Here is a 70787-nt window from a genome sequence, read left to right as displayed (position 1 = left end):
CAAAGCTCTAATCTTACCAAGATCTCTCAAAAACCGGGCCCTCCGAGGTTCTACCAGCCATAGACTAATTGCCTATTTAGGTTTAGCGCGATTACGATTTAGATTTCTCCTAGTCGCCAACCTTACTCGCTTTATGGTCTTCCTTTCCTTCGTCTTACGCAGCCTTTATAATAGGCTCAATTGATTACCTTCTCTATTTGCTATTGTTAATTAAGGTAGTATAGGACTTTGCGATAAGGTCTCCTATTAGGCTCACTTTGATTAAGCGCTTAGCTAAGTACTAGTAAGCCTTCTATGGCCTCTTATAGGCTAGTTAACTCTGGTTTCTTCCAGATACTTAGTAAATGCAGGCTTTACTATAACTAAAAAAGCAGAAATAGCGTGAGAAACGTTGTAGGAGTCGTCTGCAGTAGAAGGAGAGGCAATCGCATTAGGTGCGGAGGTGGTCGCGGAGGTGGTCGCGGAGGTTGTCGCGGAGGTTGTCGCGGAGTTGTTGCGGAGGTTGTCGCGGAGGTTGTCGCGGAGGTTGTCGCGGAGGTTGACATTGCTGTTGCTGGTGTCAGATTCAAGCTGGCAATCAAGTCAATATATATTTAGAACTTACAGATAAGACGTACATCTCGTTGAGGATATAATTGAGTTATGCGTAGAGGCAGTAAATAAGGAAGGACGAATGAGAAAATTTAACAGACGTTAAAGTTCGACTTTCAGAGCCCCTGCGCTAGTCTAATCGGGTAATTGCAACAAGAAAATTAACACCTTAGGAGGTTTTACAAGAAATGCCTTGCACTTAGGTATAAAATACAAACGAACTACCAAACTTAGGCTTATTAACTAGCCGTTTTAGCGACGTCGTGTACGCATGGTTGGGGTAATTTAAGGCTATTTTGGACGTTATGCGATAATAATTTACCAATTAGATTAAGAGGGGAAGAAAACCGAAGTTATTAATATAATATATGTTAAAGAGCTTCACAATTCGTGCATAGCTATGCGCTACTATACCACCTTATAATTAGCCTAATCTTTTAAAGATCTTTTCCGGAATGAAGCAATTGTTCCGGAATTAAGACGGTAAAACCGATATACAAATCGTTTCTTTTTAAAGACGATTTGTTCCGGTATGGCGTAGGAATTTTCCGGAACGAGGCTTGAGCTAGTATAGGGCAGAATAAAGATTAAGAAGTATAAAGACTTTAAGGATCCACTTGTAAGACGCGACGTAAAGGAAACTATAGAGGAGTTTAGGGCAAGAATTACCTTATGGCAAGAACAGAAACTAGACAAGAGATCTAGTATATTGGGACGTATAAAGGACAGAGCGCCGGTACGAAGAGTTACTAATAGGCCTAGAACAGGCATACTAAGAGCTAAGTGGCTTACCGAACTGGAATAAGAAGAGGATCTAGGAATTCCTACTAGGTTCGAAGAACAACACACTAAAGGCTGTTATAATGCAGTAATAAGAAGATACTTCCTTACGGACAGACTGTATATACTCCAGCAGCTGTACTAAAAGTGGTATAGGCAAAGGCATAATAATAAGTAGGAAGATTTCTATATGTAGTTAGATAAAAAAGTTATCTAGAACTACCCGATTATAGAAAAGGCCATAACGTATATTAAAGGAGCCTTAATTATAACGTTAAAGGATCTAAAGGAATGTTTAAAGGACTAGAGAAGCGAAAGACGCATCTTAGTACCTGCGAATAAAGTTATAACGTTTAGATTAGTATAATAAAGGTTTAAACTTAGGGACGAAGATAAACTAAGAGTTAACCTAAAGCACCTAGTATACTATACGTTATTATAGATTGCGTGCGTAGACGATATATACGAAATATATAAAAATCCAAAGAAAAAGAATCGGAAATACCCTATAAGGATATACTAGATAATAGATAAGTAATAGTATAGAAATGCTAAATATATATATAGATGGCATCTAGTAGAGGTCTAAGAGGAAGAAAGCTTAGTACTTTAACCAGGAAGATTCCTTATGGAAGAATGCTTAGATGGACAACAGTAGTAGGAATGCCTAGAAAATACGTATCTATAGTATATTAAAGATAAAAAGCGAACTAGGCATTAGCTAAAGAGTAAGCTAAGTGCACTAGGATTAAGTAGCTAATAGTTAGGAAAAGTAAAGGCCTACAGGACTAGAGGGAGCTAGTGGTAAAGCCTTAGACCCTTAAAGGAATTTAAGGACGACACCTAAATTTACGAGTTAAGTGGTAAGATTAATAGTTTAAGGTATTAATAGATAGTAGAGTAATAAGGAACCATATCTTACTAATAGCAGTTAAAAGAATGGGGTTACCACACAGATAGAAGGAATATTCTTACCTATTAGTGACAATTTTAGGAGATCCGATAGCCTATAGAGGAGGTATTATTAATCTTAAAACAGGACCTATTTAGTTAACCATTAAAGGAAGATAAGTTAAGATGTCTTTCGATATATTACTATTAGGAAATAATAAGGCAGTATTAGGAATGCCTTAGTTACAGAAATATAATCTAAAGATTAATTAGGTTATAGGTTAGGTCAATATTAGAGATACTTAACGCCGTAAGATATAATAATAAGCTAAGTTGGTATGGTACTAAGTAGGAGCGACCTATAAAAAAACGGAAAAAGGGCTAAGCTATATACTAAAAAGATACTATAAGTATGGTAAGAAACTATAGTCACCTAAGAGTAAAAAGCTGTTAAAGTATGCAGCATAAGATTATAAGATAAAATTGGAACTAGGAATAAGTCTAAGGTTCTTTCTAATCTACAAGCTTACTAAAGAAGAAGGTAGAGCGTTAAAAGAGTTTGTTTAGGAAAATCTATAAAAGGAATATATTAGACTATTGTAGTTATTAGCAGGTTATCTAGTACTATTTATACTAAAAAAGAATGGTAAACTAAGGCTGTGTATTAACTATAAATAGTTAAACAGCATTACTAGGAAGGATAGGTATTCTTTACCCTTAATTAGCGAAATCTAAGATAGGATCGGCAATGCGTAAATCTTTATAAAGATAGATCTGAGATAGGTATACTATTAGATCAGAATTAAGGAAGGCGACGAATAGAAAGTAGCCTTTAGGTTAAAGGAAGGACTATACAAATTATTAGTTATGTAATTTGGGCTTATAAACGCACTAGTAACGTTCTAGAAGTATATTAATAATGTATTAGGAGAATATTTAGATAAATTTGTTATAGTATACCTCAACGATATTATTATCTACTTAATGAGTAAGGAAGAATATAGAAAATATATTAAATAGGTCTTAAAGAGACTACAGGAAGAATAGATGCTAGTAATAATTAAGAAATACAAGTTCTTTACTAGGAAGACCGATTTTATTAGATTTATTATTAAACTAGGCCAACTTAGTATAGATCTAAAAAAGATTAAGGCTATAGTGAATTGGTAGGAACTAGAGAACGTTACGTAGTTAAGATTGTTTTTAGGGTTTTGTAATTACTATAGAAGGTTTATAGCGCAGTAGTTAAAGGACATTAAGCCATTTACGCGGTTAATAAAGAAAGAAGAACTATAGGCATGGGGAAAGGAGTAAAGAGAACTCTTTAAGAAAGTTAAAGAGTTATTTACCTAGGAGCCAGTTCTTAAGATCTATTAACTAGAACTAGAGACGGTTATAGAAATAGATATATTAGACTTTATACTAGGAGTATACTTTATATAAAAGTATCCAGACGGATAGCACCTAGTAGTATACTATAGTTAGAAGATAATACTACTAGAGTTAAACTATAACATTTATAACAAGGAGTTATTAGGTATAGTTACAGTATTAAAGAAATAAAGAGCATTCTTATAAGGTATAGAAAAACCATTTATAGTTAAAATAGATTATAAGAACCTAATAGGATTTCTAATAATAAAGGAACTTAACTAAAGATAGGTTAGATGGGTAGAGATGCTTACGGAATACCATTTTAAGATTTAGTATACTAAAGGTATAGACAATATAAGGGTAGATACTCTAAGTCGTAAAGCCAAACTATAAAATGAGGAGAAGCCATTAGGGGCTTTATTGCAAAAAAATATAGATAGGTTAATTAGGTACAATTATCTAAAAATTATAGTAACTTAAAAAGATAATAAACTAGAGAAAGTCTACGAGATACCGGAAAGCATTTAGGAATAAAGAATTCTAGAAGCATAGCTAGAGGATTTATAGATAGATATATACGAAAATTAAGAAGCGAAGTATATCCTAAGAAGCATAGTAGAGCAGTTTATGGAGGACTTCTATAAGGAACTAACTTAAGAATATAATAGAGCCATGGGCTTAGTATTAAGACTTTAGAAGGAGTATATTATTAATGGAATCTAGAGGATAGCTAAAAGGGTTACTAAAGAGTATTTAAATTATTAAAGGAATAAACTAATAAGGTATAAGCTATATAAAGAGCTATAACCTATTAAAATACCAGAGAGACTATAGGAGGTTATATTATAGGACTTTATTATTAAGTTGCTAAAATTAAAAGATCCTATTACTAGATAAGATTATAACGTAATCTTAGTAATAGTAGACAAGCTTATAAAGTGGGGATACTTTATAATATATACGGAAGAAATCTTAGTAGAAGATATTGCTAGAATCTATGTTAAAGAAGTGTTTATAAGATATAGAGCACTAAGTAAGATTATATTAGATAGAGATCTAAGATTTATAGCAGTATTTTGGGAAGTATTCTTAGCAGAGTAAGGAGTTTAAGTAGTAACTTCCACCGTATATTATCCGCAGACAGACGGTTAAATAGAAAGATTAAACTAGATACTAGAGCAGTATCTAAGGCATTATATTAATCACGTACAGAATAATTAGGTATTACTATTACTAGTTATATAGTTTGCATATAATGTAACACTATAAGAAGGAATAGGTATGTTACTATTTAAGGCGAATTATAGATATAAGCTAAGAATATTATTATCGCTACGTTAAGTAAAGAAAACGAGTAGTATAGCTAAAGAAAGAATAAAGACGTTAATAAATCTTTATATAGACCTTATNGAATTAGTAAANAANGTATAANAGAGAATAAAAAAGTACTATAATACTAAGAGATCTAAGGGACTAGATCTTAAGGAGGGAGATAAAGTATGGCTACTATATAAAAATTTTAAGAGTTAATAACTAAGTAAGAAGTTAGACTATGTTAGACTAGGACCTTTTAAAATTACGTAGAAAATTTCATCGGTTATGTTTAAGTTAAACCTACTAGCTAAAATAAAGATCTACCCTATATAGCATATTACAATACTAGAGCTAGTATATAGGAATGTTAAGCCACTAGTTTATAAAGCAGACATATATAGAGGGCAAGAAGAAGATAAATAGTAAGTTTTAAAGATTATTAGTTATAAGGATATAGATAATAAAATATAGTATAAAGTAAAGTGGATAGGCTATAATAAGACTACCTAGAAGCCACTAGAAAACCTAAAGAATGCTATAGAAAAGGTATAGGAGTATTAAAAGAGAAAAGGTCAGGCAGCATTAATAAAGAAGGATTGTTAAAGAATAAGTTACCTAAGGGGGACCTAGAAAGAGCGACTACTAAACTACTTAGAGTTATTTCCTTCTCTGTTAAAAGAGAATCTATTTTTTTATTACCTAGCTCCTATAAACCTTATTCCATAAGTTTCCACTCCTTAAAACGGACCTTTTTACGTACTTTCTTAAGACGAATTAGTTAAGTAGAGGCAGCAAGACGGGAGTTAAGAGCCCGCTGTTAAGCATTAGTAGCCTTCTTTTTAGCGTTACGCGAATAATAAAGTTCCGCCAAAGCGATAGACAGTTTATTATTAAGTTTTATAGTAGTAGATTAAATATAAGACCCTATAACAAATTACTTAGGAAACTTAGAAATTATTAAGAACTATAGGACGCGTACACTTAGCGTTAGGAATTAAGCAAATATCACAAGACAATTAAATGTTTACTTTAGTACACTCTAAATAAGAAGAGGGTTGCTAAGATAAAGGGCTCGCTAATATAACGCAAATTAACCCCTTTCTCGCATAACGGAAATATGGAGATGGTATTACCTTACTAAGCAATAGTATAGAAGAAACTGTACGCGTATAATAAAGAGTTAAGGAAGAGGAAGAAACTTTAGATATAATAAGTAATAATATTAACTAAATTAATTAGACGGATATTACACCTCTAGTAAACAACTTAGAGATGTTTAGAATCTTTAAGGACGAAGATAAAAAGGAGGGAGATAGTGTTACGGACGCTTTAAGTATAATATTACGACTACTTGGAGAAAAGCTAGAAGAAGCTAGTTGGTTAATATAGGTACGGTCTAGAATAGAACTAGTGGAACTATATAATAAGGAATAGTAAGCAGAGTTACGTAATATAACCTATATAATCTATATAATCTGTAAGATTTATAATAGAGCAAATAGAGCAGATAGAGTAAACAGAGTAACGACTTTCTTAGAAGTACGGTTGTGTATTTAAGGACCCTTAGTCCCTACCTAGATAGTTCCTTCCTTATAGTAATTCTTAAAATATAATTGGAGTTAATCTATTAGGCAACCACTTTACCAGTTATTATTACGTTATTAACTTACTTGTAATACCTATATACCTAGCCTATTAATAAGTCTACTGTAGTCTCTACTATAAGGCTTTATTATACCTTTAAGGCCCTATATACCCGCGTTTAAAATACTAATAGAGTTAAAATTAAGGATCCTGATAGGCTTGGTGATAAAAAGCTTAATTATAACTACGACTAGAGTATATATTAGGGTACGTACCCGTAGCTTAATAAGAGGACTTATTAGTAGAAAGTATGGCTATAACCTCTACTATAGAGCCGCCTATCCTAAACAGCAACTCTGTCCTCCTTATAACTAGGTTAGCGTTATATCTATAATATTATAGTTAATTACTACAGGCAGATCTAAGTAGGCCTTAGCCCCCCCCCTACTGCGGATTAACGTTAATGGAGAGGTAGGAACCGGTAAGTTATATCTTATTGCTATTTTATTTACTACGCTCTATAATATAGCTATATCTAATAGCAAGCCGTCGCTATTAGTTTAAGCCGCCCCTACTAGAGTAGCTGCCTTTAATATTAATGGTAAAACTATATACAAACTATTAAGGTTGCCAGTGAATTGCCCCTTTAAGAAATTGCCTGCTGCTAGTCTTACGCCTCTATAACAAGCTTTTAAGGATATTTACTATCTTATCCTTAATAAGAAATCTATAATTGGGTAAGTATATTTGGCCTAGATTAATCGCTACCTTTATTAGATCTACCCTATATATAATAATAACTACTTTAAAGGCTTAAACATCTTGCTAGTAGGCGATTTCTATTAGCTTCCCCCTATAGGTTAGGCGGCCTTATATAGTAATCTACCCGCTATATCGGCAAAATATGGTACCCTTTCAATGGCCTTAATGGTTGGTGGTTAACGCAATTAGCGCGCAGTTAAGGTCATTTAGCAACTCGACCGACTAGCCTATGTCGTGTTTTTTTGACACGTAGCCTGCGCGTAGCCTACGCGCAACCTACGCGCAACCTATACGCAACCTACTAGCAATCTACGCATTTGGTAACCATAATTATATTTACCTCTTTTATACTAATAGCATATTTTAAATAAATAAAAGCTATTTTAAAGCTATTTATAAGGCTAGCAAAATAAATATTATTATTTTAGATAATTTAATATAATATAGCGATGGTTCTCTTTTACCTATCTACTATACCTATTAACTTACCTACCTACCTATATCGCCTACCTATCTGCATCTACCTACCTATCTATATCGCCTACCTATCTACATCTACCTATTTGCATTTGCCTACCTATTTGCATCTACCTACCTATCTATATTTACCTACCCGTTAGCATTTACCTACCTATCTATATCTACTTACCTATCTACATCTACTTACCTATCTACATCTACCTGCCTATCTATATCTACTTATCTATATCTACCTACCTATTATATCTACCTACCTATTAGTATTTACCTACCTATCTATATCTGCTTTGCCTATCTATATTTACTTACCTATTTATATCTACCTACCTATCTATATCTGCTTACCTATCTATATCTACCTACCTGTCTATATCTACCTACCTATTAGCATCTACCTATTTATGCCTACCTGTCTGTGCTACCTTAATTCAATTAATCGATTGAATCGTTTATAGTATTGGCTAGCTAGTCGTTGTCGTCTGGTTTTGGCGACGGTCGTTTAGCTCTAGCAACGGTTGTCTGGTCCTGGTAACGGTCGTCTAGCTGGCGACGGTCGTCTGGTTCTGGCGACGGTCGGTCTGGTTCTAGCGACGGTCGTCTGGTTCTGGCGACGGTCGTCTGGCTCTGGCAACGGTCGTTCTGGTTCTGGCGACGGTCCGTCTGGCTCTGGCAACGGTTGTCTGGTTCTGGTAACGGTCGTCTGGCTGGCGACGGTTGTCTAGTTCTGGCGACGGTCGTCTAGCGCTGGCAACGGTCGTCTGGGTTCTGGCGACGGTCGTCTAGCTCTGGCAACGGTCGTCTTGGCGCTGGCAACGGTCGTCTGGTTCTGGCGACGGTCGTCTAGCTCTGGCAACGGTCGTCTGGCGCTGGCAACGGTCGTCTGGTTCTGGCGACGGGTCGTCTGGCTCTGGCAACGGTCGTCTAGTTCTAGTAACGGTCGTCTGGCTGGCGACGGTCGTCTGGTTCTGGCGACGGTCGTCTAGTTCTGGCGACGGTCGTCTGGCTCTGGCAACGGTCGTCTGGTTCTAGTAACGGTCGTCTGGCTGGCGACGGTCGTCTGGTTCTGGCGACGGTCGTCTGGCGCTGGCAACGGTCGTCTGGTTCTGGCGACGGTCGTCTGGCTCTGGCAACGGTCGTCTGGTTCTGGTAACGGTCGTCTGGCTGGCGACGGTCGTCTGGTTCTGGCGACGGTCGTCTGGCGCTGGCAACGGTCGTCTGGTTCTGGCGACGGTCGTCTGGCTCTGGCAACGGTCGTCTGGTTCTGGTAACGGTTCGTCTGGCTGGCGACGGTCGTCTGGTTCTGGCGACAGTCCGTCTGGTTCTGGCGACCAGTCGTCTGGTTCTGGCGACGGTCGTCTGGCTGGCGATGGTCGTCTAGTTCTGGTAACGGTTATCTGGTTCTGGCGACGGTCGTCTAGTTCTAGCAACGGTCCTCTGCTGGCTGCCGTTCTGGTGCCTCCCTAGGTAGGGAGGATATAAAGAAGGAAGGAAGGGTAAAAAATAAGGTGGTTACATAGGGTAGAGGACGTGTAGAGGCTATCGGGAATATAGCGGGACCTGATGCAGAGCTTCGTGTAGAGCCCTGTACGCAGAGCTTCGCGCAGAGCCTCGTGCAGAGCCTTTGTACGCAGAGCTTCTCGCAGAGCCTCGTGCAGAGCCTCTGTACGCAGAGCTTCGCGCAGAGCCTCGTGCAGAGCCTCTGTACGCAGAGCTTCTCGCAGAGCCTCGTGCAGAGCCTCTGTACGCAGAGCTTCGCGCAGAGCCTCGTGCAGAGCCTCTGTACGCAGAGCTTCTCGCAGAGCCTCGTGCAGAGCCTCTGTACGCAGAGCTTCGCGCAGAGCCTCGCGCAGAGCCTCGTGCAGAGCCTCGTGCAGAGCTTCGTGCAGAGCTTCGTGCAGAGCTTCGTGTAGAGCTTTGTGCAGAGCTTCGTGCAGAGCCTCTGTACGCAGAGCTTCGTGTAGAGCCTCGTGAAGAGCCTTATGCGAAGCTTTATGCAGAGCTTTGTGCAGAGCCTCTATATATAGAGCTTCGTGCAGAGCCTCTATACGCAGAGCTTTGTGTAGAGCCTCGTGTAGAGCCTCCAAGTAATAAGACTATAAGATTGTATAAGATTATATAAGATTATATAAGATTATATAGGATTATATATAATAGTTAAATATATAGTATATAACTTTACCTTAATCGCACGTTAAGAAATATACAGTTAGCTTTTAAAGTTATTAAGTAGGTTAACTATATATTAAGTTAGTTAAATTATATATCAAGTAGGTTAATTACGTATTAAGTTAATTAAATTATATATTAAGTAGGTTAACTGCGTGTTAAGTTAGTTAAATTGCATATTAAGTAGGTTAACTGCGTGTTAAGTTAGTTAAATTATATGTTAAGTAGGTTAACTGCGTGTTAAGTTAGTTAAATTGTATATTAAGTAGGTTAACTGCGTGTTAAGTTAGTTAAATTGCATGTTAAGTAGGTTAACTGCGTGTTAAGTTAGTTAAATTATATATTAAGTAGGTCAACTGCGTGTTAAGTTAGTTAAATTGCATATTAAGTAGGTCAACTGCGTATTAAGTTAGTTAAATTGCATGTTAAGTAGGTTAACTACATATTAAGTTAGTTAAATTGTATATTAAGTTAGTTAATTACGTATCAAGTTAGTTAATTGCGTGTCGAGTTAGTCAAATTGCATATTAATTACGCGAAACGCGAAAACCAAAGTCTACTTGAATCTCATCCTGCGAATATTTTCCCGATATAGGCCGTTAGAGCTCGCTAGCTATAGAAAGGGAGCCTATAAGGCGATTGACCGAACTACTATCCTAGATTAAGTTATGCGGCAGGGCGGTAATAACGCTAAGAGCTCTGCATTTAGGACCGCCCTCGCGGAGCTATATAGTAATTCTGTAAGTAATTTAACCTAGAAGCTTCTTTTAACTAGGTGTAAGCAGGGCCTACCTACTAGTAAGGTTGCGGGCTTTAATAACGCAATTTGGCTATATAGCACACGTGCTGCTATAGGTAAGTATAATACTATTCGGCTTCGCGACCTTTTATAGCCAATAGTAGCTATTAAGTTAGTTAACACTAGTGTAGGTGCGCGGAAAGCTACTTCCGATCAGTGCAGTACTATAGAGAATTTAGCCCTATATATTGGCGCGAAAGTAATACTAATATAGAATATCTGGGTTGAACTAGGCTTAGTAAACGGTACTACTGGTATAGTTAAAGATGTCGTATAGAAGGAATACGTGGATATTAAAAAAGATCAGCCCTAGTCACTGCTTGTTACAGTAGATGGGTATAATAGACCTACCCTATTTACTCGGCAGAATGGTAAGAAAGTCGTCCCTATCTTTTCCGTACTTTATAAGTAGGAGGGTATAAGAGGCTCTTACTTACGGCGTTAATTTCTAATTACTCTAGCTTTTACTCTTACCGTATATAAAAGCTAGAGCCTAATGCTTAACCGGGTAGTTCTAGATGTTAAGGAAAAGGATAAGATAGCTGGATTAACCTATATAGCAATCTTACGAGTTAAGAAGCTTTTAGGGCTTATATTTAAACGTAGATTTAATAAGGAATAATTTTAGTTATCTACAAGTAAGACTAAAGAGGTATAATAGGAAGATTTTGTACGGAGGCAGTAGCAACTACTTATAAACAACTTTTCCTAATTAGGAAACCATGTACTGGCTCGGAGGTAAGCGGAGAATGTGGCATTTATCTTGGTTTCCTAACTTTTAAATAGCTTAACCGCGAAATCTAATTTTCTAAATTTTAACCCCCCTATCCGTTCTACCTTCTTACCGCTTTTAGAGCTGTTAGATATACATATAATGGTATATAGGGAGAATTGGCAGCATTGCCGGATCAATATTACTGCTATCTGTAGCGTTAATCGATTTTTGGAATTTTTTTATTTTTTTTAAAGGGCGGAAATGTCGCTTATATAAGAAGTCACGTGACCTCCGAGAATATATGCTACTTAGGACCGCATATTAGCAGCTACAACTTCTCTACACTATAGTTAAGATTTTATATATACCGCACCTAGAGCTGCTTAAAATAACTATTACCTATAGATCTGCCGATTTATAAATTAAAAATTAGATATGGTTAGAGCTGTTAGTAGGGGTTATTAATCGCGCTCCCTATAACAAAATCTGACTGACGAATAAACTAATAAATTAAATCAAAAGTTTGGAATGTCTAAATAAGGTTCTGCTAAAACGCTAGCTGGACCCTAACCTAGACCCTTCCTAACCTGTTAAATTCTAAAAATAACGACCTCTATTAAATTAAAAATTAACCTTATCCTTAACAAGCCATTTAATTGGATTTAATGGTTCTTTATTATCTAAGATATAGCTAAAACTAACGAGGTATGGCACTATTTAAGAAGAAAGACGATCTTCTAAAGCTAGAACTACTAAGTCGGCCTATACTAAGGGACATACTACCTACGGCTATATTGATAGTAAAACTAGACCCAAATTAGCTTACTGCCTATAACTAGCTCTACGCCGAATATAAGGACGATTTACGCGTATACTAGAAGCAAAAATAGGCTATAAACGATATTAATAACTATATCGTTTGCACTATATCGGTAGCCTACCTTTTACTTATTAACAGCCTTAGTAGTCGGTTACGTTAAATATTTAAGGCGTCTCTACTACTGCAGTAGCTACTGTAGTGATAGAGACACCCTATATTTTAGTAAGTAATTAAGCCCATCTTATATGAGAATCTTGTGCTTATTAGTACTTACTAAATTACGTGCTTATAGGGCCTCCTCCTATCTATAAATACTCCCTTCTTTATACCTTCCTCTCTTCTTTTCTTCTTCCTTATAAGAGCTGGAGGTACTCTAATACTTCTTAGTCTCTACTAAGGGATTTATTAGTTGACATGGTAATATAGACAGCATTAGAAGAGGAGACGGGCGAGAGAGAAGATAGGAAGGACGGAGGAGTCTCCGGTAGGTGTTAGTCGAGCAACGTTAATAGCTATATTATGGCTGCCTAATCTCCTGTGCTTATAGGCCTCCTCCCGTCTATAAATACTCCCTCCTTTATACCTTTCTTTTTTCTTTTCTTCTTCCTTATAAGAGCTAGTGGTTCTTTAATACTCCTCTTTAGTCTCTACTAAGGGATCTATTAGTTAATATGGCGATATGGACAGCATTAGACGAGAAGATAGGTGAGAGAGAAGATAGGAAGGACGGAGGAGTCTTTAGTAGGTGTTAGCCGAGCAACGTTAATGTCTATATTATAGCTACCTAATCTCCTATTTATAGGCCTCCTCCCGTCTATAAATACTCCCTCTTTTATACCTTCCTCTCTTCTTCTTTCTTCTTCCTTATAAGAGCTAGAGGTGCTTTAATACCCCTCTCTAGTCCCCACTAAGGGATCTATTGGTTGATGTAGCGATATAAACAGCATCTAACGAGGAGATAGGTAAGAGAGGAGACAGAAAGGACGGAGGGGTGTTTGGTAGGTATTAGTTAAGTAACGTTAATGTCTATATTATAGCTGCCTAATCTCCCATTTATAGGCCTTCTCCCGTCTATAAATACTCCCTCCTTTATACCTTTCTCTCTTCTTCTTTCTTCTTCCTTATAAGAGCTAGAGGTGCTCTAATACCCCTCCCTAGTCTCTACTGGGGGATCTATTGGCCGATATAGTAATATGGACAGCATCGGACGAGGAGACGAGTAAGAGAGGAGATAGGAAGGACGGAGGAACCTCTGGTAGGTGTTAGTCGAGCAATATTAACGGCGGTTTTCGTTACCTAAAAATTGCGTTACGTGACGATATTTGGGAACGCAAATATGTACCCCCGTCCCATACTTATACTACTACTAAATATTCTAGATTTCGCACTTAGAGCTGCTTATAATAGGCATTCCTAAGAGATCTGCTGGTTTAAAGCTCTATAATTAAACGTTATTAACGTTTTATATAGGGGTTGTTAATTAAGCTCCTAGGACATAATTTTTAAAGTTTAACACCATACTAATATTATGACCTTCTTGCAGTGGCCGAGTCACCCCCAATCTCCTCCCTCTCCTCCCCCCTCCCATTACTCGGCGCCGAGCTATTACGTCGTCGCCGAGCTATTGCGTTATTGTACGTCCGAACTAGGTGGGTAATGACGTGGTTATTTAATTATGTTAGACGTCTCTATATATAGTTATATCTCTTCCTATACGCGTATTTAATTGAGTTAGGGTAGTAGACTTACTTTAATTCCAGCTATGCGGCGATTTAGTTATTAGGTATTAAAAATATTTAGTATATAAAGCTTTAAATTGGAATTATAATCTACTATATTAGATCTTACGTAGAGGGCTCTGTATTAAAGCTCTGCAGTCTAAATATATACTAAATTTGTGACTAATATAATCCTTAAGCCTAGCTTAAGTAGGGCGCCTTAATTACTGTAGTAGATTCTTACCTAGCAATAACTAAGGCGCCTTAATCTTATTACTACTTCTAAATTAAGTAAAAGCTCTATATAGGGGGGTCCTAGGGGGTCTCCCCCTAGAAAACCTTATCTCTATATATATTAATTAAAGTCTATATAATAAAGCTCTAAAATTAATTAGCTTATTACTTATAACCTTAGGTTAAAATTTTCGTTAGGGGGCTAATAATCCGCATGTTATAGCTACAAAGGTACAGAAAGTTAATTAGGGTGACGGCTCGCCTAGTGTGACGGCTCGCTTAGTACTTATAGTAATGTGCACAACCAGCTTTACCTTCCCCCGTTTAGCGAGTTGTAGATTTAGTTTAGGTATTTAATTTTACCTAATTGCCGTATGCTTGGCTATAAGAACTTTACTTCTAGCGGACTTACAACTAGCCTTCCTCCGCAGTATCGTGATCTTTATTAAATATCGTAAGGTTTCCACCTATACGGTATTACCAAATTTTATTAGTAATTAAAGAGACAGCATTATATTCGCGTTTTAGCGGCCATAACGGAGGCGTAGTTAAGGGGGAGAAGAGAAAGCGTATATCTTTAATTTAGTTCTCCTAGCTAACCGCGAATCTCCAGGTTAACTAAAGCGATTCTTTAGGGTAACTAAAAAGGTCCTTGCGCGTAGCCACAGCCGTTTACTACAATTACTATATACAGTCGGTGGCAATTAGGCGAAATTAGATACCCATATTGAATCTGCAACTCGCTAAACGGGGGGGGAGGTAAAGCTAGTCGTGCATATCACTGTACGTTACAGTCATCACCGAATATCGTGAACTCGCTTAGAGGCGAACGTCGCGCATCGCCCACTCTATTAAAACGAGACACCCCCTATAACTTTACTAATATAGCTTTATATTTTATAAATAGGGCCTTATTTTATAGCCCTTTACTAAAGCTATAAAACTAGCCCCTGTTTATACAATTTAGAGCTATATTAGTAGGACTATAGGAGGTAAAGGCGAACGTCGCGTATTGTCCACTCTATTAAAACGATATACCCCCTACAACTTTACTAATATAGCTTTATATTTTATAAATACGGCCTTATTTTATAGCCCTCTATCAGGGCTATAAAACTAGCCCTTATTTATATAAATTAGAGCTATATTAGTAGGACTATAGGGGGTATTATTGGGTATTAGTTTTTGGGGCGGGGTAGCTAAAATTAGTCAGCGTAGAGCCTTAATTTAAGTTTCCGCAGCTCTAGAAAGATACCCCCTATAACTTTACCAATATAGCTCTAATTTATATAAATAGTAGCTGATTTTATAGCCTTATTCTAAAGCTATAAAATAAGACTTTATTTTTAAAATATAAAGCTATATTAGTAGAGCTGTAGGGAGTATATCGTTTTAATAGAGTAGGCGATACGCAACATTCGCCTTTACCCCCCATAGTCCTACCAATATAGCTCTAAATTGTATAAATAGGGGCTAGTTTTATAGCTTTAGTAGAGGGCAATAAAATAAGGCCCTATTTATAAAATATAAAGCTATATTAGTAAAGTTATAGGGGGTGTCTCGTTTTGATAGAGTGGGCGATGCGCGACGTTCGCCTCTAAGCGAGTTCACGATATTTCGGTGATGACTGTACAGCTCTGTGCACGACCAGCTTCCACCCCCCTTTAGCAAGATTTCAAATTCGCTACGCGCATCCAATCTCGCTTGGTTGCCACTAACTGTACATAGTAACTGTAGCGAGCGCCTATGCTTGGCTGTAAGAACCTTGCTTTTAAAGGACTTAAAGCTATTCACGATTAGCTTTTCTCTAGTGTCGTAATCTTTGTTAAATACCGTAAGGTTTCCACCCGTACCATATTCGCAATATAGCTCCGCGAATAGGCCCATATTAGCACGCCCTAATTAAGAATCTTCTTTAACTTAGAGCAACCCGAGCAGAGTATACCCTCGTCGCTAGTTGTACAGTTCGCTTAATTATATTAATTAGAAGGAACTTATGGATATTTAGATTAACTTAGGCGCCTTTAAATGGTAAAGGTGGCTAGTTTGTAATAAGCAATCGGATAATTATAGTGGTACTAATACGGCTAGAGGAAAAGCCAACTCTCTTTAGTAATAAGATGGAGTGGTTAATCTATAATATATTTAACGTTATAGTAAGCCGCTATATAATATTTTAAGAGCTCTATTTAGCTGGCTGGATAAGAAAGCGGGTAAGCTAATTAGATCCTCTAGTTATACAGCTTAGAGAGTAGCTTACGCAAAGTAGTGTCGCTAGGTGGCCCTTAAGCGCAGCGCTCACAATTGCGACATATATTTCGCTATTATATTACAGTATACCGCCGATTAACTGGTGTTTATAGATAAGTTAGGTGTAGATTTAAAGACGGGCGTGCGGAAGACCGGCTGGGCTCCTTATAGTATTGCACTAGTTTTTTATACGCTATATAATTGGGGTAAGACAAGGCTTAATATGCTGCCTACGTATACAATTAACGGCGTACTAGTAGCTTTGGTATATAAAGGCTCGATAAATAGCGAAGGCTTTAAGTTTTAGGTAGCAAATACTCTTTTACTACGGTATAATCGCTTTTCTGCTAAGCGATTAGTAGTTATTATAGATAACGCCAGCTTTTATTACTTAGAGAGGATATAGGCTCTCTTTAATACCTTTAGCGTTAAGCTTGTATATTTGCCTATATACTTACCTAATTTAAATCTAATTAAAGAGTTTTTTAGAGAGCTAAAAGCTTTTATTTAGCAGGAGTGGTTCTCTTAGGTAGAGTACCCTAAAAGCTTTAACTATAGCTTTAAAGCCTTTCTTCTTTGGTGTATAGATAAGGTTAGTAGTAAGAGCGAGAGCGTAAGAGGACATTTCTAACATAGTGGGTATAATTATTAAGGTTTTTAGTATAGGGAAGATTAATTTTTAGTAGCGTTTTTTTTATTGTACGTAACACTTGTAAATATACTAAAGGCTTTAATCTCTTATATATAGGGTGTCTTTGTTACTATAGAGGCGCTAGCAGTAACAGAGACACCTTATATTCTACTAATTATCTACGTCTTAGAAACTTCCTTTAAGCTACGTACAACGCTTATTTGCCCACTTCTTTAAATCCTTCCATAGCCGCCTTATAACACCCGATTTGACACTAGCCTTTATAAGCTCCTTAATAGGATTAGCGCCATTAGATTTATTACGTAGGAGCTCTAAGTCCTATCTTAGATCGCGGACGATTTCGTATACCGCCTTAAAGTTAGCCTCCTAGTTAAGATTATTAGATACACTCTGCTTCTAATATATAAAGAACTCCTCTAAATCCTTTACGCGGTTAATACTATATAGGCGGCGTATTAGTAATATAGGTGAGGATAATAATATTAGTTAGCTTGCTGGTGTAGGAGTTTACTAATTTAGTACTAGGCTTATAGAATTAACGTAAAAGTGGTTAATAACGCCTAGAGTACTAGTAGTAGAGCTCTTACCGGAGGCTAATTGGCGTACTCTTCTACTATTATTTCCTCCCTTTACTGCTCTCTTAGTAAGCCGCGTAGTAAGCCTATAAGGTGGATTCTGAATATTTATAATACTTTGCTGGATACTAGTTACCTATTCTCTTAAGTCCTTATCTATTAATTTAACATCTACCTGGCTAAGAACGTAGCACTAATTAATATTTGGGTAGCGCTTCTTATAACGCTAATATCTAGTAAGCTTAACCCGTAATCCTATAGCGTTATTAGTAGGAGATACGTAAGGCGTTAAGCTCCGCTTCGAAATCTATAAGGGCGTTAAAACTTTACTATGGAGTTAATTAAGTATTAACGGACGAGAGCTAACTCTAGAGTGAGAGGCCGCTGGTTAATTTGTAGCTGGGGTGTTACGGAACCCTACTATAGGGGCCTCTATAGGAGAGCCCCGTGCTCTTATATACACCTCGCGTATAGCTTATGTCAGCTACGCGTAGGTATATCACCTCCTTACGCCCTCGACCCTTACGATTGATCGCGTAACGTCTTATAGACTCCTCGAATACATACGCTTTGTAGCCACTGCCCCTATCCCATAATATTACGTTACGCCTTTTTTACCACTAACGCTTAGCCTACGACCAATTCTACGTCTCTATAATACTGCAGGCGCTGCTAGAAGTAGCGTGTTTATAAATTACCTTACTTTATACTTCTAAGGAACCTATAATAGTAAGACGATATCTCTTACTAGCTACTATATCAAACCTAAAGAATAATCCAATACTTATACTTAACCTACGACGCCAATCAATCCTAGGAGAATTTAATTTATTAGCCCTAGCCTTAACCCCTAAGGAGACGGATACCAATAATGTCTTATTTTTTATTAACTATATAACTACGGACAAGTAAACGGAAGGGCTATTACCTATTAAAATTAAAATATAAGACGCTAAGACGTTTATAAAAATAATAGTATAAGACCCTAATAAATACTACCGCCTTCTATAGAACTATTACCTAAAGCTTATATAAGCCGAGATACGTACTACTTAAGATTACGATATTATTTAAGACCTATAAGCTTGTAAGGCGCTCGCCGATAATATATATTAAGAAACCAAAGATAACCTCTATATGTCTGAACGCGACGTTTAATAGTTAAAGAAGGCTAAGATTGCACTAATTGCTATAGTTACTAAAAGAGAAGGCATAATTAAATACCTATAATCTCAGCTTAATAAGTATATTTGTAATAACGCTAGACATCTCTCTACTATATATAACGCCACTTAAGTCTTTACGCCCTTAGTAACTTTACCTACTTAACGCTTAACGGAGGGCTAGCGCTAAGCAGCTTTACCTAATAGGAACCCCTACTAAAGCAGCGATAATAAAAGCTATAATAATCGGACCTAAATTACTACTATAGGGTCTAATATACGCTACCCTAATCCCCTAGTTTTCTAGGGAGACCGTAAGGAATACAGCTACTAGAAGATATAAATCCGCAAGAAACTAACTTAAAGCGCCTGCCTTTTTCCTATAAAAGACACTAAGATTGGCTATATTATTAGACGAATAAAGGGTATACTGTTTAATAGACTCTTTGCCTAATAGGAGACTAGTAGCCCCTAGAAGTAGTAGTCCCACTAAAAAGTCCTTAATAATTTTAACCTAATATACTATAACTATAACCTACTAGCCACCAACTAAGCTAAACTACGTGCCCTAAAGATAAGCCCTACTAAATTATTTAACGAATTCTATATTAAATTCTAGGAATATACTAGAGCCCTTACCTAAGATAATACTAAAGACTAAAAGGACCTCCTTAAAAAAGTTACTTATTACCTTAGTTACGTAGCCGCCAGCTATAACTACAATAATGTTTATAATATAGTAGCAGCTCTATAGAAGATTAAACAATAACTAAATTAGATTGCTACTACTAACCCTTACCTAAAGACCTCTCTATAGAAGCCCCCCGGGCCTACTAAACCCATATATACTAAGCCACTAACGCCTACTACCTTAAGTACTACCGGAACCAATATTAATTTCTCTATACTAACCTTCCCATAGAAACTCCTAAATGGAGAGCACGAGCTACTCTGGAAACTAGGACGCTGCTATAGATGCCATTAAGAAGGCTATTATTACAATAACCTAAACTGCCTAATAGCTAGGTTTAGTAGCCGCCGCCTAATACTTAACCTAATACCCTAAACACTAAATACGTTATTACGCGCCACTACTATATAAGATAAAGACGTAGTAATAACGGTAGAGTTAGATACGGAAACGGAAAACGCTAAGTCCCAGCCCTAAGTTGCGGGTTAGGATGCCCTAATAATAGAGGGATTTATATATCGGCTTACTTAATAGATAACTCTATAAAGATAAATAGACGGAAATAGATAGTTTTACCTATAATAGGAACTACTGCTAAAAAATAATATAAAAGCTGTTTTATAATTAATTGCAAAGCTACTAATAAATTTATAGATACCTAATTTATGTATACTTATAACCTACCTACCTTACCCTTTACTAAAGCCCGCGCCCTATAACTTGCTAATAGTAATTATACCGCATAGAAGATTACCTATATAGCATAACTCTACTTAGATATAAATGGGTACTAGGAAGAACTTTAGGCCTATATTATACTATTTACTAACTACCCTATTATCCTTAGAATAAACTAGCTTAAATAACACAATCCCACTATTAACTAAAAGAAGAGAGAAGTAACCTTTAACTTTAAATACTATAAAGAGACTTGCCTAGGGCATAGCCTAGCCGCCTCTATTTACTCCCTAGGATATTAACCTAAGGAACCCCTTATTACTCCACCTATGTCATAGTGCTGCAATAAAGTAGACTGAATAACTACGTTATGGTATAAAGAGGGGAAGAAGGTGGAAAGGGGGTATTGTATATAAATAGTAGGGCCGGCCGCTAAGTCGCTAGTGGTGGGNCAGCTAATAGTAGGGAATAGTACGAGACAGTATGAAATAGTATACGTTAGGTTAGTGCCGTGACAGTACTCCTCCCCTAGACGGTTTAGTCCCCAAACCAAATAGATAACTTAAAAATAGGTAGTATATAGGGTTGCCTATTTTCTATTATAAAGATATTAGTTCCGCTTACCGCCCTTAACCGAGCTAATGGCGATTTTCTATACCGGGCATGGAAAATCCTAATTGGTTAGTTTAGTGAGTAAGGTCAGCAGAACTCTACACCGCCACCTAAATCGGTCCGTGTGGCGTTTCTTAGCGAGAATTTGGCCAATTAGACAACTTTAACCGCTGGTTGAAGTTCTATGACATCTTAACTACTACAAATTTTAATGCGGTGGTCGGCCGCGACCTTAGCGTAACTTTTCCTTATCTTATACCTAGTCTAGGGGTCCTGGCTTCTTAGGGTGTTGCTTATAGAAGCGCTATACAGCTTATTCGCAACCCTTTAGGTCTTCCTCTAGCTACCAGGTTATATTCTTGTAATATTTCCATTTAATCTTATAAGTTAGGCCCTGGGGGTCTTTGTTGTGTATATTAAGGATTTTCTTAAACTCCTATTTGTCTTCTATATTGCCGTTATTATCTCTCTCTACTACTCGTCCTTGTATATTACGGTGCTTTATAGTATTAATATTTGCTTAGCTAGGGATCTCTTTAGTAGCCTAGAGGCGGACCTTAGATGTATAAAAGGATTTGTTTACTCGGATATAGTCTAGAAGGTCTACTATAACTGCCCCTTGGTATACTGTAAGTACGGGGTATAGGCCGTCCTATTTGTCATCCTATTTCTTCTTAGGTCTATTTATCTTTATATTTTCTAAGCTAACTATAACTATATTACCTTTGTAGAATAACGCGCTCTTATCCCTACGGGTATTAGCATTATTTTTATAGCGTTGCTATAAAATCCGGGCTAGGGCCTTAAGCTGTGTTAATATCCGCTTAAAGCGGTTGGCTATAAAGTTTGCGTAGAAGAACTCCTTCTTTGCTTATACTAATAGTATTAGTAGGCAGGGGCTAGCAGGCTTAATTCCGAGGCGAGGGTTAAAGCCATAGTTTGCAAAAAACGGGGAGATGCCTGTACTCTTATTGACTTAGTTATTCGTAGCAAACTTGGCGAGCGGTAGGTAGTTAACCTAGTTGTCCTATATAAAGCTAACAAAAGCATAAAAGTATTTATTTACGGCGGCGTTAATAATTTTAGTTTAGCCGTCTGTTTTTGGGTGCTAGGCTAAACTTAGTTATAAGGTTGTCTTAAGGCGTTTACTTAGTCGTCGCCAGAAGTCGCTAATAAATTATGTGCCGTAATTAGAAATAATTATACTTGGTGCACCGTAGAGCTTATATACGTTGTTAATAAAGCCATTAACTAACTCCTCTGTTAAGAGTCCTGTTACTAGAACAAGGTATTATATTTTAGTTAGGCGGTCCATAATGACAAGGATATATTTATATGCCTTGCCGTAGCGTTAGCATACTAGCAGCGTTGTGATATAGTTAATTAAGATATCGGTTTATGGGCGGGTGGGTAATTTTAGTAGCTTTAGGAAACCAGGCGGGGTAAAATAGGGGGTCTTAGTGCAAAAGTATAGGGTATAGTCTTTAACGAAGGTAGCTATAAACTAGGAGATTCCTAGCTACTAGTATATTTGGTTTAAGAGGTTAAGAGTTTTAACCTGGCCGGGGTGATTAATAGGGCCGCTATTATAAGAGCGATGGGTAACTTCTAGGTGGAGGTCTAGGGTATTAGGGATAAAGAGACGTTAGCGGAAGTAGATCTGTCTATTAATAATACTATATTCTAACTTATCGTAATAGAGTAATTTCCTAATTTTCTTTGGCTAATGGCGAGCTTTCTAATTACGCAGGGCTGCCACTATATCTCTTATAAGTTTGTTCTCCTAGTATCTTAGCTAGATTAACTCGTCTAGTGACTTTTCGGCTATTTTGGGGTCTAGAGCGGCTATAAACTCCGCGTCGTTAGAGTTATAAAACTCGTGTAGTAATTCTTCTAAAATCATAGGGTTAACTTTCTAGGGCGGTATAACGACTTGGGCTTAGTGGCGGAGGTGTTTGTTATTAGCATCCTTAGGCCTTATTCCTAGTAGCCGGCTTAGGGCGTTAGGGAGCGTGGCTTTGCTATTAGGTCTATATATAATTACAAAATTAAACTATAAAAGGAACTCTACCTACTAGACTTGGCGCTAGTTTAGCTACTTAGTAGTTATAAATGTCTATAAGTTCTTATAGTCGGTAATAATTTTAAACGGCTCCTTAGTCCCTTATAGCTTAGGACGCTATTCCTCTAAAGCCTTAATAATAGCTAGGAGTTCTTTATCGTAGATCTTATAGTTATATTTTAGCGCGGAGTGCTTTACAGAGAAGAATGCGACCGGTCTTAATTTTCCATCATTATTATACTAGGAAAGGACTTTGCCGGAAGCCCAATTTAATGCGTTTGTCTCTACCACTGTTTTCTTTATGTAGTTATAGTATGCTAGTACTGGTACTAAAGTAAAGGCTCCCTTAAGGGCCTTAAACGATTTGGCTTGTTCTAGTCCCTATAGCCATCCGATATCCTTCTTTAGAAGTTTTATTATAGGTATAGTAATAGTAGAGTAGCCTTAGATAAATCGTTAGTAGAAGTTTGCAAAGCTAAGAAATTATTATAGTTCTTTAATTAATATCGGGTCCTTCTATTCCTATAAGGCCTATATCTTCTTAGGGTCCATAGTTATGCTATTAGTTAAGATAATTAAGCCGAGATATTTTGTTTTAGTAGAGTAAAACTTAGACTTATTAATATTAATTTGAAGTCTAGCATTGCCGAGTCTTTGGATAACTTTATTTATATACTTAGTGTGCTCGGCGTATATTTTAAAAAAGATAAGGACGTTGTTAAGATAGGCAGTGCAGTAGTTGTTAAGGGCGTTATATAGAATATAGTTAATATAGTTTTAGAACGTAGCGGGTGCGTTATAGAGGCTAAATAGTATAACTAGTATCTTATAGAGTCCGAACCGGGTAATAAATGCTGTAAGCTATTTATAGCCCTCCGCAATCCGGATCCGGTTAAACGCAGCAATTATATTAAGTTTAGTAAAGTACTTGGCGCTATAAAGTACGTTAAGTATCTCGCGGATTAGTAGTAGTAGGTATTAATTCTTAATAGTGACTGTGTTTAGGCCTTAGTAGTCGTGGCAGATTTATATACTGCTGCTAGGCTTAGTAGCGAGGAGGAGTGGTATAGTAGCTAGTGAGGTTAATTCGCGGATAAAACCCTTATCTAGTATCTTATTAATCCACTTCTTTATACACCTAAGTTTAGCAGGTAAAAGTGGTTTATTTTTATAGTATAGGGCCTAGTTTCCAGGGGTAATCTTAATTTTATAGTCCTATGGTTAGTAAGGGGGCAGCTTATCTACGTTTTTAGGGAAAAAGTGCTTAATATATTTACTAAACTCCTTTAGTAGGCGTTGTAGAATATCTTCGCGGGTTAATCCTGGTTTACCTTTTAGGAATTTTTTAATATTAGTGTCAACTATCTTCCGACGTAAAAGCTCGGGTTTAGTTTTTAGATTTGTCTTAAGGAAGTTATAGAAATAGGGGGGGAGCGCTTTATAGGCTTCCTTTATTATATAGTCGCCTTCCACTAGTTAGCGGAAAGACCTTTCTAATAGGTTTGGTACTTCTATTAGGCCTATAGGCAGCTTTTTAAGCAGCTATTGGTGCTTATCTTATTTAACTAGTTCTACTAGCTCCGCCATATAAATCCTTATTACCTTTACGTCTTTTTGTTTATAGAACTGGGTAAAATTAATAGTATAGGTGTATTTAATATCGTCTAGGTTAGGGCGTATCTAGCTCTTTGGTGCTATAGCTAGGCTAGCACAGCTTAGTTGGCTTAGGGGGGCGGAAATAAGGCGGCGGCCCTATACGGTACGCGCGGGAGATAGGTATAAGGTTGGGCGTTATAGTGGCGCGGTTTCTATTATCTGGGTCTTAGTAGTTCTATAGCCAGTCCTTACTATAACGCGAGCTGTAGTATGCGTATATAGCATATGGCTTAGTTCTAGGTATCGGGCTAAGCAGCTGGGGTTTAAATGGTGCCTGGGTTGGGGTTAGTTTCTTAGTAGTGGCGGCGCAAAGCGGACCTTCTTCCTTAGTCTTGGTAGGGCTAGCTGGCCCGTTATTTTGGTCTTAAGTACTAGGTTAGTCTAGTCTTCTACTATCTTGTTTCTTTATAGCTATACAGGCTCCCCTTTATTAGGAACATCTTCTACTATTAGGGCTTTATATATAGTCCTAGGCACTAGGCTTAGTAGTGCTAAGTATCTATATAGGGCGTCCCTGCTAACGTTAGCTATTTTTTACAGGAGGTAGTGCCTAGAGTAGTAGTCTAAGTTAAAGCGGATCTTAAGTTTCCTAAAGCTGGGACGGGGCTTATGCTTTTAAAGCCAGGGCATACTTAGGATAATTGGGGTAGTAGGCGAGAGTTTAGTAATAAAAAAGAGTATAGCTTTAGTATGGAGGCCGATTGATATTTAGGCGGTAAAGTAGTCCATAATAAGCGAAGTTAGGATATTGTCTATAAGGCGTAGTGGCCTAGGTGCTAGCAGCTTCTTAGTTATAACGTTATACTTTCTTATAATAGACTCTATATTGGTAAATGTTATTATAGTACTACCGGAGTCCATTAGGCTTACTATATTAATATAAACTTAGGGGTATAGGTTATATAATAAGGAGAGTTGGGTTTAAATAAGGATTAATTTCTTATTACTATTTGCTAATCTAAGATTAAGTAGCAGTTTACTAATAGAAAGGACTGATTGATCTAGTAATAGGGACCTAATCTTCTCGTTTTCCTCCTTATATGGTTTAAACCCTTAAGCGCAACTTAGTTTAAGGGTTTACCTTTTAATAACTGGGGTACGGGGCTGTCTTAGTAGGGCGGTCTAGTGTCTATCTAGCTGGCGGTGTCTATCTCTGTTTTAGTTGGGGTATAGAAAGACAATACCTTGCTAATAATATAGCCGTGTTTGTATTCGCTAACGTGAAGTTACTAATATTGGGCGTTGTTAACGGGTTGGGCTCCTATATAGGGTATAGTTTAGAGTAACTAAGCCGTAGGATTAAAGGGGGGGGGTTATCCGCCGCGGCTATAATAGGCTCCGCGGTCGCCGCGTCTATAATAGACTCTACGGTTGCTATATCCGCGGTTATTTATTTATATTATTTAATGGGGTGGCATTAGGACTAGGTTTACTATCTTAGTAGGGTTATAGGCATCCTTCTAGTAGCTAGGCAGGCTATAGGTAAGGCACAGTCTATTATTAACGCGGCGCTTACGCTCCGTGTTTGAGATTTTATTAAGGTCTATAGGTTCTCTAGTTACTGCTAGGGTTAAGGTTAATATAGGGGCAGGGGCTTAGGTAGGTAGGCGGTGGTTAGCGTTCTTCTTAAGGTTGGCTTGGTGTATATAGTTCGCGAGGTTTTTAGCGAATATATCTATCTACTTACTCTAATTTGTATAGTTGCTGTTGTTAATTTTATAAGCTAGTCTAAGTACCAGCTCTTCCATCTTTGGAGAGATAAACTTTTAGAGTAGGTCTACCTTCTATTTATTTGTCTTCTTAGCGCGGACCATTAACTTATTAAGCTCTCCCTTCTAGGACTAGTAATTACGCTCGCCTTAGGGGAAATGGTTAAGCTTATTTTTTATAACCTAGGTTATATTAAGGACCTTATAATAGGTAGTAAGGTCTTTAAGTATATCTTCCTTAGTAGGCCATTTCCACGCAGATATATTGTTTGGGTTTTTATATATAAGCTCTAGGCCCTACTTAATAAACTTATAGGCCTTATCCTCTAGTATATCTAAGATGTAAAGGATCTAGGACTAAACTATATTAAAGTAGTCCTAGTCCCGGTTAAAGACTTCCTTAATCTTAATATGCTAGGTTTTAAAATTAGCTTATTATTCTAGCGGGGTACCTTTTCCGCTAAATATTGGCGGGNCTTTAGATCTCCGTTTTTTCTGCTAGGTTACTACTATTATTATAGGGGTTAATTATTTTAGAACGGTAATAGTCTCTACCTAAGAGTTGATAGTTCCTATTTAGGAAGTAATAAGGGCACTAAGGTTTTCGTTAGCTTTTTTATTGGCGGTATTTATATTATATATGCACTATAGTCCTACTTTAATATTATTAAGGAACTTATTGGTATAGTTAATAAGGGTAAGGTAAGCTTTACTAGGCTTAAAAGTCTTGGGGTACGGTGGGGAGCGGCGGATTGTCCACGCGATATTAGGGTATGTCTCTATAAATAGGTCTACGAAAACATCGCGGGGGTTCTAGGTTTTGGCCATTTCGGCGTTGTTAGTATTGCCTATTTAGGCGCTGGGTAAAAACTAAGGATTGTTCTAGGACTGTGCTGGGGACGTGTCGGTTTTAGCAGAGGCGCGTATAGGTCGCGATTGCTTTAGGGCGAAGGTTAATTGGCTAGGGTACGGGGAATCAGTGATCGCGATGGGGCGCAAATTAAAGATACTATAAACTGTCACAGTGCTGCAATAAAGTAGATTAAATAACTACGTTGTGGTATAAAGAGGGGAAGAAGGTGGAAAGGGGGTATTGTATATAAATAGTAGGGCCGGCCGCCAAGTCGCTAGTGGTGGGCCAGCTAACAGTAGGGAACAGTACGAGATAGTATGAAACAGTATGCGTTAGGTCAGTGCCGTGACAACCTATAACTAACTGCTACTATATAAGTGCCCTAGCCTTCTACTGTATAGTATATAAGAAAGGCTAAACCGTTACTATAGCTTTCTAATTATAACTATATAAGCTTAATAAAGAATAAGATTACGTCCTCTATAGTAATAGGATAGATATAGTCAACCTTTTAGAAAATAACGCCCCTACGGAACTCTACGGACTTTTACCTTTAAACTTTAAGAAGTTTATAAAGCTTAAAAAAGGACTTACTAATAAAGAACTTCGTAAGCTCCTCCCTAAGAGGTACTATAACTTTACCGATATATGCTTATAAAAGAGCGTAGATATACTCCCCCTATATTAACCTAATAACTATACCATTAATATTAAATAAGGAAAAATGCTACCTTATAAGAGACCCTACTTAATATTAAAAGATAAGCTTCTAGTTATAAAAAAGTATATTAATAAGCACCTTAATAAAGGATTTATTTATCCCAGTATGTTATTAGTAGCCGCCCCTATTCTTCTTACTAAGAAGCTAGGAGGAGGTATTCAATTCTATGTTAACTATAGAGGACTTAACGCTATTATAATTAAAAACCGATACCTAGTACCGCTTATATATAAGACCCTTAAGCGGCTTAGTTAAGCCAAAATCTATACTAAGCTTAATATTATTGCCGTCTTTAACTATCTTTAAATACGGGAAGGTAATAAATAAAAAACCGCATTTGTATTACGCTTTGGCCAATTTAAATATACCATTATACCCTTTAGCGTATATAACGGCCTAGGCACCTTTTAAAGCTATATTAATAACGCCTTATAGAACTACCTTAACGACTTCTACTCTACGTACCTGGGCGACATACTTATTTATAGTAATAACCCCTTTAAGCATATCGAACACGTTTAAAAGGTCCTATAGCGCCTTAGGGACGCAGGACTTTATATTAATTTAAAAAAATACAAATTCTTAATTATAGAAGTAAAATACCTTAAACTAATTATTACTACTAAAGGTGTCCGTATAGACCCTAAGAAGGTACGTATAATTACTAAATAGTAAGCCCCTAATTGTATTAAGGACGTATAAGCCTTTTTTAATTTCGCTAACTTCTATTAGAAATTTATATACAACTTCTTAGGTATAGTAGCACTACTTATAGCAATAATGCGAACAAAGGGCCTTTCTGTAAAAGGAAGAAAAATGTACCTACGCTTTACCTAGACGCCTAAATACAAGAAGGCGTTCTAAGACCTTAAAAATGCCTTTACTAAAGCACTTGTCCTAGCTTACTTTATACTAGAATAACAACTCTACCTTAAAACCGACTTCTTAGACCACGTTAACGCAGGCGTCCTTTCCTAAATAGGTAATAACGGTCTCCTTTATCTAGTCGCATTCTACTCGTCTAAGCTTATACTATAAGAGTATAACTATAAGATCTATAATAAAGAACTCCTTACAATTATATAAGCGTTTAAAGAATTTTAACTAGAACTCTCCTTAGTAGAGCCTAACTAGCTAACTAAAGTCCTTACGGACTATCGTAACCTTAAGTACTTTATAATTACGAAGTAGCTAAACCAACGCTAAGTATATTAGAATAAGTTCCTCTCTAGTTTTAACTTTAAAATTGTATATAGACTAGGAGTATAAGGTACTAAACCTAATAGCCTAATACGCTACTTATAAGACCTTCCTTAGTCTAAAGATAACCCCTATAATTAGTTCCAATAACAAACAATCCTAAAAGCACGAAATTTAGCCTTAGGTATACTACCTATAATAGAGCTAACTATACCCTAGATTTATATTATAGAACTAGAGTTACCTTCTAAAATTAATAAGCTTATTACTACGGCATATAACGCCTCTGTTAACCTATTACTGCATTAACTTATTACTATAAAGACCGCTAGCGCCCGTATACTACCTACTAACCTTTAAAGCTTAGGCTAGATTAATATAATAGCCTTAGAAGTAAAAGAGAATAGGCTCTATTATAGAGGCCGCCTATTTATCCCTAACTTAGAAAATCTACAACGGTAACTAATCTAAATGGCCTATAACCTCTAATTAAGCAGCTACCTAAGCAAAGGAGGAACCTACGAGCTTCTTAGCTGATACTACTTTTGGCCAAAAATAATAGACTTAGTTAAACGCTTTATAGGCGCCTGCTACAATTGTAAGCGCGTTAAGGCCTTCAATATAAAGTACTAAGGACTACTATACCCTCTACTAGTACCTATACGACGATAGGCAGATATCGCTATAGATTTCATTATTAACCTACTACCCTATAAACGACACAGCTGTACCTATAAGAACATCCTTATAATAATATACCGACTTATAAAAGAGCGCCACTATATCCTAACTAAAGGCGTAGCCGTTAGCGACGTTACTAACGCCTTCCTCCGCGAAGTTTACCGACTACATAGGTTACCTAACTCGATTACGTCTAACCAAGGCATATAATTTAACTCTAATATATAGAGACGAATCTGCTAATGCTTTAGCATCTCCATTAAGATATCTATATCCTTTTATTATAAAACTGCTAGGTAACCAGAAAACGCTAATGCTAGTATAAAAGCGTACCTACGGTAGGTAGTCGCCTATAGTTAAGATAACTGGGTGGATTACCTCCTACTAGGTAAATTTGTAGCGAATAACTATATCTTAACCACTATAGGACTTACCCCGTTCTTCGCGAATAAGGGTTATTACCCCTAATTTGGCATAGAGCTACCAGAACCTATTAATAAGAAACTACTATATAGAAAACGCCTTAAGATGCTATTTACTGACTAGTATATAGACTATATAAAAAATCTACTCAACTACTGCAAGGGAGAAATGGCCTAGGCTTAAGTAAAGCAGGCCTACTTCGCTAACTGTTATAAAACGCCACTACTAGAGATGTGTGTTGGCGACTAGGTATAGCTAGATATACGTAATATCTCTATATAGAGGCCTATAAAGTCACTTAATTATAAGAACCTTAGCCCCTATTTAATTAAACGAGTTATTAATAGGGGAGCTGTATATAAGCTAGAACTCCTACCTACCCTAGCTACCCGTGGGATATAGCCTATATTTTACCCATAGCTACTACACCTCTATTAGCCCAACCCCTTACTAGGGCAGATATAGCCTAAACCCCTATTAGTACTAATCTGAGATAAGAACGAAGATAAGAACTACGAGGAGTAGACCGTTAAATAAATTATTAACTCTAAATACTTTAGTAAAGGTAGAGGACGACGGCTCTACTATAGAGCTATATATATAGGATTTGATATAGATTAGCTAGAATGGCAACTATAGGAAGACTTTAAAAATGCAAAGGATCTAATTAGCAACTTTTACTACGCGAACCCATAGAAACTGGGCCTAAGTAGAGACTTTATACCTAATCCCCTATAGGAGCCCTTATAGAGTTAAACCGTTGTATATTGCTATATAAGGGTAAATTGCCATTAAATTGCCGTTAGATTGCGGTAAAGTGCGATTATATAACCGGAATATTATTAAGATATCTAGGAACTTTAATTGGTGGTTAAAGTTATCTAATTAGTCGGATTCTTAGATGCTAAGCCCTATTATATAATATTATTTTAAGCCTTTAGCGATACCCCCCTTTTTCTTCTTTTTTATACCTTAAGTGTCTCTTCTATATATATATAGTAACCACAGCATTGCTAGAGCTCCGCCTCTATAAGAGGGGGGGTAGTATTACGGAACCCTACCGCAGGGGCCTCTATAGGAGAGCCCCGTGCTCTCGCATACACCTCGCGTACAGCTTATGTCAGCTACGCGTAGGTATATCACCTCCTTACGCCCTCGACCCTTACGATCGATCGCGTAACGTCTTATAGACTCCTCGAATACATACGCTTTGTAGCCACTGCCCCTGTCCCGTGACATGGGGTATATATAATTAAGAGGTTAACGGTAAGAGCCTTGATAGCGCCACTTCTATTAGTATACTTCGCCTACAATATAAGCTAGGTATTAATCTTCTGCTACTGGGCTGCAACCTTAACTTCTATAACGTTAAATTTAACGTCATGAACGCCTGCGTACTAAGTGTTAACTTTAGCCTTAATCGGCTGGAGCTTAATGTGAATACCTTACTCTTAACGATGTAGCTCTCTCTTATAAATAGGAAAGACTTGGAGTTGCTAAAGATTATAAAGCTAAAGGCTTATACTAATAAGAGTCTTAGTAAAAGGCGAATTCTTTAGGTATTAAATTACCACATTATAATTGTAAGTAATAAATATACCGCCGCTTCTCCTCTCTATATTACTAATCTCACTCTTAAAACGCAGATAAGGCGGCGGAATTAGCTTATCCTTATATTTACTGAGTAAGCGTGAGCGAGCCCTTGGGGGTAAGCGAGAGGCTAATGTTAAGCAAGTAATTGGAGGGGCACGAGCCTAAGGAGCACGAGCAACTTCCTAAGAGGGCGTGGCTTGATATTGTGGTGTTAATACTGGCGGCTCTTGTGTCGAATACGGTGACTTATAAGATCTTGACCGAGGCAATTTACTAAGCTGACTTTAGTAGTATATACGCCAACCTTCTGCCTCCTCCTTAGCGGCCTCCGCTGCGGCTTCTGAATCGTTATCTATTTCCTTAAGCTCCTCCAATATAAAACCCGGCTGAACGGTGTTGTATTCGCGTCTTGGCGGCTATTGTATTATATTTAGGATATAGCTTAACGGCAGTAGGGGTCTAGGTAATAAGGAGGGAGGAAGGTAGCTTTATCAAGTTTGTTGAGAAGGAGGACTCTCGCCTATTAATTAAGCTGCTGCGCGTTTTAAAGAAGGATGCATATTAAGGGCAAATTGATGATAGTACAATACGATTTTAGGTGGATATTACGGCTTTGGTAGGTCAGGCAAGTTCTATATAGCTTTAATTCGATTATCCCTGCAACCAGGACGGTCCTTACGTGCAGGCATAGGCGCTCGCTACAGTTACTATGTACAGTTGGTAGCAACCAAGCGAGATTGGATGCGCGTAGCGAATTTGAAATCTCCTAAGCAGGCGAAAGAGCCGCATCACCCCCCACCAAAATTTGTATGCGGGGCAGTACAACGGCTTTTTACCCACCACAACTGCCCATAAAATGGGTCGTCGCCTTCCAGATGAGGTTGTTCATAGAATTCGGATCCGCCTTGAAGCCGGTGAAGAGGCGCCAGCTATTGCGAAGGCGGTAGGGGTGGCTAAGAAGACGATCTACAAGCTGCGGTTAAACCTCGATATTTGGGGCGAGCCTTATGCACCTGTAACCGTTGTTCTTAGTCGGCCGCGAGCTCTTCTACCTTACCAAGAACTGGTGATATATGATATTAATGGTGTTAGGCCTTCTGCTTACTAGTAGTAGAGACTTCTCGACTTTCTCGAAGACCAGCCGACCGCATACCTAGATGAGTTGCAAGACTTCCTCTACGATGAGTTTAATGCTCAAGTCTCTATCGCAACCGTTCATAATATCCTTATAAGAGCTCGTTGGTCGCGGAAGGCAGTAAGAGCTCGGGCAGCGCAAAGAAGTGCACCTCTACGTAACGCCTGGATTGGCATACAAAAGAGCTGGACGGCAGATCAACTGGTCTTCCTCGACGAGTCTGCATCAAACGAAAGGACGGGCAATAGGAAGTACGGCTGGGCACCTATTGGATCTGCTTGTGAGGTATCACGTCCGCTTAAAAGATCAGAAAGGTGGAGCGTTTTACCAGCCCTAGCAGTAAACAGATATCTAAGCCACCTTATAATACAAGGCTCTATTACCTCTGCGATATTTAAAGCTTTTATAGAGGAGCAAGTGCTCCCTCACTGCTCACTATATCCGGGGCCACGCTTAGTCCTTATTCTTAATAACGCATCTATTCACAAGTCAACACGACTTCGAGAGCTCTGCGAGGAGCACGGCGTTTTACTAAGGTTTCTACCACCGTACTCGCCAGATTTTAATCCTATTGAGGCGACGTTTAAGGATATCAAGGCTTGGATCAAAAGGAACCACCGGCTTATGGAGGACTTTGCAAGCTTTGAGGCCTTCCTATAATTTGCAATTAGCCAAGCCTATGGTACGCATGCACGAGAGCACTTCCGGGAGGCAGGGTATGTTGTTACTGAATAGATAGCGGCACAAATAAGGGCACGCGGGTAGGCTTGTGGGTAGGCATGTGGGTAGGCACGTAAGCGGCTATATAAAATGCAACACCAAGCATTATATATATTTTATCTAATTAAGCAAGGACAATAGCCTTATTTTAAGCAATTATAAGAGCTTTTAGGCGCGTTAGTGGTGGTAGAAATTAAAAGAATTGTCCCGCATACAAATTTTGGTTGGGGGTGATGCGGCTCTTTCGCCTGCTTAGCGAGTTACCGATATTATTGAAACGACTGTACAGTGATGTGCATGACCAGCTTCACCCCTCCCCTTTGGCGAGGGCTCCAAATTTTTAAATTCGGCACGCGCATCCAATTTCGCCTGATTGCCACCGACTGTACATAGTAATTGTAGCGAACGGCTGTGGCTACGCGCAAGGACCTTTTTGGTTGCCCTGGAGAATCGCTTTGGTTGACCTGGAGATTCGCAGTTGGCCAGGAGAACCAAATTAAAGATGTACGCTTCCTCTTCTCCCCCTTAACTATGCCTCCGTTATGGCCGCCAAAACGCGAATACAACGCTGTCTCTTCAATTGCCGATGAAATTTGGCAATACCGTACGGGTGGAAACCTTACGATATTTGACAAAGATCACGACACTACGGAGGAAGGCCGGTCGCAAGTCTGCCAGAAGTAAAGTTCTTGCAGCCAAGCATACGGCAATCAGGCGAAATTGGATACCCGAACCGAATCTGCAACTCGCTAAACGGGGGGGGTGAAGCTGGTCGTGCACATCACTGTAGTTGCTTTCTTGAATCTTATTCCCGTTTACGATAGGTGTTTAAAATAAGTGACACCAAGCGTGCCGACTTTGTGGCTCGTTTGATCACACATAGGGAGCTCAAAGTCACGTGATGACTTGAGCATCACCAACCACGCTTAACATTTTCGGTGCTACTCCAGGTCCTATACAGCCACAACCAGCTCAATTGGTGCCTGCCGTCTATATCGGACCTCAAACCTCCTTTCCAATACTCCCAGGCCTCTGTACGTCGCTGCTCGGGTCTCCCCACGCCAAAATGCCGACACCCGAATCGGCCAGCTTCCTTGCAAAGAAGCCCACAGTTCCGCCCACTTTCGACGGCGTCGACTACGACGACAACAAAGCACTTAAGGCTGCCCAAGATGCAATAATTCGCGAGCAGTGGGTCAAGAGCATGATGGCGAGGCTAGTCCGGGAGGAGATGGGCAAGTGCTATTATCGCGAGGGAGTCAACCATTTGGAGAAGTGTGGGCATTTGAGAGGTGAGCCGCAAGACCCTTTCAATTTGGAACCCGAGAATGGGGTATTTTGATAAGGAGTGGTGGCGGGGGACTTTGCTTAATTTGTCGGAAGTTCGAGATTGTGGATAAGCAAAATGAAGGCTGACACGCTTGTTACAGAGCGATACTTCGAACTACTGAAAGAATCGAGGGTTCGCGGTTATCTGTTCGAACAGCAAAACATCATCCCCAAGTCATAGTGGTCGGTTGTCAATTGAATTAGAGGAGAGGCGGAAGGCTCTAGCCAGAGGGAGGAGGAGTGCTGGCGCCGCTGATATCAAACAAAGGAGGAGAAGGTTTGGATACTCTGAGATTCCAGCAGAGCATCTTGTATATATTGGAAAGACGCGAGATTGTCACTTTGCTGTATCATAAATGGAAGGGTGCGGCAAGGAGCATCTAGAGTCCTTTTAGAAAAGACGCAAGGAGAGCTCGTTCAATGATAATAAATGCCCGCAAATACATGTCCTTTTAGAAAAGACGCAAGGAGAGCTCGTTCAATGATAATAAATGCCCGCAAATACATGTCCTTTTAGAAAAGACGCAAGGAGAGCTCGTTCAATGATAATAAATGCCCGCAAATACATGGCTATTAGCGCCTTGATGATCTCAGCACCTATTGAATCTTTGTGTCTTGTCCATAAGAAAAGGCATTGGTCTCCCGCAAGCTTGGAAAGCCAAGCCTCGTGAACAGCATCTTTTGAGGATCCCCCACTAGCGTCACTGCAATCACAACCCTCTCACCATGCCTTTTCCGTTCGCCCTCCCAACAACTTCCAGCGTATCTTTCACCGACTTCTTCAGCAGCAGCACCCACCCATCCCTTCCCCTGTCTGCTACAACCTGCCGCGGCGTTCTTCGCGACGCGCTCAAGAAACACAAGCGCCTCCCCCCACCATCCCAGCCTTCCAACCTTCCCACCGTGCTCGCCGCCCTCAATGAATACATACCGTACCTATTCGCGCTCGACGCGGGCCTCGGCGGCATCAAGATCGCCGGCGAGGAAGTGGACATTGTGCTGGTGAAAGAGCTGGAAGTGGAATGGCGCGCGACTTTATCAGCCTCGGTGCCGGGCCGCGAGCCCGCGCGCGTTAAGCTGAAGAGTCTCGAGAGCGAGCTCTTCTTCGTGCTATCCACGCTCGGATACGTGTACAGCTCGCTGGCGCGCGCTCAGCTGCACACGCTGTACAACGCTACGCTTCCCACCGCCGAGCAGCGCGCCGCTGCCATCGCGTCCGCCATGAAGTACTTCCTCGAGGCGAATGCAATGCATGGCTATCTAGTTGCGAGGGCGGGGCAGTGGGGCGCGCCACCAACTGTGGTGGATATTTCCATTTCAGTGCTGAGTGCGTTGGCTGAGCTCACGATTGCAGAGGCTACGCTCATTACAGTACTTAAAGATGATCCGTACCCGGGCGTCGTGTTAGAAGATAGGAATAAACAGTCGAAAGACTGGATGTTCAAGAGTGCACAAATCCCCAAAGTACGTGCGCATTTGTTTGCAAGGCTGTGTCTTGCGGCTGCAGAGCATGCCACGAAGGCCCAGGCGATGCTAAGCAGCGCAAGTAGAGTAGATGAAAGCTTAGTTAAATATTTAGATGATTTGAGGAGGACGGCGAGAGGCAAGGCGTGCAGGTTCCTGGGCATTGACGCGGAGCTGGCTGGGAAGACTGGCGAAGGCATTGCTTGGCTTAGAGGTGCGAAGAGAGAACTTGGGTTCGCAGCTGTGGGCATTGAGGACGAGAAGAAGAAGGCGTCTGGGTTTGCGAAGCTGAAGAAAGAGTGGGCTGAAAAGAGGGAGGATAGAAGGATTGAGAAAGGAGGCGATTGGGGCGCTGATGCCGGAAAGTTCGAAGAGGGGAGAGTAGTGGAGATGCTAGAGAAAAAATGGGTTAAGATGAATGACACGGTGAGTTTCCCTTCGCTGCCATAGTGTCAGATAATTTATTGTTGGGCACAAAGCTCATTAAGGTACAGATGGGCGTGCAATTGATCCCACCGTCAGAACCCCAGCTGGCTGGAATGCCGTCAGGGAGGGAATATCACACCCCAAAAATGTACATTGCGCCAGCTCTAGATGAAGATGTTATGGCTAGGATGAGGGCGCCTCCTGATCCCAGTGATGCTGCATTTAAAAGCGACGAGGAGGACAGTTGTGATGAAAGCCAGAGCTCTCCCGTCGGAGCATTCCCTGGTACCAAAGGAGAGTATTCAGCCGGGAGCGCTTATTACTGAAGCAAGTTTCCTCGTTGGTGCTCAATCATACCTCGTCTAATATCTTGGGCATTTGGGCTATTATCTCGGGGTTTTTCAAGGTATTACCTGATCGGGTGTCGTATGGAGATAGTGTACGGGATGTATCGGGCCTTTGTGCACGTCATTAAGCTTTTGCGATGGCCTGCAGGTACGGTGGCTCTGATGCATCCACGTTTGTCAACTTGTCACAACATTAGCCTTTCGGGTCGAAGGACCATTCTGAGACGGCTATAGTACAAGTCACGAGAATATGAGGCAGCTGATATCAAGTGTTTTCCCTGCATGACTCATGGTCTAATAGACGGTATACATGTTGAAGACCTGGAGCGGAGAGGCGTTCCCGCTCGGTTTCCGTTACCACAAAGATTTACCCCACACTCCGCTATTGTCTGGGCATTGGAAGGGCTGCAGCGGCTTCCCGCAACCCCATGCCTAGCTCGCATCCGTGCTGTATGCTCATCAGCGAAGAAATTTAGACATGTATCTTGCAAGAGCAGAGAGGCGCTAGGTAGCATGCCTGTCCCTACTCTATTCGACAGGTCCATCCGTGTAATTAGGGCATTGGGGGACTGCAGGACTGGGGGCACCGAGCTCTCTGCAGGGTCCGCACTCTTTTGCCTTGATGGTTGCAACCTTTTCTAACGTTTCGGCCTTATCAATTGGCAACGGCTGGCAATGGCTGACAACGACTGGCAACGACTGGCGAAGATATCCGCGCTATCACCATCTGATTATCGCAATTCGGCATCTACCACGCCCACCAACAGCTCGGGTGCGGGCGACACTTCGGCTGATTCTTCCCACTGGTGCGCCACGCGAGACCCGGCCAGTCTCCAATCGGAATGTCTTTGGGCGTTGCGTCGCAATTCGCGGAGGGCTGTATGGGGCAGATAAGAGCTACTCTGCACGCTGCACGCTACCTAGAAGGTCGACCCTAGCCCCCCAATTACCTGGGAGGTAATCATCCTTCCCATCCTTTCCCCTACCACTAGCTGCCTTTGACCGACGGGATCGCGGCCATGGCCCGCTCGTCAATCCCATCCCTATCTCGCGTGCAGGCTGCAGATACCATTTCCAGACCTCCGAGCTGGAGGAACGGCATGGTGGGACGTCCTTTAGAGCTCACGCCTAGCCTACTTATCAACAACACCTGCCCATGACCGATACGGCTTTTCTGTGTTTCAATTTGTCTTCTGACGTCCACAGTTTCGCTACTATCGAAAAACGCCATGGCTGACACGAATGCCAGTGTCGTCTCCGGCAAGAGGAAGAGTGTCGCTCAAGAGCCCGTGACATCCATCTTACCTGGAGGAGATATACCCTACGATCCTAATCATCAATTCAACGCCGACGAGGAAATTCTAGCCGCTTTGGGTTACAAGTCTGAATTCAAGCGCGAGTTCAGCTTGTTCACCACCTTCTGTGTCAGTTTCGCCGTCTTGGGGCTTCTTCCTAGCTTTGCCAGCACTCTATTTTATGGCATGGGATATGCCGGAACAGCAGGTATGTTAATATCCCATGTCTTTTCATCTGGCAAAGTCCCAAAGGCTAACCTTTCAGGTATGACCTGGGGCTGGCTGGTTGCCATGGTTGGAATCCAGTGCGTTGCCATGAGCATGGCAGAACTCTGCTCATCTATGCCTACTAGCGGCGGTCTCTACTATGCCTCCGCAGTCCTCGCACCTCCAGGATGGGGTCCACTTGCTGCGTGGATCACCGGATGGTCTAACTGGCTAGGGCAAGTTACTGCAGCGCCTTCGGTCGATTATGGAGTTGCCGCGATGATTCTTGCTGCAGCATCAATCCAGAACCCTAACTACATTCCAACAAACTACCAGACTTTCCTCCTTACAGTGTTCATCATGCTTATCCACGGAGNCATGTCCTCGCTGCCTACAAGATGGCTCGCGCAAATCAATTCTGGTGGTTCAACTTTCAACTTCATAGCCCTCATCATCGTCATAATCTTAATTCCTGCTGGAACGGATAGAGAGAGTCGAGGCCTGCCAAAGTTTGCCCCATCCGGCGAGGTCTGGGGCACGATATATCAAGGAACGGATTTCCCGGCCGGAGTTTCGGTTTTGATGAGCTTTATCGGCGTGATCTGGACGATGAGTGGATACGACTCGCCTTTCCATTTAGCGGAGGAGTGCTCAAACGCCAACATTGCTTCGCCCAGGGCAATTGTTCTCACCTCAGCCACTGGCGGCGTTTTCGGCTGGTTCCTGCAGCTTGTGGTTGCGTACACGGTTGTCAGCATCGACGATGTCCTAGATTCTGATCTCGGCCAGCCTTTCGCAGCGTATCTGATGCAATGCATGCCCCAGAAAATCACTCTTGCGGTTCTCGCGCTTACCATCATTGCCGGATTTGCTATGGGTCAAGGTTGTATGATTGCCGCGTCTCGAGTTACATTCGCCTACGCTCGTGATGACTGCTTCCCAATGTCGAAGTACTGGAAGAGAGTCAACAAGCTTACACAGACCCCTGTCAACGCTGTCTGGTTCAATTGCGTTATTGGGATCCTGCTAGTCTTCCTGATCTTTGGTGGCACACTCGCTGTGGGTGCGCTTTTCTCCATTGGCGCCATTGCCGCGTTCGTTGCTTTCACGACGCCCATTTTCATTCGAGTCTTCTTCGTTGGAAACAGATTCCGAGCTGGGCCATGGAATTTGGGCAAGTTCTCTATTCCTATCGGCGTAATCGCGTCTGCTTTCGTCGCTCTCATGGTTCCTATCCTATGCTTGCCCAGCGTTACCGGATCTGATTTGACGTAAGATCTCCCTTTATTCCGTCAGAAAAGTACATCGTATTAACTAATAGCACATAGTCCATCTACAATGAACTGGACGTGCCTCGTGTATGGAGCCCCTATGCTAGGTGCCATGGTTTGGTGGTTCATCTCAGCGCACAAGTGGTTTAAGGGCCCGAAGGTAAACATCGACCACATGATGCTTGGTCGAGGTGAGAACGTTGTTGAAGGCGAGGAAGCTAAGAGCACCGATAGCGGGTCGAGGAAGGTCGCAGAAATGGATGGCTCGAACAAGCCTGGGGAATTGGACTAGGGGCTTTGTAAATATATTTCATATCGTGGGTTGCAGATTTTGTCTGGATACTGAGATACCATGTATGAAATCAATCGTTGTTTCTGTTTGGAATTTCATCCGCAAGTGTTGATATATTTTGACATATTTTATGGTGTTGGAAAGTTATGGCTCCCTTGATTTCGATTATCAAATAGTGGCAAGGGGGGTACTTGGGGTAGAGGGGCGACTTTGGTGCCCCACCAAGTTTCAGCAGAGCGAGACGCCGAAGCGCCCTGCATGGACAACACCACCGAGGGCACCGGAGCTCTGCTTGTCTCTAACCCAACCACGCTCCTCGCTCACAAAGGCAGCCCTGTTCAAACCTTCTCTTTCCACTCACCACACCTTATCAAGCGTGGAGCACCCTTCTTGAACTACCAGCCCTCTCCCCACTATCTATCATACAGACCCCAGTAATCAACGCCCCACGATGGCAGTAGACCTCAGCGTTTTCGACAACGATCCAACACTCTATCTGTATACATCTCTCACTGCTGGATCCTCCCACATTATTACCGCGACCTCACGCATCGAGACGATCCTCAAGGCGAACAAGATCCCCTTTGTTGGAGTGGATACAGCGATAGATGAGAGAGCACGCCAGCTGTATGGACGCAGGGCCAGCGGGAGGAAGCTGCCGCTGCTTGTGAAGCAAGGCTATGTAATTGCCGTAGGCTACCCTATTCCAAATTTTGCAGAGCCAGGAGTAGTGGGAGTCATTTACGGGGAAGAGCACAAGGCACAAGGTCTAGCACTAGAAGAGCTATGATACAAGGGCAGCACAACACGACGCAGCAGGCTAACCAGAACACCCACGCAGGACCTCGAGCAAGTCGAAGAATGGAACGAGTACGGCGAGCTGAAAGAATCCATCGGGCCCGTCCCCGGCGCTGCCCAAACACCGGCCTCCACGCCCGCCAAACCAGCCGCGCCAACCCCCTCCTCCTCCACCACCACACCCCAGAAGCAAGAAAACAAGCCCCCGCAATCCCCGCAAGCGGCCCTCGCGATGCGCCAGGCGAGCGCCGAAGCCGCCGCCGCAGCCGCCGCGAGGAAACCCGCCCCAGCCAACATCTCCACCACGAACCCGCTGCTAGCCGAGAAGGTGAACGCGCCCAGCACGCCCTCCAAGGCCTCCGCCACGCCCACCAAAGCCAGCACAGCGGGCGCCATCCGCTCCCCGCGCTCCATCCCGCTGCCCGCGACCCCGACCGCCGCCGCCGGCTCCGCTTCCGGCATCCCGAAGCCCGGCGAGCCGTTCAAGGCGAAACTGCCGCCGAGCATGCACATCGATGCGGCGAACCCGGCTCTCGGCGCTGGCCCCGTCGCCGTCGCGCAGGCGTCCAGGTCGCCGCCGCTGCGGTCGCCGCCGCTACGGTCGCCGACCAGTCCGCCCGTGACGCAGCATCGCGGCTCGAGCGTCGGTGCGGCGAGCGAGGAGCAGATCAGGGCGATTGAGTGCGAGCAGGCGATTCCTGAGGTGAGCAGTTCGGATGAGGAGGATGAAGAGTGGGAGATTGTGAAGGGGAAGGGGAAAGCGCCAGTGAATGCGGGGAAGGGGAAGGGAGCTGAGCAGGCTGTTGAAGAGAGCGATGAGGAAGAAGATGAAGATGACGGCGATGACGACGAAGATGACGAAGACGATGATGAGGACGAGAGTGAGGAGGAAGAGAGGAAGGGGAAGATCGAAATGAAGGTGGAGGTTGTGATCAAGATTGAAGGGAAGGGAAATCAGAAAAAGGAAGAGGAAAGTGAAGAAGACGATGATGAAGAGGAAGAGGAGGAAGAGGAAGAGGAAGAAGAGGAAGACGAAGAAGAGGAAGAGGACGACGAGGACGATGAAAGCGAAGAAGAGACGAAGACTGAAAGCAAGCCTAGTCCAATAAAGACGCAGGAGCAAAGCGCTAAAGCTGGTGGAAAGCGGGCGTTAGCGTGAAGGATTAAGGGGCAGGGCTGGTTTTGTTTTAATCAGGGCAGAGGCATTGGCTGCAGCAATCTAGTTTCGGTGAAGCAGTTGGCGTTCACTTTTGCAGTGTAGGTTCTCTAAAGAACAACCAATAGATATCCACTAAGACAATAGCATTTGAAGCAAGGACAGTCGTTGCATAGAAATGGCAGGCCAACGGAATCCATGCAATCTCCAATAAACACGCCGAAAGTCCTTGTTGTGTAGCCGTACATCATCCACAAAAATAAGTTGCCTCAATCGTGGAGCGAATACAGCAAATCTTGAGCTCATTGTTTTGTAGAGAAAAGAAGTCACATCGCTTTAACAAGATTTAGACACCTTACAACTAGAAAAAGACAGCGAAATGCGAATAAACATGACTCGTTACTAGTTTTGGGTATGGAAGGGCAAAAAGTAGGAGTAACAGAAGCAAATACAAATCGTGACGCGAACAACCTCTTAGGAGGAGTTACCATGCATACCGCCTTTGGCAGCGAACACTGCCATAAGAGCGTCACGGACTTCGAATTCTTCAAGAACGGCTCCAAAGCTGGGGGGTGTTAGCTTTTTGAACCAAATTGTGGTTTTATTGTAGGAAGAGCGTAACCCACCCATAGCATCTGACCTTTGCCAGCAAATCCCCTTTGATAGCCTCAAACTCTTTGGCCGACAGCTCCAAAAGCCTCGGGTGCTGCAAGATCATAGACCACGCCATGATGGGCGTGATTTCACCGTCAAGCGGAAGACGGTTACTAAGATCGAGCAGCTTAAGCAGGTCAGGCATGGCGATGTCAGGCATCTGATGTGGATACTTCTCCTCCGGATTGTTGATAACGTGGGACTCGGGCGGACACGAGGCCATGAGCGCGTGGCCGCTAACATCGGCGTCAGAGTCGTTGGCTCGGACCATGAGGAACTGCATGTGATCCATGCAGGGCCGCTCGAGACTGAAGGAGGAAGGAGGAGTCAGAATGAGCCCAAAATTTTGGGGGTGGCTTTTGTGTCCCCCGGCTACTCGTTGTCTGGTAAAAATATATGTAATGGCGAAGAAGAGCGGGTGGAGAAGGAGGAAGGAGGTGGAAGTGGGGAGGATTATTGCTGGGGTGGAGGAGAAAGATAGGGCGTTCGATCGTACGTTAACACGAAGTCTATCCCGATCTGGTCATAATCCAGCCCGCTGTTAGGTTGCTGCGGGTACTGTTGTTGTTGCGCCAAGTGCGCGCCGCCAGGCACTGGTGGTGGTGGATGGCTGGGCATGTTTGGTGAAGAGGTATAACCCGTCGAGTTAGAGCCGGGACCATAGCTGCCCGAGACGCTACCAGTCGAGCTACCGCCGTAGGTAGAACTTCCCACCCTGCCAAAACCACCAGTGCCGGGGCTGGAAAAGTCGAATGAGATACCGTGAGCGGTGAGGATCTCTTTTAATCTACGATTCTCGTCTGCCACCGCGTCTCGTTCTCGTGCTGTATTCTGAAACGTCTCTTTGAGGCGAAGTACTTCTTGCTCCAGAGCCTTGATGTACATCTCCTTTCGTTCTCGATGTGTTCTGCGATAAAGGTTAATGTGTGAAGCGCAGTTACATGATGCACACCGAGTTACCTCTGCGCCTGTCGATTGAGTTCTTGTCTGCGAGTCAAGGCGGGTTTGCTGTCTGGTTTCGGACCGCGTCTCTTCGGTGGCTGACCATCTACCCAATGCGTTAGACGAGCCTAGAAGGAGGCATCTTATTGCAAACCTCTTGTAGTCTTCTTCTCTGCAGTAAGGTTCTTAAAAAAGCCTAAATTGGCTAGGGGGCTCTTTGAGCTGGTTGATTCGCTAACTGCTGGCGACCAGGTGCCCTTGCTCTCCGTTGCCGACACAAATCCAGCCGAACTCCCTCAACGGCCACTGCTCATGTCCGAGATGTCCTCTGATGGCAGTCGGGTCATAGCAGAGGACGGGGGGTATTCGGCTGGTATGCCGGGCGGAGAGTAATCGGGCGAAACCGTTAGCACATCCGTCTATGACATGTAGGTAGCTCGAGACATTGTGACGAAAAGAGACGTTCGAAATTAATAGTGAATTATAAATTGGAGATAGGGTAAATTATGAAAACTCAGTCACGACGTGAAATGGCGACGTCAAGGTCCGTATAAGTATTCTTCCGTGGTAAAGCAGGATAGTGTTGATGGTAGAAGTTAGAGGCCTTCGTATGCAACCAACACAACCGGCCGGCATATTAGCCTGCCGACTGGCAGCGAGATGCATTCCATGCTTCGTGATCTATTTCGAGGTTTCCTCACTCCAACGAGACCTAAAATGTCTCCGTGTCTGGGTGTAGGGCTGCAGGCGGAATGTTTCGGTAACGACTCTGACGCGAAAAGGGGAAATGTGTGTTGGTCGGCTTACGACATCGTGGCAAGAGAACGCGCACGGGCTCCCAAGCGGTGCTGGAACAGATTTGACGTCGCGCAAAGCAAAGCATCAAAGCGAGGTGGAAGCATGAGGGGATATAACAGAAATGGAAAGCTTACCAGAGCCATTGTGAATTGACCTTGGTTCCCCCGCATCGGTGCCACCAATGGCAGAGTGATCGGATGATATATTAGACATGCTATAATGCGCACATTGATCGACGGAGTCGCTGTCAAACCTTTCGATGATCTGAGAAAGAGTAAGCTTAACGCGCTTCAAACATACGGCGTAGATAAAACAATGTTCACAAGATGGCAAAATATTCTAGGCTCGCCGTATCAGCCCTGTGGTCACGGACGTGGGGGGAAAGGTAGTAGAGTTGAGATATCTCGACGCTACTGGGGAGAACGCGTCCCAGAAAAGCAAATGGCGCAGAGCACAGCAAGATATGCTGGTTACCGTGTCGCAAGCTACAAGGAAAAGTGGATATAGGTGGGAGAGCAGAAGGCACGAAGTGGAAGGAAGATTACAGCCCAACAACAGATACTCACAGAGAGAGGCCAAAAGCTTCTGGTCGCAGTGCTTTGAATGATGCGTTACGATGGCCGCGAAGAAATCCGCAAGCCTTTGCATAGCCCCAAGCCCCAGTGCTTGTCTATTTGGAATCCTGGAACATCGGGTGGAAGCTGTCGGCAGGGCTGTGTATGTCGCGGCGCGAATGCAACGACGGGATGCGCGCTGACTACCGAACAAAGCGCAATGCGATGTTTCCTATGCCCGGCGGATCCGTCTGCGATGGGAGTGCCAGACTCTCTGTTGCTGTGTCGGGGGCCAGCGAAGGAGCCAGGAGTAGTTGGGCGAGGAGAGCGAGAGAGATGGGGATGCAGATATGCAGGTGTGTTATGTGGTGAGACGAGACCTGAACGAGCAACAGGTACCCTGGCGGGGTGCAGCGTGCACGTCCAATGTCAAGGGCCTGCGTAGCCTGGGCAAGTCGTTTAGGCGAGTGCCATATGACAGGATAAATCTAAGCAGAGGAAGCTTATGAGGGGAGGTTGGAAGCCGCCTCCGGTGTGTAAGCAGTTCTAGACTGCCAAAAAGCCTGGCCCTGCCTCCAGCTCCGCAACCATCCTATCGGGCCCTCCCCCACCAGTGCAGGCCCAGTACCAAACCAGCAAAGCCTGTCCCCTCTGGGATCAGCCTTCAGCCCTGAGCAGATCAAGGGAGCTTGGAGGCCTTGCGCCACTGACGACTCTCGGCCCCACGAACCAGAGCAAACCGCAAACACGCCCGGCCTGCCTTCGTCATCAACATCAACCGTCGCATCCCTCCCTCCAAGAGCAGCTTTGCTTGCGCCCTGGCTCGTCTACCTCCTCGGAGCCGATGTCGTATTATCCTTTCTGCTGCTCCTCAAGCCGCTTCTTCCGACTCGTCCGGCATCGCCAACAGCGTGTGGGCGTGGATCCAGCGCCTCTTCATCCGCTCGAACAGGATTTAGATAATTGTTTCCAAAGAGGCGGGAGGTATCGGTGGGAGAGTTGGCCATTGTTGTCACGAACCATGTGGCGTGGACAGACTTCTACCTGATCCAGGAGCTGGTCCAACGTGCAGGCATGTTGGGACAATGCCGCCGGTTTGCCGAGAAGCAATTGCGCTGGGTTCCCTTTCTAGGATAGGGTTTGTGGATGCCTCTTATGAGCAGGAATTGGACGCGCGACAGAAAAGAGCTGGAAGATGTGTTTCGAGGGATCAAACAGAGGATGTGGCCAGTCTGTATGTTATGTTGTGATTAAGTTCTGTTCAGTTACTGAACTCAAGAATGTGCACATATCTCTTTCTTATATGATGCTCTGAAATAGGCATGCATGCATACGAAAATTAGACACGCTGACCACACGGTTAAAACAGGGCTCATCTCCTTTAGTGAAGGCGCTCGCTTCACTCAGTCAAAATACGCATCAAGCATTAATTAGTGCAAAGAACACAATCACCCAATCATGAAGCATATTCTATACCCCCGTGTGCATGGCTTCATCGCGACCGTGAGTGCCCTTCATCATACTAAACATGTCCGTGCTGTATGCGACATGACTATTGCATATGCCCATGGAAACAATCTCATGCAGGCGCCAAGTTCCTGACAGACAATTCCAACTGCGGACCTCGCAAAAGAGGGATATAAGTTCTATATTCATGATGATCGATATGATACAAATGAGTTGCATGAATCAGGTCTAAGCAAATGGCTCAAGGAGAGATGGATCAAGAAAGGGGAGAGATTGGAAATGTTAAGGGGCAAGCTTGCCGTGGAGAGGAATGGGAAGAGGAGGACGTGCTATGTAAATGAAGCAAGAAAAGCAAAAGCTCCTCCAACACATGACAAGTTAGAGTCCGCCAGACGATCTCTAGCAATCAATTGTTGATGTTCATTGAATGTTGTTTGCTTGACACTTCACAGCTTCGACTTCTTCACCATAGGCCGTCTACCGCAAGTCAACCACAAGTCCTCGACATAAAAGTCCCCCACTGCAGCTCACCTACCTCACCCTCCCATATGTAGGAGCGGGCGTTGGCTTGTTCTGCAATATATGTTCAATCTCTTCCATAACCTCAGGAGTGAGCTTGGGCAGCAGCTTCAGGGCCTTGCAGTTGTCGATGATCTGCTCAACTTTCGTAGCACCAAGGATGACAGTGCTAACGTTTTCGTTCTTCGCACACCAGGCCAACGCAAGCTGAGAGACATTGGCTCCAAGCTTTTCGGCAACCGCAGTGAGCTTTTTGACTTTCTCGATCTTAGCCTGTCCTGCTTCAGACTTAAGTTCCTCGATTATGTCAGCGAAGAAGGCTTTATTGGTGGCAAAGCGAGAATCTTCGGGGATGCCATCATTGTATTTGCCGGTAAGAAGACCTGAAGCAAGAGGGCTCCAGATGGTGGTTCCATATTGGAATTGCTTGTATAGTGGTGCATACTCGACCTCGAACCTCTGGCGGTGAAAGGCGTTGTACTCAGGCTGCTCGGTGATGGGGGCAATAAGATTGTATTTCTCAGCGATTTGGGTTGCTTCAGCAATCTGCAGAGCAGACCATTCAGAGGTTCCCCAGTAGTAGGCGAGGTTGAGGTTTCTGATACATTGGGTAAAAGCCTCGACTACCTCCTTCATTGGGGTGCTATGGATGGATGTCCCTCAGTTTGGAGCCAATGGTATATGTAAGGCTTAGACAACTTACGCGGCGTCATGCCTGTGGGCGAGGACGATGTCCACGTACGGCTGCTGTAACCTCGCCAGGGAGGACTTCAGGCCCTCGACTACATGTTTCTTTGATAGGCCTCTCGTATTCGGTTCCTTTCTGCCCGTACCGAAGAAGATCTTGTGTGATGATGTCAGAGCTTATCGTGACAAACCAAATTGAGGCTTGGAGGGGCTGGGGTGACACCGGGGAATTACATACCTTTGTACTCAGCACATACTCGTCTCGTGGCCAGTCTAATTCCTGCAGTGGAACCTTGTCAGAATGAAATGCGCGTCAAAAGACCGATCGGGCACCACAACCTTCAGCGCTCGTCCCATCTCAATCTCCGATTGCCCGTTGGCGTAGACCTCTGCAGTGTCGAAGAAATTTATCCCATGATCCCAGGCTGCCTGCATGCACTCCTTGACTATGTTGCCTTTCTGAGTCCCTCCATAAGTCAGCCATCCCCCAAGGGAAAAGACCGACACCTTCAATCCTGAAGGCCCAAGGTGGCGGAACACCATGTCTTTCGGGTCAAACTTGGATTCGACGGCCATTGTGAGGGGCGCGCGAGTGGACAGGTTTCTTAAAGAGACTCCTAACGAAGGATTTCTTAAATGATTTCCTAACAAAGGATTGTGAAGGAGGATGGGTCGTAGCTTGGTGATCAAGCCCATTTAATAAAGTGGTACGGCAAGTTTCGAAAAACTGTCGTTTTATAAGCAGCTAAACAGGCATGTCACGTCCCGCGTTTAATGTCAAGTGCCGAAGCGCCTCTTCCCACCTTCTATATGTATAGGCAGTATTTCAAGGCGAGATTTCAAAGCAACGGGTGGGATAGGGTTGCATTGACCATCCCGTCTTAACGCCCTTTAACGTTAACGTATCTCCGAATCATTGAAAGCGCATGTCTCTTTTGGAAGCAAGTGCAAACTTCTTCCAACCGCATGCCCCGCCGGTGTCAAAGACACGATAAAGGTTAGTGCCCTGCCAAAAAAAGTTTGTGCGCGCCAAGCTTTCAACTAGCCCGCGAATATCCCGCCCCACGTTTTATATCCGAACTTGTATCCGCAAAACCCGCGACGAAAGAGCGACCCGTTACAGCTTTTACTAATTGCAGTGGGACGCAAATCGCACGCCTGGCCCGTTTTACAGCCATTGGATAGTAATTAGCATTATTTAGATTACTAAGTTTTACCCATGATTAGTTACGGTCGTAGCACTAGTGGACTCAACATGGCCGAGAGTGGTGCTGAGAAACACGGACCACCAGCACCAAGAATAATACGAGAGCTGTCTAATCGTTGCCAAGTAACACCTTTTTCCCGACCGCCTTTCCCTCCGTACGCTCCCGCAGCGAAAACGCCTATAGAGGCATTTTCAGGACCACTTTATCTGGCACAGTATGTCGCATAAATTTTCTTCCAAATTATCCTACATGCTGTTCAGATTTTCATTCGAATTTCGATGTCCTTGTTGTAGTATTGTATATAGCTTCAGATGCTGAAGGGAATTATAAACCCCTTTAATTTGTTTAGTTTTAAGTCAATTCAGACGCCCGCTCAAAGTTGTATTTTGTACCAAAGGCTAGACAAACGACCCCCGCATGTACGTCTTTATCAACAGCATATGATAACCCCGCAGCCCTACAAAGGTCGATCGTACTATTAGCTTTTGCATGGCAATAACAGAACGCATTGCGCTCGGAATGAACAGTACAAGGCCACTGGTTATACACTCAGGAACTCTCTTCGGATCAGTCTACGAGTCGGAGGTCAACAGTAGGTCATTTCATCTTTGATTTTTTGAATCAATCCAAACAACTCTTTTCATTTAGGCTTGCAAGATCGCCTTTGGACATTTTGTCGGAGCTAAAAGTCACTTATAGCACATGCACTCTCCAGAAATCCCGTGCTCACTTAAAAAAGAGAATTTTCGTCACATATCTAAGTCAAAGATTCATCAAATGCCTGTTCAAACTGCTTATGCGAACCGCACCTCGAAGTTGGCTTCAGGTTGGGGTAAGCGACTTCATACTAAAAATTCCTCGATTGGGACATTTGTCTATAAATACTCCCAAGCCCACATCCTTCCAAAATGAATCTATTGGTGTTCCCTGAGGAGAAAACCGGCATCTCTTTGTTCCGCTGGCTTCTTCATTCTCTATGTCAGCGTTTGTGGAGCCATGGCGCTAAATATTACTTCCCCATGCATATCGAACACTCCATCATGTCGAATACGCGAATAGGGCTTTGAATATCCCCAAGTCATCTCGTACTCGCTGCCCGATGTTGTTGGATAAAGCGGTTTGAGCGCGCGACTGCGCATCGCTTAAATGATCAGTAATGAGAAATCTACCCCCACTACGTCGATAGCTACAAAAGGACATTCTGAGCAGCTAAAACCAGAGCCGGCTTTTAGGTCTACACAAGAGCTTCAAAGCTTGCCACAAACGCATCCTAAAGCTTCAACACCCCGGCAATGCCTCTCCATCACTTCTTCATCTATACTGTGCCAGAAAAGTTCGAGGAGACAGCGGCTTGGTACTTGAAAGCCCTTGCTCCTCTTAATTATGTCGAGATAATGAGAGTTCCTGGAAAAGTAGCCATGGGTGCTGATAGCGTTCCCGAGTTTTGGGTTGGCACAAAAGAGGACGTTGGCAAGGAAGGTACTCACTTTGCCTTCAAAGCGAAGGGTGAGGTTTCATGGCTTCAATCAACTCATCCTATCATTAGATCGACCGAGGTGCTGACAAAAGCATATGTACCGAACAGATCAGGAGGCAGTGCAAGCATTTCACGCAGCCGGGGTTGCGGCTGGCGGGAAGTGCAACGGCGCACCTGGACCCCGTCCACAATACTCCTCCACGTACTACGCTGCATTTGTTCTGGACCCGGTACGTCAACCGTAGCATCTGCGATAAACCCCTCTTCGACAGTAGAATAGCTATAGCTGACTGTGTTTATTCAGGTTGGCAATAACGTCGAGAGCGTCTGCTTTACCACTGCGGACAAATGAAGCACTCTCTATCTAGGATATTTATTCCACTTCCAAGAGCTTAGATATGTCTTTGCGTACCCCTGGAGACAGTGTATTCTTTTGCGAATTAAGGAGTAAACGTTTCCATTCAACCTTCTCGCTCTTGCAGATTAATCTTTGTGATGGCCGATCAGCAAACTACAACTCGTCAATGTATAAAATCCAGACGTTTGAAAGTTGACTCATTCCAGCACAAATTTCTCCGAGATTACATTTAGGTTGAGATTGCATCATATCTAACAGTGACTCAATGATATGACACTCCTTAATTGGCTCGCATACGCTTTGCTTTCTCTATCTTCCTCGATCAATATATGTTCGTTTTCCTAACATTCTTGCACAGCAAGAAATCTCCCACAATTACGAAACAGCTACAGACTCGAAGCGCTCGCGTTTGAAAAATATCACAAGGCCATGACAGAAATATCTTCAAAATCATTACTCCTTCGCCACGCCGTAAAATCTTGTACTTTCCTTTTTTTGAACTTCCCGGTGAACTTCGAAATATAGTCTGCAAACACGCATTAACAACTCCCGAAATAATCTATGTGATGAGATATTACCGGGCAATGACTGGATGCCTCGCTACAAACCTGAGCCTCCACTACTTAGCCTCACCGTCAAACTCCTCTGTACGAATAAACAGGAAGGGACTGGGATTCTCTACGAGCACAATACGTTCGGCTTTTGATTGGAATATTGTTTTTCAGGCCGTTTCTCTTCTCATATATTTCGCATTCGACATCTCAAACTTAAGATTATACAAGTGCCACAAGAGCGTACCAAAAACTGGGTAACACCGAAACTAGTACAATTCAAAAGCTTTTACGAACGTCAAGACACTCACGCTCTACGGGCCGCCCGGTGAAGGGTGCGAGGAGGACGGGGAGTTCTGTTGCAGCTGGGTTGAGAGCCTCAGAGCATTGCATACCGATTGTGAAAGTATTGAGTGGGTAGAATGGCTAGAAAGTGTGAGATAGCCCGATTCGTCACGGCACGGGAGATGGAGAAGGGTGCACCGGTCCGAGGCTGAGGATACTTGGTTTACTTTGTACGGCGTCAGCGTGGGATGTTGTTATTCGCCCATGTGCAGGAAGAAGTGTCCTTAAATAGGTAGAAATAGGGAGTCAAAGTGTCCTATGAGAGCGCTGAGATGTTGGCTGCGATGTTGGTGATGGTGAAACAGGGTGTGAAACATCAAGAGAGCCAATAAAAGCTTGAATCGCGCTCGCTCGCTTGGCACTTCAGCCGGAGTCGTTCGCCAAACTCTTCCACCTCGACCGCGAGGATTGGTCTCCGTGCCTCGCTCGAGAGGTAAGGGGCCGTAAATAATGTCGTTAACGAGTATAACAGTTGTGCCTTGTGCCCCCCTTTTTGCAAGATTTATTTGTTCTCATTACCATCTCTCGTCCGCGTCGCACAAAGGGATTGTGACCACATTCTGCACTCCATGAATGAACCATAGCAGCCTATATAAAAGTTACTTCCTACCTTCTATTCTCTTCTTCAAACCCTTCTACCCACGAACCCTTGTAGAACACCATCGATCAGGCATCGATAGACTTACAACATTCGTAACCCAAAAAACTACTCGTTACCGGACAACCATCAAGATGAAGTTACAACTAATGAAGGCTCTCCCCTTCCTCTCCATCTTCACCCTCACAAACGCTTCACCGTTCCGCCGCACTACTCTAACTGCCGCGACAATTGAAGCCATCTCCCCATCTAGCTCCTCTTGCGCCGGAGCTACCTTCCCCGACGAATGCCGCACGGCTGCGCAAGCCGCGCCGTTTATCACGCAATCCTTCGTCAAGTACTCCATTCAGACACCCGGCGAACAGGCGGCTCTCCTTGCGCTTATGCTCTACGAGTCCAGTGCATTCAAATACAGCCGCAACCACTGGCCGGGAGTGCCTGGACAGGGGACCCGCAACATGCAATCACCGGCCTTCAACCTCCTATACGCTGAATCTCTATACCCAGCCGCAGCGGTTCAGGCAGCTCAGGCGCAAGGTGTGGGCGCCGTGCTTGCACTTGTGAATGGTGACGCGGACAGCTTTGGCAGCGCAGCCTGGTTCTTGAGCTCGCAGTGTTCTGAGAGCGTGAGGCAAGGTTTGGCTGCTGGGACGGCGGCTGGGTGGCAGACTTATCTGACTAGCTGTGTGGGAACGACAGATACCAGCGATAGGGATACTCTGTGGACTGCGGCGATTCAAGCAATGAAGTCATCATACTAGTTCGGTGGGACTAGCTTGATAAATTCATATAAATTCATGGTATATGATGATGAGGTTATGGACAATGCTTGAAAGTATTTGACGGCTAATCTCTTGTGCGCCTAAGTATGATTTTTGTATGTTGTTTTTAGTTTTCTTTCAATTCTTTATCCCTAAACTCTGCCCTTCCTGGAGGAGTCGAGAACTTGGGTTGGCTCCTCTGGAGTGTTTTAGTTACGCCATGAATACATCCCCTTTGAAATGACACGTCTCTATATCTCATTACTACTGAACGTGATTTGCAAAGTTCTTTTCGTTGCTCAAATTTTCGCAATGTGCTGTATAGCTTCTGTTCCCACATACTGATTCCCTACTAAAGTTTACCAAGAACTCTCATATTCATCCTCAGCCGTACAAGCCCCACCAAACCAGCAGCCCCAAGCGCCATCGAGCCCGCATAGAAGATCGCAGGACGATATGCTTGCAGTCCACCTTCTGCCCCGCCATAAGCATCGAGTAAGTAACCGGCAATTGGAGCGCCCTTTTGAGTGTCAGCCAGGGTCCGATAACAGCAACACGCCAGTTATAAATTACCATAAGATACCCCCCTGCCCAAACCGTCACAATCATCCCCATTGCCACAGCCACCCTAGCTGACCCGAACACGTTGCCAACCACTGTCGGCATCGTAGCAAAGAACCCCCCATTCGATGCTCCGTTGATTATTACGAACACAATGAGCGAAGCCAGCGAATTTGATACCGGCCATAACGCCGTCATACTAATACCACATAGGAGCAGCGAGAGAAACAGCGTGTTCAGTGGGCCTAGGATATCGCAGAGAAACCCGCAAGCGATCCTCCCGACAGCGGAAGAGAAGTTGAAACCGGCCACAAGGCCGGCACCGGTGCTGGAGGAGAAGCCGAGCGAATGACTATACATGGGGAGAAAGAAGGGGGGGACAAAGAGCGGAAACGTGCCGACAGCGCCAGCTACAAAGAGGATAACGAACCGGAAGTCACGGAAGAGACGCCTGGAGGACTTCAGTGCTCTACATGCACAATACCATTATACGTGATCTAATAACTCACCACTCAATAAACGTGGCCGACCGGATAGTAGAACGTTCTTTGATCAACCATGCAGCAGGCAAACCAGTCGCCAGAGTCGCCAATCCAATAACTCGGTAAGTCCACGCTGGCCCCACGCGCTGGATCAACCCATCGATAGCGAAACTGTTTACGGCGCCCCCGAGCCCCCCGCCTGCGAAGACGATACCGTTGGCGAGCCCGCGTTTCTTGCTGAAGTATTGAGCAGGGGTGACGGAGACTACCTATTGGAATCATTCAGTGGTTCATGGTTTGCGAATTGGACATAAATTCGACTCGTGAAATGTTTAAATGCTAATACACTCCCAGAGGTCCTCGGGGATCAAGCCATACTCCGGAAGTAGCCATGATAGGATATCTTGGAGGCATTTCACCTTTCCAAGAGCACCTTGAAGACACCCAGGACCAATTGCCGTATGGATATGGTTTTACCAATTAAACTCAGAATGTAGTACTCACAATGAAGCAAAGGCTAAACGCATCGTAACTTAGCATTCAACCCCTCATTATCATCATAGGAATTCGCATACCTTGTTCCAATACCCATAATTCCCCCAGCAGTAACAAACAATCCGCGAATATTTCTTGTCGCAAAGCCCGCCAACACTTCCCCTACTCCCACTAGGAATACCCCTAGGAGTGCCGTATACCTAGCTCCAAAAGCCCTCATAACTCTCGAGTTCACAATCGCAAGCACAGAGATGATCGCAGTAGTCATGGAGCCGACAAATGAAAGGGTTGACGGCGACGATAGACCCTGCTCGACCAGAGCAGCTTGAATCACCCCCCATGAATAACTGGTGCCCACGAACCACCAAGTGATAACCGCGCAACCAAAAATGACGATCCAGCCATACCCGCCGTCTGGGACGGTGGAATCGGCAAGGCGAGAAGCGTGCAAAATAGCATCAGAGTCTGTCAAAGAGGCGTTGCTCGACGTTTGCGGTTGAGTGTTTGCTCGTGCACCCTGCGTTTCAAGCTCGAATGCTGTGGCGGTCGCGGTGTCCTGGCGACTCATGGTTGAATGTCATTTACCTCAGCAAGCTCAGACGTGATTCCGTTGGTGCTGATTTACAGTTACTGTCATCACCGAAATATTACGAGGGGGCTACCTAAGCGGGTTGCTTGCGTTCTCTGCAAGCGCCTCCGTTTCCGTTAGTGCTTATAATTGCCACTTCGCTACATTAAAACAGATGCTTATTCAGTATAATTAATATTTCGTTGGGCCGCTATCCCTTGCACTGACAGGGTCTATAAAATGTGGCCCGTGCACGCAGTCAAGAACATCAACTTTCTCGCGCCATTTGAGAGCCCTGGTGATGTGGCAGAACGATAGGCCGGATAGGCCTCTCGGATAATAGACCTATCAGCTGATAGTATCCGGAGACTATCCGGATAGTCTCCGGATAGTCTTGGCAAAAACCCCTAATATACTTATACTTGTAATGCACCCCCCAATATTAAATAAATAATTTTTCTATTAGTATAGATTTATAGAGCTTATAAAGCGCTTTAAAATGGTACCACTTTTATCTAAATATCCTAAGGATAAGTAATATTATATAGATATAAGGCTTATAAGAGCTCTGCGGAATAAGGCTTAGGGGGAGCCCCGCACGGAGCTCTACCAAAGCTCAGCAAAAGCTCCGCACGAAGCTCCGCACGAAGCTCTGCGGAGGCTCCGCATAAAGCTCTGCACGAAGCTCTACACGAAGCTCTGCACAAAGCTTTTATATAGAGCCTCCGTAGTAGAGCCGTCGTACGCAGAACCGTCGTACGCAGAGCCGTCGTGCAGAGCCTCCGTATATAGAGCTTTGTGCAGAGCTTCGTATAGAGCCTCTATAGAGCTTCGTGCAGAGTTTCGTGCAGAGCTTCGTGCAGAGCCTTAGCAAATACCTTTAGCTTTCCTACTAATTAGATATCTTCTTTCTACCTTTTTATTTATATTTCTCTTTATATAAAATACCGGGCAGTCTCCGGGCACATTCATCCCACACATCCAAGATTAGTAAGCGCTTACTAAGTCCCGCACGGGCCGCCATCGCGAACTTGATTTGAATAACAAAGCACTATTTACATATGTAATACTCTAATATTCGGCCGTCTATTTCAATAGGATCTTTTCCCTTTTTATTACCACGCATTCGCTTAGCCTGAGGGGACCTAATAGGAAGTGTGCTAGCTTTATAAGCCTTATGCGCGTCTGCAGAAGCTCCCTATCGCGGTCGCTTTAATTTTGATGGAATGACAATCTCTTTCGGCTTGGTATTACTAGGACCCTTGTTAGTATCACTTAAGATTAATATAAAATTACCACGGGCTAATTAAGTATAGGTCTTTTAAGCTCTAGTGCGCGCCGCTTTACCAGATTGATAGAGTAGGAGAGGTGGCGGCTCTTAATAATTATTAGATGCCGAATAGTTCCTAATAGGCTCCTTCTCACCAATATTTTAGTAAGGGTTGTCTAATATGGTACCTTAGAGTACTTCCGCGTTATTAAGCCATAAATTATCGTCCTCCCCCGCTTCTAAAATGACCACCTCGTCCTCTAACCCCCCTAAAACTTCGTCATATAGCACCGACGGCTCGTTAAACGGTTGCTCCTCATCCTCCTTAATATCCTTATCTACTTCGTTAGCCGGTTCTTTGTTTTAAATTAGAAAATAGCTAAGATCTATACCACTGCTTAGTTAAGTAGGTCTAGACTCTACCTTCTCCTTCTACTTCTAGGCCTCCTCCTGCCTTTCCTTTTAGAGTTCTTGCTTGGCTATATCGGCAGCATATTTAGCAATCTCAGCACTTGTTTTACCCCGCTAGTTAGCCTTACCGTGCTTCTTTTTAGGTGGTAGCTACCAGCAAGCCTTTTGAGGAACCTTAAATGGAGCGCCCTTAGGTAGCAATCAAAGCTCTACCTGTTTAATTAAAATAGCCATTTAGGCTACCTTAAAGTCTTTAAATTTATTAGCAAGCTCGCCCATTTCTTTAGTAGGAAGGTCCTTAATAATATTAAGGAGGCGGAGAACCGATAGCCGGATCCTGGTAAGAGCTTCTAGGTGCCCTGGCAGAGGGTTGCCCTAGAACGCCATATCCTTAATATATTGCGGCTACCAATCTAGAGCGGCAATTAGCTTTGTTGCGATACACCAGCAAGGGTGGATTAAAGCCAGCGATATAGGAAGCCTCTATATTAAGCACTGAATAAGCATATAACAACAGGGGAGGCCATATTAGTAGGGGTCCTCGCAGTTGCAGTTGTCTTGCTTCCACTCCCAATCGGCCTACTCCTGCTTTTCCTTATTCGTCGAAGCTCTCGCGCCACGCATAGAGTTAAAGATTCGCTAAAGCGCGTAGTATGTTACTATACCATTAACCTGCGCGAAGTAGTGTTAAAAGAGGTCTAGGGTAATAATTTGGGGGAGGGACATTTCGGACGTATATTTGGATTTAATCAACTCCTTGCATAATATTAAAATCCACCTCTTTAGCTCAATTATAGCATTATTAAGGCTTAATTAATAATTGGTAAAGCATTTTAATCCTCCATTAATACCCTCGCCTCGTTGGCTTACCGCTATACCTAAATTTAGAAGGTATCTAGTAAGGGAGTAAGCGGTCGGTTAAGGAAGAGTTAACATTAAAATAAGGTTTTTAAGCTAGAGAGCAAGATGCTTAAAGGCATCTTAGAAATAAGCTTTACTATAGGCCGGCCTATAGTAAAACTCATTTCTAGGATACCTCTAAGTATCCTACTCCCCGGCTTAAAATAAAACTTACCTAATATAGTAGGTAATTATCTGGCTCTCCTTTTCAACGTATATAGTCTAAAACTATACCTTATCGCACGGGTGTAGCTTATCTAGGACTGCCTTTTGATTAACTTCAAGCTCTGCTACCGTTTTAGATTTTAGGTAGGGCTAAAATAGTTCCTTTACTACCTTTCTCTCTTCCGCCAAGTAGCCATATAGCCTCTTAACCTTTATCTGGATCCCCTCATTAATCCGCTTCTTTATTGCCTTTATAGCATACCACTAGCAGTACTAGAAAACAACTATAATTAACTACCCTACTAATAAGGCGGCTGCAAGGCCCTTACCAAAATCGGTAATAATAACTTTAGGTGGCCGTTTCCAAAGTTTCTGCTAAGCAGACTTTAGTAAAAAGGTCCAATCTAGCTAAGACTCGCTCTTAATAAATAACTATATTATTGGAAAAGAGGACCCTATATTAGTGACGCCAGTAATAATAGCTAATAGGAGCTTGGATTAATTGGTATTAAATATAGCATCTATTTAGCAGCCAAAGTTAGTAATAAACCTCTGCGCTAAATCTACCTAAATAGGAAGCCAGAACATAAGCTACTAGAGACTCCGGGTAATTAAATGACCTAATTCTGGATTAATTATATAGGTATATTAAGACTAGTACTTAAATCCATACTAGTGGAGAAGTAGCTTAAGCGCGCCAAGCGCTCGCGGCTGGCCCTCAGCTCCACCAGGAAGGCCGCTTAACAATTACATCAAGCTATAGTATTTCTTCTTACTTATATATAACTCTTAGGCAGAAAGCTAACGCTATACAGTAAAATAGGTCTCTTAAGTTGCCCTAAGAGCGTAGGCTTCTGCGGCTGCCTCTTTGGCCTCTGGTAGTCGATCCTAGTGGCCAATATAAGTAAGGGGATTCGCAACGAAGTCGTGTTCTAGAGCCTCTAGAGTATCTAGATTAGAGTGCTTGGCACGCGTAATACTTGCCACCTATCCTTTAATATCACCTATATAACTAGGGAGCTTCTTTTAGGCCACCCGAGTACACCAGCCGCAGTTCTTTTAGTGTACCTTAGTGGCCTCTTACTACCGGTTACTATTCTTACCGCGGAAGTCATCTAACTTGCGGTAATTCCGGGTGTGCTTACTATAGTATTTATAGCCAAAGACACAGTGTAGCCATAGGCTAGTTTTGTTGCTAGAGGATAGTATAATAATAAAGAAGCCTTTACTAAAAGTGTAGTCCTAATATCGGTCAAACGCGGCATTAGTATTCTTAAAGATCTCGCCCTTGTATGGCTCTAGAAGGTGGTGGGCGGGCATAGAGTTAACTACCTTTTTTACTACTGGAGCTAGGTCCTAGTGTAACTAGGGGTTCGGCTGCCACTCTAGACGTTAAATCTTAACTTCTGGCGACGGCGATTAAAGCCATAGTAGAAGAGGATTATTTATATCTTGTACCGAAGCAGCGTGATGTTTATAAGGGCTAGGGGGTAGAGAAGAGAATAACTCCTGCGCAGAGGCCTGTGCTAAACTCTCTATATCCGTATACTATAGCCGGCGAAGCTAAGATGGAGTTGATGGAGCCTAAGGAGCCTAAGGAACCTTATGCCAAGTGGTTGGAGCAACCTAGTGAAGGGGGGGTGGAGTATTAAGGACTTTAATAGGGTTGCTCTGGCGATTACTAGGTTTTCGTACTAGGGCAGCAGAGGTAAAATAGACAGTAGGGCGACGCCGCAGGAGCTTATTGAGGTCAGGAAGAGTTAAATCGATATTAAATAAAGAGCTATTAGCTATATTGTGTAGTAGGAAGTCGATATAGGCTTTATAAGGTATAGATTAGGAGCAACTTTATAGTAGAAATCTTCAAAAAACTTACTGTTAAGTTGTCCGACTTTGGCGTTATATCTTTTAGCCTAGCACTAACGTGTACTTTATAAGCTATTTGGGGTGTTTAGTCTATATAATAAGCCATTAATTCCGCTCCCTAGACTAGTCTATTTACTAGGTGGTTGTGTAGATACTCTATGGCGTAAGTTGCGGTAAGAACATGCTTTTTTGAAGTTCTTCCGCGCTCGCGATAGTGGCCCGTGCGGGACTTAGTAAGCGCTTACTAATCTTAGATATGTGGGATGAATGTGCCCGGAGACTGCCTGATAAAATACTATAAAATAAAATAAAAATAGGAAAAAGAGAGGAGACCTAGTAGTTTAAATTTAGTAACTTTTTTCTACTCCTTATTATCCCCTAGTTCCACAATCCGATCCTTACCCTCCAATACTCCCGCTACCGCCACTATAGGCTAAAAATTTATATCGTACAACGAATATTAAGCTCCATAATCCCACCACTTGCAATTTCCACAGCACCTATTATAAAACCCTAGGAGACTTATTACGGACACTTTAAGTACAATATTATAACTACTAGGAGAGGAATCGGAAGCAGCTAGTTAGTTAATCGAAGTACGGTTTAGGATAGAACCGGTAGAACTATATAATAAGGAATAGTAACTAAGGTTATATAATATGCTACGTATTAAACAAGAGGAATAAAAGGAACTTATATACCTTATATATAAGACATACCTTATATATAAGGAGGATTTCTTAAGAGTACGGTTATGTATTTAAAGGACTATAGTCCCTACCTAAATAGTTCTTCTCTTTGTAGTAAATCTTAGAATATAATTAGAGTTAATCTATTAGGTAACTACTCCACTAATTATATTTACGTTATTAACTTCTTACCTACCTATATACCTAGCCTATTAATAAGTCCACTATAGTTCCTACTATAAGGCTTTATTATATATTCACTACTAAGGTTATAATAGTAATAAAGTTAAACAATATGCTACTAAAAGCAGCAGCTATAACGGCGTCTATAGCGGCGACTACCTTAGGATTAAGTAATAACACTAGTATAGTAGATACTAACTCGTAACTAGTTACTATTAGACAGCTATAAGAAATAGTTAATTAATTAATAGATAATAATAGGATATTTAAAGAAAGGATTAATGGAATTGGAGTAGCTAAGGTTAAGTTACTGTCGGTATACTCGCTTTATCAACGTGCACAAATATCACTTATAGTGGTACGTATGCGGTGTTGAAGTTAGTAGTTAATTTGTTTTTTTTTAGAAGAAAGGGGTTGCTCCAAGGTCAGACAGTTAGTCTCGCTTCGTAGTCTTGTAACTACGTTACGTGATTAACGTTCCGACACTGGAGCAACTCTAAAAAGAAGGCTAATCTATACTCCAAAGTTAAGTCTTCTAGACTACTTATAGCGTATACGCAATAGCTAGCTCCTCCGTCTATAATACGCAATAGCGATTTTCTACTAAATTCTGCTATATTACTAAATTCTGCTAAATTCTGCCATGTTACTAATTCTGCTAAATTCTACCGGCCCTACTAAGCTAAAGTTGGGTCCGTTCGCTTAACCCACCCTACAGCCCGTAATTCAACTTGATTCATATTAATAAGCTATAATAGTGCCGTATAGGGCTTACCCTTTATTATAGCGTCCATAGGGTTAGTATCTCCATCAATCTACTTAACTTTAGTAATCTGTCTTTGTTTATAAGCTTAGCAAAGGCACATCATATTAATTATTAAGCGTTTCTCTTACGTAGTTCCTAGTCGGATAAGATAGTTATATAAAGACTTTGAATCAGTATAGAGAACGAGTAGTAAGTTGACCTGTAAGACCTTATCTAGCGTAGATTTAATTATAGCGCCTATATCGAAACTATGCGCTATGCCGTACAACTCTAAGGCTAATATACTCCTAGTAACTCTTTTGCACTTAACTAAGGACTAGTAGACAATATTTGCCTTATTTAAGGCGTCTGTTAGTATAAGTACGTAGCTAATTTACGAAGATAAGTCCTTATTATTGGCGAAGGAAGCATCCGTAAATACTAAGAGTTATAAGGTGTTAACATCTAGCTTAACGAACTTTAGGCCTCTATTTACGTTCTTAATCTACCAGCTTAATTACTTATTAAGACTCTTTATATTATCTTTAACTGGGTTAATTATCTAGGTAGTAAAGGATAGGTTAAATAAGGCCTCTGGCTGATAGACTAAGGCAATATAGGCTCTTCTAGCGCGTTAAGCAATATACTAGTCCTTTGGCGTAAGTAGGCTATACGTAACTCCTCTAGAGCTAGTACTATTTACTAGCGTAGTATTAACCACACTAAGGTTCTTACACTGGCGCTTTTGTGTTAGCGTAATACTCCTATCTTATATTAATTAAATAAGTCCTCCGTTAAACTTAATTGGTATATTAGCGGTTAATTACTCTTACTCCTTAGCTATAAATTTGGCCTTATATAGTTCGCTTTATTTAGCCTCTGTAAAGGTATTATCTATAAGAAATAGTGTATTATTAGTTTATAGGCCGACGATTCCGAAAGGCTTATTACTATAGAGTAAGTAAGGGTTATATGTAGACTAGTCCATTTGCAGCTAATTAACGTAGTATAAATAGTAGGTCTTAAACCAGTGGTTTCTAGCTTTAGGTACTCTATAAAGTGGCTTTACGACCTTTAGAACGGAGTCCGTATCAATTCCTAATTATTTATTTAGCTCATATAGTGGTTATATATAGAACTCGCGGTTTAGGTTTATAGTAGACTAGATATAGGCTTGTAAGATATCTTAGAGGTAGAGTTGTGTCTATAGTAGTATAGCAGCGATATAGAGAATCAGCCGCTGGCTAACCCGTTAAATTGTTAGTAACTAAGTAAGGATTAGCTCTTTCTCTAAATTATTATAGGCCTGTATAACAAGTTATGGTTTCTTAAAGGCTCTATCGGTTCCCTTATTCTTAATCTTATTAACAAACCGTAAGTTAAAGAGTCTAACCCCCTTTGGTATATCGCGTAGCTTAATAATCTTAAAGATGCCTTTCTTAAGTAGGCCTGTAACCTCCTTTTATCATAAAGCGCTAAATTAGGTGTTATTATTGTTCTATAAGTAGATAGCGATATTAGCGATATCTGCAATATTACCCGTAAAAGTACCTATATCTATTATAGCGTCTATAGTAGCCGTGTCTGCGATAGCCGTAAGCAATAGGTATTTACGGGGGCGACCTCTGCCTCGCTTTAGTGGTAGCTATAGTTCGGCTTTAGGTAATAATTGAGGTTTAGCTAGTAAAGGTACTAGTTTAGCTAATTCAACAGGCTTTCGTGGTTTGACTGGGTCTTATAGGTCTAGTAGGTAAGGTTTTACAACCGTAGAGCGGAAGGTCGTAGGCCTATTCGGTAGCTTTATGGTATAGGTCTTACTATTAACGGTAAGTAGCGTATATAGCCTATCCTAATAACTACTCTAGCTAGTATTGCCTTCTCTCTAGACTAAGACAGGCGAACTAGGTGGGAGGCCGTAAATGGCGTTAGTTTATGGTCCGTTTCGCATATTAAGAGCGTCAGTAATCTATTGTTCAGCTCATAGCTTCTGAATTTCTACTATTACTTTCTTAATGGCCGCAGCTCGCTGTGTAACTAAAGGTAATGGCGCGTCCAATTTAACCATTTAGGGGTAGGCTCCAAAGACTAGGAGTATAGGGACTAGGCCTTCTAGGCTAGCCATATTATTAATAGCTTTAAAGGCCATTTATAGGGCTATCTCCTTGCTAATTTTAGGGATTTCAGTCATAATGATTTGGTAGGCTCGTCGTAGCGGACTGTGGTAGCGCTCTACCATTCTAATGGAATTGTGTGATTCAACTAGAACTGACTTTATAGTTACTCCCATAGTGGCAGCGTAGTGCTTAAACTCCTTGCTGATAAAGTTTTTCCTAGTATCTGTGGTGATTAGGTCTAGTAGTCCTAAGTAGCTGTTAATCTAGTATATCCATAGAATGTCCTAAGTATACTTGGCGCTGATATCTTATAGCTATCTACTAGCTTAAAATCGAGTTACTTTATTAACTACGTATAGTAGGGGGGAGCCGCTAATATATATAATGTTAACGATAATATTGTAATTGAAATTGACGTCGTCTTATAGGGTGAAGCGAAATCTACTTGGAGATCTGCTATACTTCTAGCAATAGTAGCAGAGTCTAGTTAGCTCTTTAATAGCGGATCTATCAGTGTTATAGCCGTGGCTAGCCTTATTAAGAAGCTTTTGCAGTCTATTAACTAACAGGTGACCAAATCGACGGTATAGACGTCGTAGTTCTACGTTAGTTAAGTAGTAAGGGTTTGTATTAAAAGACTTAACTAAATAAGACTGTAAGGAGAAGCTCTATAAGAGAAATGGGTGGCCAAATTGTCTAACTACTAGCACCCTTTTAGTGCGAGTAATAATGATGTTCTTTAGGTTATCGTATTTGATATAGAGTCTATCTATATCTGCTAAGTAAAGTAGGAAGGGAGTATCTGCTTTAATGATATGGAATTATACCTTACCTATAGGGCTGTTGACGTCTATAGTTCCGATAGATATAGAGGCTCCGATCCCAAATTAGATAGTCACTTAGCCCTTAGTTAACGTATTAAGACTTATAGACTTATCTACGGCCTATAGAGCTTGGAATTGACTATAGCTAGCTATAGACTTACGCGAAGCACCTATATTAATTATAATTCCCATAAAGACTGTTAAGGTATATTATAACGCTATAGCTATAGCCGTACTGTAGGCAAATGGGTCAGTCTCCGTGTAAGGTTCTATAGTAGACTCTGTAGTAAGTTCTAAAGCTATAAGCAGGTGTGTATAAGCCTTATTAGCTAGTTCTACGCTTATAGAGGTTGCTTCCTTTATAGTAAGTGTTCCAAAGGTAGTGATATAGGTAGAACTATTATTAGGTTCTCCGGTATTGCTTCTAGAGTCATTAGCGTTGTGTATATAGGCTTTAAAGTCTAAGTCATCCTCTTTATCTCTTTTATAGACAGCAACGTATTATTTAAAGTAGTTATTAAAGTTGCCCTTATTACGGCCCTTGATATTAATAAAACGTCTCTTATAGTCGTCTCTGGACCAATTACGCTCCTCCTCTATATGTTTCTATAAATAGCAGTTCTCCTTCTTACAAACATAGCACTTAGCCTTTAGTTTACCGTTAGTTCTATAGGGGCGATTACTGCCATAGCGATTGGTATTTCGGTCTCAATTCTGGTTATTTTAGTAATAGCGTTAATCCGTAAAGAAGGCTTAATAAGACAATCTTATTAAGGCCTATAGGGGGTGTTCTTTTTCCCACGTAATAATGGAGGATTATAGCTTACTAATTAACTAAGAGAGGTCTTCTAAAGGGTTGGAGACAGTAATATAGTATACTAGTACTCCCTGGCAAGCAGTAACTAGCTTATTTATAAGAATACGGTTTATATGGAAGTCTAGGTATAGTCCGTAGCGTTACTTTAACAGCTTATTTATAAGTAGTTAGAAGTTCTAATAGATTAACTTATTAGGGTTTTTATCTATAACTCCTTAAAGGGTCATACTATTCCACTCTATAAGATTCTTACAGTAGTATTCTAGCCCTTTAAAGAACTGTTGTATGTGGTTATAGGCTTTAGTAAAAGGTCTTAACTTAAGGTTACTGTTATAGTAGTGATCCTAAGTAAGCCCTTTTAGCATACTAGGGAATGCCACTACGTAGCCTTCTAGTGGTAAGCCAGATCTCTTACAGATATTATAAAAGATAGTCAGCTTAAAGTCAAAGCTATCGTTGACTTTATTATACTTTTAGTCGTCTATATAGATCTTTGCAATTATAGCTACCTTCTTACTATATTTAGATCCTTGCTTAGGTCCTTACTCTACGCTAGGCATAGCTAGTTCGGGTAGTATATATATATATAGCTGCTGCGGTTGCTATAGCTACTACAGTTACTACTTTCTTGGCTATAGTAGTTGGTCAATAAGAGCGTGGATTTGGTCGTAATTGGAGGATTAAGGACCGGGAGGGGTAGCGAGGTTAGTAGGGGTAGTAATTAGAGTAGCTAGCGGTGCAGCAATTGGAGTAGATCTAGGGGGGGTAGTAGGGGTAGCAGGGGTAGCGACCGGGGTAGCTGGCGGTGCTGTAATTAGGGTAGCTAGTAGTGCAGCAACTAGAGTAGCTAGTGGTACAGTGGCTAGAATAGCTAGTAGAGTTGGTGGAGTACCTAGTAGTAGGGCTAGAGGTGTAGTAAGCTTGTCTAAGGTTGAATTAAGTTGGTCTTGCAGAGTTGTTGTGATTATTAGCTTTACCTCTATAAGGGCCGCGATAAGCTCCTCGTCCGTCCATTTATAAAACTCTTCTTTATAGGCGACGTCCATCAGCACCTTGCCAAGGGTGTACCTCTTATCTTGCTTAACAACGTATACTCCTCTCTTAACTAGGTAGTTACGGATTCCCACTTTAGTTTCAGATCGTACTTGTTTAAAGAGCTCTGGTATAAAGTCTTTAAAGTCTTCCTAATACACTATCCACAGTAAAAAGTCTGTAAGGTTATGCCGTGTATATAGGTGCATCTTGGTCTCCATATACTCCACTAAATCATCATCTATAGCCGTCTCCAGGTCGATTCTATAGCCGTATTTAGCGATTCTCTTCTTCCAGTCAATTTCTATATTGTTATGTCTCTGTATATAAGGGTAGGTATAAGGGTAGGTATGAGGGTAGTCGTTGTTTAGAAGTTAAGGTTGAGGTTTTAAGGTAAGGGTGTAAAGGTAAGGGTGTAAGGGTGTATACGTGTCCCCTTAACAAATCTATAGTTTTTAAAGACTAAAGACTGAAGACGATTCTTAGCAAAGATACGGTCCTCTAGGCGATCTTACGCGTCAGCAGTTAAGTTAATACGTAGTCTCGAGCTTTAAGGTCCTCTAGGCGATCTAACACGTTAACAGTTAAGTTAATACGTGGTCTTAAGCTTTAAGGGGTAACATAGCTCTCTCTAAGTAAAGATACGATTCTCTAGGCAATCTTACGCGTCAGCAAGCTGATACGTAGTCTCGAGCTTCAAGGGTAACGTAGCTTTCTCCTTCAACTAAAATAGGGCGATAGCTCTGCGATCTGACGCGTTAGCAGTTAAGCTAATGCGTGGTTTTAAGCTTTGCTATTACGTATTTCCTAATCTGTACATCTACTGATCAGTGTCGGTATACTCGCTTTATCAACATGCACGAATATCACTTATAGTGGTACGTATGCGGTGTTGAAGTTGGTAGTTGATTTATTTTTTTTTGGAAGAAAGGGGTTGCTCCAAGGTCAGACAGTTAGTCTCGCTTCGTAGTCTTGTGACTACGTCACGTGATTAACGTTCCGACAGTTACCCTTAATTAAGCAATTCTTAGGGGAAAAGTTGAAGCTTAAGGGATTTCTTATATAAATGCACTTTAAGGTTATATAGGAAGGAGTTAAACTAAGAACGCCTATAGATTAAGTTGCTTACGTAGGACTATTCTTAACAGGAAGGGTACTTAAGTAGTTTAAACCTTACCTTATAGAGGTATAAGAGTATAGTATAATAACCACTAACTAAAAGGTACGGTATATATTCTTAAGTTAGAGCGGGTTTATAGAATGCCTAATATAAATATTTAGAGACCTAGAGGCAACCACTATAGTAAAAAGAAAGCTTTAAAACCTAGTATAAAGGTCTTTAGTAATTAAGTATACGACGTAGTTTTAAATATTAGTAATATAGGTTAAATAGAACAATAAGGCGCTTATAGTATAGTATAAATAAGGACTTAAGGCGAAAGTTTAGGACGTAATTATCCTAATAGAAGATATAGATACTCTTAGGGATTTAATTAATTAAGTAATTAAGATTAATAATAGAATCTACTAAAGAGAATAAACTAAAAAGGGCTAGGATAAAGTTCTATAGTTATATAAGGCGTAAGGTACGCAATAATAAAGTTAAAGTTAAAAACTATAGTCTAGCGTAGAGCTAATAGACCTAAGTAGTATTAAAGAAAATAAAAAATGGAATAAATAACTATGGAAACCTAAAGGATAAGGATTAAGTAATTAAAGGTCTAAAAGGCAGAGACTAAACTAGGGATTTTAATAGCAGAAGATATTTAGGCGGACTCTATAGTAAGAAAAATGGTTTAAAAAAGGAGCTTATATAAATTACGGAAAATAAGGTTATTATATTAAAGACTATAAAAGTAGCTAGGGTTACTATATAGTAAAAGGAATAAGACTAGTAGACGATATATATATATAGAGGGATAATAATATGCTATAAGGAATAAAAGAATATCTAATTAAGAGTTTTACGTTTTGTTATAATAATATATACTAAATTTATAAAGATACTAAGTATGGCGCAAGTTACTAGCTATAGGAGCTAAAATTATTAAAGTTTAGAGAAATTAACAAACAATCTCGCAGATCGGATATTAAAGACGATGAATTTAATATAGGTAAAACATTTAATAACAATAAGGTAATAAAGGTAGCTTATTAAAAGTATATAGACCTTAAAGATATTATATAAGAGGTAGAGAATAATTCCACTATAAAATAGGGAATATTAGTAGGGATTAAGACCCTACTAGATATAATGTTTATCGCTTTACAAGATATAAGAGAAGTAGGATAGTAAACTACTTCGGCACTTAATAAAGGTAAAAGGCTACAGACCTAAGATTTTTAAGACGAGATAAGAGATAACTAAGATTCTTAAAATAAGATAAGGTAAGCTTAAGGACCTATAACGGACGATAACCAATAGAATAGAGCAACGGCTTAGTTTAGTAATATATAAATAAGCTTAGGACGAAGTTTCCTAAAGGTATAAGATTCTTAAGACTAAATAAGTAAGATTTAAGACTTTTAAGATAAGATAAGAATATTATAGAAGCCTACTAAGGCTGGAGCCAAACTTGAGAAAGAAGTAAGTTTAGGATTAAGAATTCTATAGGACTAAGATTTTAGCAACAGAATAAGGACTATTAAAGAAATTGCGAGTAAGGCTTAGCAATAGGATTAAAATATTAATACTATAATTAAGAAGTAAGAGAACTTTAAGGATCTATTTATAAGACGTAAACTAAAAAAAACTATAAAAGAATTTAGGTAAGGAATTATTGTATAGTAAGAATAGAAACTAGATAAGAGATCTAGTATATTAGGTTATATAAGGGACAGAGCACCTATATAGAGAATTACTAATAGGCCTAAGGCAGGTATACTAAGAGCTAAGTAGCTTACTAAACTAGAAAACGAGGAGGATTTAGGGATCCCTATTAGGTTTAAAGAACAATATATAAAAGGCTGTTATAATATAGTAATAAGAATATACTTCTTTATGGACAAACCGTATACACTCTAATAGCTGTTATTACGGACGCTTTAAGTACGAAGTTACGACTACTTGGAGAAGAGTCGGAAGAAGCTAGTTAGTTAATTTAAGCACGGTCCAGGATAGAGCCGGTAGAGCTATATAACGAGGAATAGTAACTAAGGTCACGTAGGGTAATCTGTATAATCTATAGGATCTATATAATCCGTAATAGAGTAGATAGAGTATACGTATATTACGTACAAGAAGGATTTTATAGGAGTACGGTTATGTATTTAAGGACCCTTAGTCCCTACCTAGATAGTTCCTTCCTTATAGTAATTCTTAGAATACAATTAAAGTTAATCTATTAGGCAACCACTCTACCAGTTATTATTACGTTGTTAACTATTATCTTTACATTTCCTATACACCTAGCCTATTAACGAGCCTATTATAGTTCCTACTATAAGGTTCCGTTACACAATCACTACCACGGTTATAGTATTAAATATAGTAGGTTAAATAATATGCCACCAAAAGCAGCCACTACAACGCCATTAACGGCGGCAACTACTTCGAGGTTAGGTAATGATACTAGTATAGTAGATACTAACTTATAGCAACCTATAACGGTTGGGCAACTATAAGAGATAGTTAACTAGTTAATAGAAAATAATATAACGTTAGAAAATAGGATTAACGGGATAGGCGCAGTAAAGGTTAAGTTACTATTAATTAAAAGGTACTTAGGAGAGAGATTAAAGCTTAAAGGATTCCTTACGTAAATGCACTTTAAGGTCGCGCAAGAAGGAGCAAAGCTAGTAACACCTATGGATTAAATAGCGTATATAGGATTGTTCCTAATAGGAAGAGCACTTAAGTGGTTTAGGCCTTACCTTACGGAAATCTAGGTAAATAGAATAACAACTACGAACTAAGAGGTACGGTTTATGTTCTTAAGCTAGAATAGATTTATGGAACGACTTACACAAATATTTAGAGACCTAGAAGCAGTAACTACGGCGAAAAAAAAACTCTAAGATATTACGTAATAAACCTTAGTAATTAAGTATATAACGTAGTTCTAGACATTAGTAATATAAGTAGAGTAGAATAATAGGGCGCTTATAGCACAGTACAAACAGGGACTTAAGGCTAAAGTTTAGGACGTAATTATCCTAATAGAAGATGCGGATACTCTAAGGGAACTAATAGATTAAGCAATTAAGATTAATAATTAGATCTACTAAAGGGAACAGGCTAAGAGAGGTTAGGATAGAGTTCTATAGTTATATAAGGCGTAAAGCACGCAAAGACTAAAGCTAAGTTAAAAACTATAGTATAGCGCAGAGCTAATAGACCTAAGCGGTACTAAGGAAGCCTATAAAAGATGGAGTAAACAACTATAGAAACCTAGAGGATAAGGATTAAGTAATTAAAGGTCTAAGGAGCAGAGGCTAAACTAGGGATCTTAGCAGCAGAAGACATTTAGGCGGACTCTATAACAAGAAAAATGGTTTAAAGAAGGAGCTTATATAAATTACGGAAAACAGGGTCACTATATTAGAGACTATAAAAGTAG

General features: G+C 41.6%; 10 protein-coding genes across 10 annotated transcripts; 7 read left to right on the top strand and 3 right to left on the bottom strand.

The window, feature by feature from the left end:
- Positions 1-34440: 34440 nt before the first annotated feature.
- On the top strand, positions 34441-35526 carry K441DRAFT_656420 (uncharacterized protein). Its single transcript, XM_067648004.1, has 3 exons — positions 34441-34894; positions 35033-35367; positions 35490-35526. The coding sequence occupies exons 1-2, from the start codon at positions 34669-34671 to the stop codon at positions 35110-35112; spliced, it is 306 nt and encodes a 101-aa protein (XP_067506571.1). The 5' UTR covers positions 34441-34668; the 3' UTR covers positions 35113-35367; positions 35490-35526.
- Positions 35527-35653: 127 nt separating this feature from the next.
- K441DRAFT_606718 (pH-response regulator protein-like protein palC) lies at positions 35654-37450 on the top strand. The gene is made up of 2 exons (XM_067645411.1): positions 35654-36821; positions 36890-37450. The coding sequence occupies exons 1-2, from the start codon at positions 35658-35660 to the stop codon at positions 37145-37147; spliced, it is 1422 nt and encodes a 473-aa protein (XP_067506570.1). The 5' UTR covers positions 35654-35657; the 3' UTR covers positions 37148-37450.
- A 670-nt stretch (positions 37451-38120) lies between these two features.
- K441DRAFT_704200 (amino acid transporter) lies at positions 38121-40313 on the top strand. Its single transcript, XM_067653522.1, has 3 exons — positions 38121-38671; positions 38729-39941; positions 39999-40313. The coding sequence occupies exons 1-3, from the start codon at positions 38398-38400 to the stop codon at positions 40231-40233; spliced, it is 1722 nt and encodes a 573-aa protein (XP_067506569.1). The 5' UTR covers positions 38121-38397; the 3' UTR covers positions 40234-40313.
- Positions 40314-40684: 371 nt separating this feature from the next.
- On the top strand, positions 40685-42190 carry K441DRAFT_675531 (uncharacterized protein; the record flags this gene model as incomplete). Its single annotated transcript, XM_067650865.1, has 2 exons — positions 40685-40924; positions 41075-42190. 2 exons carry the CDS (start codon positions 40685-40687, stop codon positions 42188-42190), a joined length of 1356 nt encoding a protein of 451 aa, XP_067506568.1.
- A 471-nt stretch (positions 42191-42661) lies between these two features.
- Positions 42662-44196, bottom strand: K441DRAFT_550114 (uncharacterized protein; the record flags this gene model as incomplete). Its single annotated transcript, XM_067643041.1, is given in 6 exon segments — positions 42662-42752; positions 42814-43149; positions 43338-43748; positions 43802-43889; positions 43938-44078; positions 44091-44196. Coding segments are annotated over 6 exon segments (1173 nt in total), but the record flags the coding sequence as incomplete, so codon positions are not given.
- Positions 44197-44959: 763 nt separating this feature from the next.
- K441DRAFT_28745 (uncharacterized protein) lies at positions 44960-45723 on the top strand. The gene has a single exon (XM_067640967.1). It carries the CDS (start codon positions 45185-45187, stop codon positions 45578-45580), a length of 396 nt encoding a protein of 131 aa, XP_067506566.1. The 5' UTR covers positions 44960-45184; the 3' UTR covers positions 45581-45723.
- A 1410-nt stretch (positions 45724-47133) lies between these two features.
- Positions 47134-48384, bottom strand: K441DRAFT_549413 (Aldo/keto reductase; the record flags this gene model as incomplete). Its single annotated transcript, XM_067643003.1, has 4 exons — positions 47134-47764; positions 47825-47964; positions 48047-48088; positions 48148-48384. 4 exons carry the CDS (start codon positions 48382-48384, stop codon positions 47134-47136), a joined length of 1050 nt encoding a protein of 349 aa, XP_067506565.1.
- A 1924-nt stretch (positions 48385-50308) lies between these two features.
- On the top strand, positions 50309-50726 carry K441DRAFT_425387 (glyoxalase family protein; the record flags this gene model as incomplete). Its single annotated transcript, XM_067641580.1, has 2 exons — positions 50309-50522; positions 50602-50726. Coding segments are annotated over 2 exons (339 nt in total), but the record flags the coding sequence as incomplete, so codon positions are not given.
- Positions 50727-52494: 1768 nt separating this feature from the next.
- K441DRAFT_549066 (uncharacterized protein) lies at positions 52495-53106 on the top strand (the record flags this gene model as incomplete). Its single annotated transcript, XM_067642987.1, has 1 exon — positions 52495-53106. The coding sequence occupies one exon, from the start codon at positions 52495-52497 to the stop codon at positions 53104-53106; it is 612 nt and encodes a 203-aa protein (XP_067506563.1).
- Positions 53107-53458: 352 nt separating this feature from the next.
- K441DRAFT_685702 (MFS general substrate transporter) lies at positions 53459-56236 on the bottom strand (the record flags this gene model as incomplete). The annotated part of the gene is made up of 6 exons (XM_067651916.1): positions 53459-53626; positions 53680-54118; positions 54177-54418; positions 54654-54666; positions 54725-55181; positions 56215-56236. The coding sequence occupies 6 exons, from the start codon at positions 56234-56236 to the stop codon at positions 53459-53461; spliced, it is 1341 nt and encodes a 446-aa protein (XP_067506562.1).
- Positions 56237-70787: the final 14551 nt, after the last annotated feature.

Source organism: Cenococcum geophilum (assembly GCF_001692895.1).
Source record: "Cenococcum geophilum 1.58 unplaced genomic scaffold K441scaffold_11, whole genome shotgun sequence".
In the NCBI taxonomy this organism is placed as follows: Eukaryota; Fungi; Ascomycota; class Dothideomycetes; order Gloniales; family Gloniaceae; genus Cenococcum; species Cenococcum geophilum.
This window is presented reverse-complemented; position numbering and strand designations above follow the sequence as displayed.

Coding starts and splice junctions, on each gene's coding strand:
- K441DRAFT_656420 (XM_067648004.1), top strand. CDS start 34,669: ATGCCGACACCCGAATCGGCCAGCTTCCTTGCAAAGAAGCCCACAGTT. Junction 34,895..35,032: donor GAAGTGTGGGCATTTGAGAG/GTGAGCCGCAAG, acceptor CGCTTGTTACAG/AGCGATACTTCGAACTACTG.
- K441DRAFT_606718 (XM_067645411.1), top strand. CDS start 35,658: ATGCCTTTTCCGTTCGCCCTCCCAACAACTTCCAGCGTATCTTTCACC. Junction 36,822..36,889: donor GGGTTAAGATGAATGACACG/GTGAGTTTCCCT, acceptor ATTAAGGTACAG/ATGGGCGTGCAATTGATCCC.
- K441DRAFT_28745 (XM_067640967.1), top strand. CDS start 45,185: ATGATGCGTTACGATGGCCGCGAAGAAATCCGCAAGCCTTTGCATAGC.